Here is a 72,089-nt window from a genome sequence, read left to right as displayed (position 1 = left end):
GACTTTCATTTTTTAGGACCCTCTAATAAATAAATATATATATAATTGATATTATTGAGATAATTTTTTGGAAAACATTTTATTTATTTATATATTTTTTGGCAAAAAGTATTAAATGTTTTTTCTTTTATCTATATATGCAAATTTTATTATCATACAACAACTTACATTATCAAAGTAAGACAGTATTTTAACATAGAAGTGGAGGGGTGGGGGGAGAAGGAAAAAACATCAGAATTTAAGTACGAGATCTGCTAATTTTATCGCTTTTTGCTGAAAATTTCAGTGAAAACTTCCTGAAAAGTTGAAAAAATTGAATTTTTCAATTTTTCCGAATCGGAAATAAACTTCTTTGGAAAAAAACGTTTTTTTCTCCAAAACTTTCCTGGCTTTTTCGGACTATTTTCATTTCTAGTAATGAGTGATTTTTATTCTATTAAATGCGCTGATTTCAAATATGACATCCATTTTTCTCAATCACATAAGAGATTTTGAACAATTGGGCTTTAACATATTGGCAGAAAAGCCTTTTTTTCCTATTCTGAAAAGAAAAGTCTTTTCAAAATATGTGTAAGTTTATTACTTACAAATAAGTTTATGTATCGAACATACAATTGGAAATCAGTTACTTAATATATATACTAATTTCATAGAAATAAAAACATAGTAATAATTAATCATAACAATTCAATTATACCTTAAAGCAATCTTTTCAACTGGCGCTGTTTTTGCAGCCTAAGACTACGTAATAATATTTCTCGACTTTCATTTCATCATATAACCAAATTATCGCAATTAAAAGAATTTTTAAAACTTTTGTTAAAATGTAAAATAATTCGCTAACTAAATTAGGCAAATCTATAAACAGCACATAAACTTCCATCAATTTATCTTTGTGCGCAATTTTAAACACTGGCAAAGTTTTACTACTTATTTCGAAAGAAAATATTTAGCATCATTTTATGGTCACCAAAAATATCTCAGTATTTGGCGACAATATCTCTTTGACGAAAATTAGTAACAGACAGTTTTACAAAGTAGGGAGGAGGAGCATTATCTAAGGTATTCCAAAACGATTACCGCGAATTTGATAGCATTTTAAATCGCATCAAGAAATCACAACTAAATGACTAAAGCAAGCATAGTGGGATTATTGGCGGCTACATTTTTTAAAACCGTTTGTATTTCAATAGCCATATAGAAATTTTTTTAGACTATGTTACAAAAAAAAAAAAAAGAAAAGAAAGAAAGAAATATTACCTGATAAATCTTTTTAAACAAGTGAAATTTCATATTTTGGAAATTTATCATATTTTTATATGCTTAAATGTCGTGCTTTCGTTTCTAACTGAATACTATTTTATTCTTTATACTTATTGCTATTTTACTTTTATGGGTAAGGAAGAAGCTCGTTTTTTAATCACGTCAACGCGATGTGTTTTCAGTTCTTTCAGGTAAAACAGAAAACGAATGAAAGTAGTGATTGTTTCTCACAAGTATTACTGACCCAGGCAACGCCGGATTTTTTTCTAGTTGCTTCATAAAACAATTAAAAAAATTAATTGCAATTATTTTAATTGTAAAAAAGGATTAACTTACGACAATCCAATTAAATGAATTGCAAAGTGCGAGTAATAGTTTAATTGCGATTAATTTAATTGCAATCAATTTAATTGCAATTACTTTTAATCATTTAGCAAGGTAGTTAAAAAAATAATTGATGAATGCCCAACATTGCCAGCAGTCTCATGATAATAATAGCCACTGCATTTACCACAGTAATTTTTACTGCTTGCGCTATTCCTCGAGGCACTGGGCTCAGTTCTTTCGTAACGTCTAGATTGCTGTGTCGATTCTTTATTCCGCAGTTGCCTTATGAATTCTGCGGAGCCCGTGGCTTGTGGGCCTAAAGTTTCCTGAAAATGAGGAATAGCCCCCGAAATCCAGGATTGATAAAATTGACTCCTCAGGATTTGAACCCTGTTCGATTGCCGGATAAGCACGCGCTCCATCAGAACCCCACAACGAAAGACAAAAATCCATCCTCATATATGTAAGAGCAAATTCACTGATCGAGTAACGCTCCTGATGTCATCAACAATACACTTGTGCCACAGCATGATAATTTGATAATATTTTTTGGCAATGCTTTACCATGCAGTGAAATGCTTCATTTTGACAAGGCTGAACTGGATCTTGAAACTTTACTGTTTTACTAATAAAACTGTTATTTCAGGAGAATGAAGAAACGAAAAAGGGGTCAACAATGAACGCTATCTACTGAAGGGTAAGATTAATCCACTGGAGTTAGGGTTAAAATTCAACTATCAAACTATCTCCAAACAGGCAATTGCTTCTTTCAAATGTAGAAGCAATTTTCACCCATCATACCTAGACGGGTGATTTTCTAGTAGTAATAATAAAATCAAGTAAATAAAGGAAGTATTTTAATCAGAAATGACCCAAAATATACAAATCGAGAAGCACTCAATGTATCGAGGTCTCCCAATTACCTATTGTCGAAATCCATCCAAATTGCACATTTGTATGAAGATTGCAGTACTTCTTTCTAACTGTCTGTTACCACGTTTTACGCACATAATCATGTTGCCGAATGTCTGATCTCACAAGCTAGTCATCTGAGAACCGCCAAAAACCAAAGCCACGTTAATTATTGTTGTCTATCATAAAATTTAGTCTTTGTAAACTTGAAAACTTACTTGGTTTACATATAACGTTTTTTCTTGCTTCTTCAATTTCTGAATTTTCCACAGTTTCGATTGACAGTGATGAAGAATAGGTTCCATACGCGACACTCGAGTGCAGACTTTCTTTTTGGGGTTTTTCTTATAAGAGTCGAGATGCCCCTAAACGACTTTATGTATATAACCTTGAAAATATTTTTTTAATAAACATAACTTCAACAGTAAAATACGAAATAACAACGTCAAAAAGCACAAATTGCAGATTACTGAGGACACGTGTTTCGGCGTTACGAGGAACGCCTTTTTCAATGCAAAAGAAACAAGTTTGTGGATGAAGAGACAAAAAAAAAATTCTTTTGCAATGAAAAAGACGTTACTTGTAATATCAAAACACGTGTCAGCAGTAATCTGCTATTTGTGCTTTTTGACGTTGTTATTTCTTATTTTATTTTTCAGCTTATAACGTCAACAATTTGATTACTGGATTATTTTAAAGTTCAGATACGACGTGCATACAAATTTAGGTTTAAATCAGTATTTATGACGGTTTTTCCCCCAACTTTTTAAGATGTGCCGCTATTACTGCCGTTGGAGACATACATAAATTGTGTGTGTGTGTGTGTGTCTGGGCAGTGGTGTTTTTCCTAACATTGTGCGTTTGTACATGTTTGCAGTATACATACACACAAGCACATTGTAAGGAATAGAGAAAACCAAGCAACTTGGAGTGTAGATTAGCGTAGTTTTAGACAAGTACTGCTGCTTACAAGTGTTTTTGGCACCCTTAAAGCTAACTCATATCAGACAGCGGAGAGAAGAAATTACCTGACAAGTCATTGTCAGATCATCATAATATAGTTCCATTTTTTAGCAATTTAACTAAAATTGCAAGACTCCATTTTCATACATTATAAAAGCATCTGCACGTTTTCAATCTGAAAATAATACCATGGGGAATGAAGACTATTCCACGGTTGAGCTACAACCTCAAATATCACCGTCTCTCTAATGCTGAAGACTCACATATGCAGAAATTGAACAGAATGATGCAGGGGACATTGGGCTTGAATCACTTGGAACAAATTGACACAGAACATGAGAATTTCTATGGCCCCTTTGAAACTGGATGCATTTTTTCAGCATTTTTTAAATGGACTCGTGAGTCTCTGCAGCTTCTTTAGTTAGCTTTTCCCATGTTAAACCACGCATTCAGAACTTGGGTGGCATTCTGCCAGCAATATTATCGCCAGAAACGGTAAACCAAGGAAACTTGCGTGTGGGTGAATGCGTGACAATGTTTAGTAAAGATCCGTCTCAGAAGGTCTAGCCAAATGATTAACCCCTCAGTTGAACTTCTTTTTCTAATAGTACCAATTACGAGTAATTGAAACATCAAGGCGAGGCAGTGAAGGTATACGCCAAGTGCAATTATCTCCGCTGTTATGCTTGGGACGTAGCCTAATTGTCAAGTCTGTTTTCTCCTCAAATGAAGTACTCAAGTTCAGTCGGTAAGGTCGCAGTATCTCATTAATTTCGTTTATAGTTTAAGATTTAATTTAGCCATGCACGGAAGTAAACAGATTACGAAAGTCCACGTCTATTTTTTTACATCAGGCAGTGCAAAATGTTTCAGACTACGGAACGAAATACTTATTTTCATATTTTTCGTACCAGGGGTAATCCAGAATCCATCACGTTGGATCCCCTAAGAGCAAGAGACCAGTGTTGCAAAACAAAAATTAAAAATATGGGGTCATAAGCCAAATTTTATTAATTTTTGTTTGATTTAGTTCATTATTTCTTGAGATATAGCAGTCACAAGTAATGACAAACAACTTTCTATTGCTCAACCCCCGTTCGAGCTATTGACACCACCTTTGGAATCAACACATGGACCAAATTTTGTTTTATTCCTCCTGTTACGTCTTGAGATATACATATACTAGCGGCGCATTCCGACCTTGTTCGAGCTTAAAAAAAAACTATCTATCGTAAAAAATATTATGCTGTAACTTTTCAATTTACAGTTTATCAGTAAGCAAAATGTTTTGTTTGCTTTTGCTGAGATGAGAAACAAATATATTTACCTCATTTTTCGATCAAAAGAGATCGACGTGAAATTCCCACTGAACAATACAATCTTTCCGTATGCACCCTTGTACTACGCATCGATTAGTACAACGTACGATTAGGCAACTTAAAGTTGCGCAATAAAATTATGGAGATATCGATTCCTGTTTTAAAAACAAAGAGAGAAGTCATAAGGAGTTAAGGAACTAAGGAATTCTTGTGGATGTTGCACAGCGTTGCTGGCAAAAAAAATATTTCCCTCTCGCATATCTACGTATTTTTATTTGACAAAGAGTCTTGGTTTAAAGAAAAACATTGAGTATCAAATCATTTGAGAGAATATTTACTCATATATTTAGATAAGATATCCTTCTCCAGGTATTTTGCCGTTACTTGCTTGTAATAAAGTACTCTAGTAATGCGTACCACCATCTCCTAAACGAACTCTAATATGTAGTTATTCTTCAGATACAGAGAATGTGAAAGACTCCCAAAAGAAGACGACTTTAAGTAGGCTTAAAGTATATCTGCACGCTTTCCTCTAGGGCTCTACAGGAAGAGTTTGATTAAAGTCACCGTCAAATACGAAGGTTACACCTCTCATACTCTTTTCTGAACCTTTTTATTCTTTTAAGGTTTTATCTACGCCTTCAAGAGCCAAACGGTGGCTCGTCCTACATCATCAGACAACACCCTCTTGAAGAAGTTCTCTCAATTACCAGTTTTTACTTGTGGACATACGGAGTTTTTCTTTAGGAGATATTCAAAGAAGCTTAAATGTGGACTAGTCAGTTTTAGAACCACCTAGAAAAGTCCTGGCAGTTCCGTAAAAAACTTCGCAAAAGCCTGTTAATCGATTTTTGCTAGTTTTGAATTTATTACGTTTTCCAGTTCCACCGGGTATGCCAAAAAACGTTAATTAGCGTTCCTGGTTTTCATGGAATAATCTTGTTTTTATAGAATTGTTTTCGTTGATTCTCGGCGGCGGTGGCAAACTAAAGTCCTCTTTTGAGTTTACGATTCATTGACAAATGTTGCCTTAAAAAAAAAAAAAAAGACTCTGGTTTACATCGTTTGACATTGATCGATAATCTTAGTATTTCTGCTGACTCTCTCTTTGCAATATGTCGTCACAGAGGTATTTTTTAAATGTTTGCCGTAAAGCACCAGGATCTAAAAGCTGTCATAAATATTAAAATACTTATAAATAATTCTCTGAGTTTAATAGCGGAGTCAGAAAGTTTCTTACATCAAATAAAATAATTTTAAAAGGTTTGTCGTCCTTTATAAGACCAAGTTCTGTACATGCTAATTGATAGGCAGGAACTGTCTAATAGCTTTGGAAATATGTTGAACTACGAAAATTTTCTAAATGAATTTTTAAGTGACAAAATTCTAAATGGCTAGTAGGATAAATATATCATATTCTATTAAGAGGTGAGCTTTTTTCAATCCCGGGATGAATTTCAACCTCTTTTTCTCGCTTTCTTCGGAAAACTTGCTTATTTCACGTGCCTGTACTTTTTTTTTTTTGGCAATTTCTTTCTGTTATTTTCTGATAATTTATTTGAAAGTTATATCATTTAATCGTTTTAAATGCTTAAATACAGTCATCATGAAGGTTTCTTCTCCAAATAATTTAGTTTTAAAGACTAATTTCGCGTATAGTTAAATTAGTGTTTAATTCAGGATTCGGTGGGTTGTCAGTTACGTTAGGTAGTAGTTTATAGGAGGCCCCGACTTCAAAAGGTTATTAAAAATTAAGAGATTGTATATAATTAGTTAGGTATTTAAAATAATTCATCGTATAGTAATTTAAATCAGTGTTCATTTTATAATTCGGTGTTTAGTTTATATAGTTGATTTTTGTACTGGAATTGTCAAATTAATTTCATTTCTATATTTGGGTAGGAAATAGAATGTAAGTGTAATCAGTTATTTTTTGCTTTTTAGTTCCTGGGTATTTTTTGAAGGCGGTTTTTTTTTTACTTAAAAGTATTTTTCTTTAATTTTGTAAATCACCGCAAGGTATTGTATTCAAGCGCTGGAGTTGCAAATATCTGTCGTCATTGTTTGGAGAGAAAATTTTGCATGATGTTTTTTTTTTTTTTTTTAATTTAAGCCTGATTGTTGAACATACGTCACTTGACACAATTTTTATTTTCAAAGTAGAGCGGGCAAAGCCGGGCAACGCAGCTAGTGATTAAAATAAATAAATAAATAAATAAATATATATATATATATATATATATATATATATATATATATATATATATATATATATATAATATATATATATATATATATATATATATATATATATATATATATATATATATTTCAAAATAAACTATTACTTGTCCTACTGACAGGGTTGCCACTGAGTTCCGCTGCTAAAAATAGTTGCTTTAGTAGCCTGTAATATGAAAAAGTCTCTAAATAGTCGCCAGATGCGGAAAAGAGTTTCCTGACTTGGGTCAAATCCTTTTTAAAAAAACTTTCTGGTATGACTTCTTGAGTCTCACTGTTAATTAAAAACGTAAGACTGACAGCATAAAAAGAAATAGAGATGCAGCATTCGCGATGTTTCCTAGTCGCGTTAAAATTAGCTGTCATTTCCAACAAAATTTCTTTTAAAAGGCTAAAAAAATTAAAAAGAAAAAGTTATTTTTACTTAGTAAAAACAGTAGCAGCGGAAACAACTTTTATATTAAAAAGAAAAAAAACACGATCGAAAAAAACTAAACTTTTCGTTCAAAAATATAAAAATCACAAATTTTAATCGTAAATATGTTTATTACATTTAATTTTTCTAGTTTTTAAAGCGCTTATTTTCAAAAAAAAAAAATGAAAGGGGTAAAATGTTTCTGTTTTTTGTTGTCTCCCCCCCCCCTCCCCGGAAACTGGGAAGTGAATGTGTAAGCGAATTTTCAACTCTTTTGCTCTAAGGGAAAAAGAGAAGAGTTTTTATGCATTTTAGTCGCATTTTCACTAAAGAAATCGCCGCGTTTTACAACTGAGTGAAAAAATAGTGGTTTTGGGCAACTTTTTCCCAAGATTATTTCGTGGAACGCTAACAAAACGTTTTCCGAGATTTCTCCTTGAACTTGAAGTGCATAGGGGTACAAAACAATATTTGTAAGTACCAGTGCTTGCCATATTTAATCATAGAAAGAAAGGCGACTTGAAGTCAAAAATCACAGACAAAGAAAACCGCTTCTCCTTAGTCGCGCTATAGTTAAAACTCTTGCCGCCCTTTCTGTAGATTATCGCCTAACTGCCAAGTGCGCCTTAAACGAAGCCAACTGCACTTCTGTCGGTTTCTCCTTGTCAGCTAAAGCGCGGCGGAAGAGTGTATGACGTCACTTCCTGAGCCATTTGACGTCACATTCGCTTGAACTTTAAAAATTATTTAAAAAAAAAAATATTTATCGTACTGCAAAAATTTTTTCACCGATGATGTTCATACATGTTATTCTATCATATAAAAATAAAATTGAAAAATCGAAAACTTCCCTATTGGAACCCGTTTCGTTGTAGCGTCAGTGTCCAGAACAGACAGTCTTGTGGGTGTTTCAAGGACCATTGTATCAAGATTTATAACAGCCCATACAAATCTGGGTAAGGTGTCTTCTGCGAAGCACAATAGTGAGCGAAAATCGAAGTTTAAGGATTGTGATACGTGATAGAGTGAAAACTATTAAACGGGAGTTGCATGCTGCGCACATTCATGGCAGAGTAACTATTCCAAAACCGTAAGTTTTGGTGCAAAATGCTATGACTACAGTGGTGCAGAAACCACCTAAACTGGACACAAATGCAATGAGAACAAGCCATAATGGTGAATATGGTCTGACCAGTCATTATTTACTTTATTCGAGATCACCGGACGTGTGTTCGTCATGAGAATACCGACAGAAGCATATTATATTGACTGTTTGGTTCATACCGTTAAGCATAGAGGGGGTTCTGTGATGGTGTGGGGAACAATATCTTCCAGTGGATTGGGGCCACTTGTTGTCTTGAGGGGGAGAATCACGGCTGAACATAATCGAAGCATTCTCGCCGATCATCTTCACCCTATGCTTCAGATTCTTTTTCCGGGAGAACGTCCGCTGTTCCAAGATGACAACGCCTGTCTTCACACGCACCACTGTGTTCAAACATGGTTCCATGAGCATGACGATAAAGTGGAACTTCTAACGTGGTGTCTCCAGTCCCCTAATCTGAACATCTTTGAGCCTTTGTGTGGTTTTTTAGAGAACAAAGTCTCCACGCGGTTTCCTCCTTCACGCAGTCTATCTAAACTCGAGACGATCTTACACGAGGAATGGGTGTGAATTGCAATGAACTACTATATTCAAGATCTTTATTTGTCAGTCCCCAGTCGAATACAAGCTGCCATTCGGGCAAAGGAGAGACTCTTGTCCTTATCAATAAAAGATTTTCATTTTTTCACAAGTGTTCCTATTATTTTGTCCTACACCTGTACTTCTACTTTTTACATGGACGTTAAAAGGTTAAAGAGCCCTTTTAAGCAAAAGCACACTGCGTGTCTCAAAATGTCTTGCAATTTTATTTATTTTGTTTTTTTTTAAATCTCGAAAGATCATTTAACAGTTGCAATGGAGTAATAAACATATCTGATTGAGTTGATGAAGTAAAAGCAGCGGCTAGGATCATAATATATAATGGAGTTGTTTCCTTCAGTCGGAAGCACTACTTTTAGTCACTGAAATTGATAGAATGAGCAAAAAAAAAGTATCATGGAACCAGAAAAAACCTTTTATTTTCCCCAACAGTTAATTTTTATTAAATATTTTTAAGCATCCGATTTTGGAAATAAGAGTGGTCTTTATGATGTCTCAAGTGATGTATTTTGGAGCGCTACAACATTGCCGCTCTAAATTTTTACGCTTTGCTGTCAACCACGTTGCCAGGTTATGATAATTTGCGTTATGCGCTCATGTAATCAGTGAATGGTGTTTCATCACTTGTGATGTCATGTGCAGAAGCGTAAAAAATGAATCTGCGTACCGATTAAAATAAAATTATTTAAAAATACTAAACTTTGTCAAATTATTTAAAAAATTGTTAAATCCTATGTTTTTAAGCATGCTCTTTTAGAAGAAAATACTTTTAAATTTTCGGAAACAACCTCATTACTAGCGGACCCGACAGACGTTGCTCTGTTCAAACTTAGTAAATTGAAAGTTTAAAAAATTTCAATAAACTATCAAATGCTTAGACCGTTTTGTGGAAAAAAAATATGTAAAAAAAAAACTTTTTTTAGATACTTAGTGCCAATTTTGAAATATTTTGCCGAACGAACAAAAAAATACGTTAGATTACATAAACAGTGACTTTAAACTAAAATAATCTCACTACTCTATTGTTTATAACCAGACTCACTTAGCACCCAGCTACTGTTATCCATAGCACCCTCTCAGCTGATATTCCTAATTTGGCTTCATTCCCCTTCCAGAACTTAGCGAAGGGGATATTTATTTTAGGGATGTGTCGTTCATGAACGAACGGGTCAAAAAGAACGAATTTTTAAAACGAACGGATCCATTCGTTCACCTAAAAAATGAATGATTGTTCTTTTGAACGGTGAGCAGTTTGGAACATTGTATTGACGCAGTTGTGTTAAATCGATTTGTTTTCTTTACATTCATCTTCAAGTTTTTAACTCTCAATCAATCTCAAATTTCCTTTTTATCAGTGAAGTAGGAGAATGTGGGGCAAAAACGCTGACGATAGTAAAATTAGTTTTCTCGGTTTTGCCCAGGGATGGCATAAAATCTGTTGTTGTTTTATTTAAAAAAAGAAACGTATTTTTTTTTTTTGTTTAAACCGGGTTTATTTGGTTTTTATTACTATTTGTAAGAAAAACAATTTTATTTCAAGGAAATCATGAAGATTTTTTGAATTACTTGCTAAGGAAAATATTCTTATTTGTACCTAATTTCTTCGTAATTATTTAATTAATTAAGAGTAAAATCTTGTAATTTCATTTCCTCATGCTTAGAGATTTCTATAGGAGAATATTGTATGAAAATCTTTAACTATTATAAAAAATACAATACATAAATGGGTGTTGGTATAAATTATCAAAAAAATAATTTACTGTGATAGTTCAGACATTATTAATTACAAATAACCAAGAATCATAATCATAGCTATCTACTATAAATAAAAAAGTAAAAGTAAAATTAAAATCACGCATTCTTAAACATGGAAAACTATTTCGCACTATCTACAAATAAATCATAAGTCTGATGTACATTATACAACTTTAAAAATCAATCGATCAATGCATATTTTGTCTAAAAATTTCAAAAAAAGTTACAAATCATGTAATTTATTTACCAAATGTATCAGTGACAACAATTATAGAAACGGGACAAGTAGGTTTTAAGAAATTCATTATATTTTCCGTTCTAGACATTAATTTTCCTGGTTTAAAGCATTTAAGAATACAATTTTTTTTATCAAAGAAGAAAAAAATCATTTTAATTAAAAGCCTCAGTACAAACTTAAATGAAAATACTCTTTTAATATATTTTAATAATGAGAAACATTTTAATAATGTCAAAAAAATTAATGTTTATTGATTCTTCCACCATTCATACATGAGACTTCGTCTATTATATTGGGATAAAAAAAAGTTCTTTGAAAGGTGAAAAATTGGCATTAATATTATTATTATTATTATTAAGAACACAGAGTTACATGAATGTTTTCCGTTTTCATAATTTTATACATTTTCTTTTCTTACTCTGACTGCATCGTCTATCTGAGATACAAAACGTGTGCAGGTAAAAGCGCAATTTTATGCCTACTCTAAATGTTCTTAGACATTTTTAGTTATTTTTTTTTCTCTTGTCATTTAAATATTTCAGTGTTAAGATATTTTTACACTATGCATCGCTTCAATGGTACATAATCTATCTCAATAAATCTTGAATAATCATGTAAATTAGGTAGTACGTGAAGTTTTGGTTGGAATATGCTTTTTGGACTATTTTGAAGTGCAAAAGACTGAAAAATTATGACAATGAAAATTTATAAAAGAGCTACTTTGATTTTTTTTCCGTGTAATTTTAGAAAAACTTAGTTGATCTGCTTGTATATTTATGTACCTAATAGAAAAGTTGCATGGATTAAAAAAAAAAAAAAAAAACTATTTAGCAAACTTGCATTACCTTAACAGTTACTTATAAGTTTCTAAATTTAATAAATCTGTAATTTATCTATAAAGCTTTGCTAGTTACTTTGCATCAATTAGATTTTATTCTTTGCAATAATATGTAAAATTTATCAAAACATTTGGGGGGAAACAAGGAAATTTAAAAGAAAAAAAAACATTTTTTTTGGGGGGGGGGGGGGGCGGGGTAAAAAACATGGTTTAAAAAACAAAGAAAGAAAAAACGCTTGGTTTGAACCACGGTTTAAACCATGGTTTAAACCAACGTGGTTTAAACCAAACAAACCTGGTTTTGCCACAGTGAAACTCTTTTCGTCTGAAACTGAACACCTCAGGTTTCCCAGGAAAAAAATCCATCCAAATGGATTTTATGGGCTATTTTCTAGTTTAAAAAAAATTTATGGCGTTTATTTTTATCTGCGGTAAAAAGTAGTACATAATGAATATTCATAATTTGTTACATTAAAAAAATATTTTAATTAATGCTTTGAAGGAAATATTGTGATTAAATAAAAAAGGAATGTTAAATAATTTAAGTAATTATCTTTCAATATTGTGAAATCTGTTTCTCTTTCTTTTAAAAGAATGCACTAAATTTTCGAAGGAAAAGAATGAACTGTTTAGTTTTTTTTTTAACCATATTTTAAGCCAGTATTTAATAAAATTCCATCACATTTTTTTTTTCAAGTTTTTTTCGGTTAACTTATTTGTAATGGTTGTTTATAAATAAGAATTCCTTCTATGGAAATGTTTTAATTTTTGTGCAAACAACATTTAATGCAAATACAAACCAAAGCAAAATTATTTGGTTAAATATATTCATAATTATGAGTTTTTGAAAATATCTTAAAATATGTACAGTATTTTTTTTTTTATTTTTGAATCGGTGCAAAGAAATGAACATGGATTGTCAGCTAAAAAAGAAAAAAAAATCAGAATACCCGTTTATTTTTTGAGATGATTTTGAAGATTACTTGTAATTTTCTTCTAATTTTTAAATTTCTATTTTGCATTAAATTTTGCTGCTTGTTTTAAATTTAAAGACAGTAAAAATTATTAACTTGTCATTAATAACAGTTAAATAAAATTGTCATCTCTAAAACCTATTTTACTCATTTTTACGAAAATCTAAATATTGATTTTTCAAATTTCATTAGAAATAGTCATTTAACCCCAAATTGAATCCTGGCTACGTTACTGATTGGACCTTACGTAACTGAGTAGGTTTAGTTTTAAAGACTAATTTCCCGTATAGTTAAATTAGTATTTAATTCAGGATTCGGTGGGTTGTCAGTTACGTTATGTAGGAGACCCAGCAGGCCCGTGTCCAGATTTTCATAAAGGGGGGGGGGGGTAATCTTACCCGTGTGTGGAGGGGGGGATTCAACCCCTCACAACCTTAAGTTTTACGACAAATTGTCAATCCCAGTATGGCGTTTATACACCTGTAAGTATTGCTGCCCCCTCCCCTTCCCCTAGAAGGATAATTCTGGCAGGTAACCAAAGTATTCCTTCATTTTACAGGTTCACTTTAACCAAACCTTGTTTGTTTCTTTTGAATTAAACCTGTTTACTATGCGGTTTATTGTAACAAGAATTAAAAACTCTCCACAAATTATTTTATAATGTAGAATGTACAGTAGACCCTCGTTTTACGCGGGTTTTTTTTACGCGGTTTCGGTTATACGCGGTTTAAGATTTGACACCTTTATTTTATTTTACGCGGATGAATAAAATCAAGGTGTTCTTACTTATTGTTTTACGTAGATGCGGCAATGCAAACAGATAAAATTTTTCCCTCTTTCAAAATCCAAACTCCTAAACATTGCAGATTACTCATAATCAACTGCATTTTGGCGTGCTAATAATCGAGCTTGGGCCACTGGAAACATTTTATACGATGATTGGTTCCAGAGCTCTTTCCAGAAGTAAAGTTACTAAACTCATACAGTTCAGAACTCACTGGAAGAAGAGCTTTAAGGAGTGACAAAGGAGGTCAAAACCAATGAGGATACCGACATCGGTGACACACAACCAAAAACGTTCACATTGAATTTTTTGAGCCATTCCTAGACAATAGAATTGATCTTTCTGATTGTTTAGTGAAGGAAAATTCTATCTTGGAAATGACGCAAGTGATCATGGATGTGTTAATGCTCTGCAAAGAATTGACTGCCAAAAAAAATCATAGCCAGCTCATCTTTATAAACACGAAATTAATTATGCATGTTGTGTATAAAAGTCGATATAAGTATACATTATAGGACTCGACCGATGCATCGGCCTGGCCGATGCAGCGGCGCCGATGGTTCAACAATTTAGCCATCGGCATCGGCATCGGCGGCCGATGTTAACTTGCAGGAAACATCGGCCCATCGGCCTTAAAATACATCGAAAAGCCGATGGAATTGGCCGATGTTTTTGAAAAATGCTGTTTTACTTTTTAATACATAGTAAAGGGAGTTATTGTTTTCTTATAAAAATTTTTACTTAAAATTTCAGTTTGAATTTCTATTTTAGTCACCCCTGAAGGAATTTTTATTTTTGTATTCAGGTACAAACAATTTAATTATTGCGTTGTTTCTTGCAGCTAGATGTACGTATATATCTCTCATAAGTCATTACTCAAAAATGGTAAGCTGTAGAAGGTTAAATTTTCGCATGTGGGGTGTGCGTAAGTTCCAGTTGTGCACTTCCCTTTTTGTTTTCGATCGGGTGTTCTGAAAAGCCAGTTTACTCATTTTTTGTGGCTATTAACTATATCAGACTGACGATCATTTGGTGATATATTGCCGAATTGGAGACCATGGAAACAAATATGAGATGGCGAAACCGGTTTTTGGGACATTTTGTTAGATTCCCGTTGAACCGACGGTAATTTTTAATTTTTTGATATTTGTAATATGAATCACACTAATGCTGTCCTTTCTGTATCGCTTCGGCGGAGTTACAAGTTTGGGGCCTGTTGAAATACATTTTAGGGCCCTATTTCTCTATCACAGAAGTTGTAAAACATTTATCATAAGCATTTTTGTAACTCCTACGATGCCCTTATGGTTATGGGGCCTCTCGCGCAATTGCAACATTTGCCGTATTTTAAATCCGCCACTGCACGTCAAAACAAACTCGGGTGCAAGTTTTAAAAGGTTTTTTCTGCTCCATGTTTATGATTGTTTTGAACTCTATTTTTTACGACTATTTTTTGAATTTCCGAGAACATTTGCGTGCCTCTCCTCCCATTCCCTCTATTTCGGAAATTAAACTCTAGTTGTACTTCTGAGTTATTTAAAACTAACACCATTCATAAAATTGGAGATTTGTTTTTCAAACTTTATCTATTCTTTAGAATGAATTTAGAGCATTAATGTAAGAAATTGATTAAAGACGTTTTGAATGGTGACATAATTCGGAAATAAAAGGGACTTTTGAATTTTTTCTTCGGAAGTGCTGAAGTAGATTCAGAAACTCTTCCGAGACGTTGGTGCTAGCGGTTCTGCACTAAAAAAATGAGGTCGAAGTTGGGGCCAAAGTGTGAGTTACTCCAAAATCAGAGGGTGACCCCCCCCCCCCCCCAACCCTCCCTCGTCGTTTCAAGCATTTCTTGAATATATAGCGAATATTTATTTTGATCAAGAAATGTCATTTTGCGTATTTTTCATACTTGTTTCACCTATATTTCGTAATGCGCCATCTTTTTTACCTCATTAATAGCGATCGATTTTTTTCTGTTGTAAGTAACTATTTTTATGTATTTATATAAAATCAATGAATAAATAATTTTTGTTTTGTATAGAAAAGTTTCAAGGATTTTCTACTATGCAATTTAAAAAAAAAAATCGGAAAATTATTGTTAAATTGAAAACTTTAATTTGAACTTTTTTGTAAAAGTTCATAAAAAAATTAAACTATCAAATTGTTCAATATTATGTGTGCAAACAACAGATCAAGTAGTATATTTATTCAGTTCTTAACTTGGTGTAAATATTAAGTTTGTTTATTGTAACTGCGTTTTAAGAACCTCGCTCTTTTTATGGCTATTTCTTTTTCCAGCAAAATTTATGTCACTGTTATAGCTTTTATGAAGAATACGAACTTTTCTATTCATAAATTTTAAATAAGTACAAAAATATTCCTATTATGATTTAATCTTGTAATTTATCTGTTATCTATTTTGTTTAATTTGATGACTAAAAAATGTCTACGTGCAATCTCTCCACTTTAATTGCGTAATTTGTTGGTGATTTCATAGTTTTATTCTTTTTTTTTTTTTTTTGAATGATTAAACAACATAATTTAAAGTTTTTTAACTATTTTTAGTGTACCTAAATCCATACATCATTACAATATTACTGAAATCTTAGTTATATGTTCAATTTAAAAAAAAACAAATCAATTGTTTATTAAACAGTTTCTTTGCTTTTCTTCCTTTTTTTTTCTTCCTTTCTTTCTTTCTTTTTTTGACTGTTATTCTTTCTCTTTCATCATACAGCAGTCAAAAAAGGAAAAACATAACTCCATCCTATACAAATTGTACGTAGTACGATCCAAAAGTACTGGGACAAGCTGTATAAAACCTTACCCAGAATAGTTTACATTATCGAAGCACATCCACCTTCAAAAGGTCACCTTGAGGGACTATGTACTTCTGCCAGAGTTCATATAACTTTTGGAATCATTCCTGGAAGCCATTTTTCGCTACCTTCTATGATGCAGCTTTATCTTCTCCTGACGGAAGAAAGCGGCGTCCATGCAAATGTTTTTTTGCTGGGAACAGGTAAAAGTCAAACGGAGCTAAGTCCGACGAAACGTTATGTTATTTGTTTGTCATATCAGAGTATTGACCAATCGAACAGTGCATCTTCAACATGAAAGTCGCCTGCTTCCCCACAATGAAGTTAAAGCAGCACCGCAAGAGGCCTTACAGGAGATCGCGAATAATGTTTTTCGAATAATGTGCTTCTAAAAGCTATACGAACGTTGGCAGAAGTGCATAGTCGTCCAAGGCTATTTTGTAGATAGATGTGCTTCGGTAATGTGAACTATTCAGGATAAGGTTTTACACAACTTGTCCTCGAACTTTTAGATCATACTACGTACGTATGAGTTTTCAACTTACTATTTCATAACGTTTTTGAGTGACGCAAGTTTACGCGCATGAAGACATCACAAGAGAATTTAACATAATTAACTGAGGAGGCGTTCAAAATGGATATTTTGGTCATCTATATGTTCTTGAGGGCCGTGGTAGCCCGATCGGTAGAGTGTCGGATTCGGAGCCGGAGGGCCTCGGGTTCGAACCTCGATGGTCGAAGACCCACCGTCGTCATTAAAGGGGACTGGGCGACGTTAAATATGCTCGTGGTCTCAATGTCCTCCAAGTGAAACGATACCTCTGAAGGTGCTAATTTCAGGTAGCTATTAGCTCCTGGATTAGTTCAAAATTCTCATTAACTGTTGGATCCGGTGGTGGTGCTGCCATCTATCGGTATAAAAAATAATGGAGGCAAGGCACTTAGTATGCAGATCCCTCGACATAATACAGTTGTAGTCAGTTATGACTCGGAATCGAATATGTTCTTGGGTACATATGCATGTACAGATGTGCCGAAAAAACTTGTGAAGTTTATATTGGGTGATAGTAAAACAGAAATTTAGGTCGAGAAATCTTTTTTTTTTTTTTTTTTGAGCAATCACGATTGCTTATTGCTTTCATTTGACTGTTTTGATGTGCTATCATTTTATTTTTCCGCCAGCACCCTCTGCAGCATCACCGTCGACCGGCTCCTCACAATGCTGCTCCTCTAGCGAAAACCGTCTCCAGGTTGCGTCCATATCCTACACACACACGCATACACTCACACACCTACACACTCATGCCTGCGCAGAGACACAAACACACACATATACGCACACTCATGCCTGCACACAGGCACAAACACGTATGCCTACATACACAAACACACGTATGCCTACATACACAAACACACGAACGCCTACACACACTTGCGCGTGCACACACAGCACTGCATACACAACACGCACACACGCATACATACACACACACGAACGCCTACACTCACTCGCGCGTGCACACACAGCACTGAATACACAACACTCATATATACGCACACACGCACCCACACACATGCGCCTACACAAACACACACGCGCATTCATACACACATACGCTCGGGATTGCGAAAAACATAATTTGAATTCAAGATGCCAAAAATTCAAATTAATACTTTTATTTTATTTATTTTTTTTTTTTTTTTGTGATTACGATTCCTTATTCGTAGAAAGGAAGTAAAGTGAAATGAATCAATGATCCTTTAAATCCCTGATAATCTTATCAATTTATTTCAGTTTGATTTTTTTTTTTTTTTTTGCCATCGGCCAACGGCATCGGCCATCGGCCATCGGCAATCAGCCATTTGGAGGAAAACAATCGGCCATCGGCCGTCTTTGAACAATCGGCCAACAATCGGCATCGGCCCATCGGCCAAAAAATGCCATCGGTCGAGCCCTAATACATTAAACTTATTATATAATTAGTCATCACTAGATTGAAGTATTTTGTTATCTAGCGAACCAAACCCCTATTTTAACACTATCTCAAGTATTAGATCTCAATTAACGCAGCATTGCCGTAAAACGCAACCCCCGCGTAAAACGAAGGTCTACTGTACATCAGATTTTATGCTCTGAAATAATGCTTAATACGTTCTTACTTGTAAACTAAACAAGAACGAGCTTTTGATAGATGGAAATTACATTACTAAACACAATCGCCAATACATTTTCATAGCACAGCATATGCCAAATTCATCATTACCTCCTTACAATAAGCAATATTAATGCTTTGTATTGGTAGCTCATTCAGCGGTTCTACCACCACAGTTTTCCCAAAATATTATTTCAGTCGGTAAAGCTTTAACAATTGTAAATTACATAACATTTGAATGGAATGTAAAACTTTTCAAGTTAAAAAAGAAGAAAGAAATGTAAGCGTTTAGGGTTTAGGTCCAACTGAGTTGAATAAGAGAAAAAAAAATACAGAATTACTGAGTTAAATTACAGAAAAACTTCAGAGAGAAAGGGAAAAAAAGCGCTAAACGCACTTTCACATTAAAGTTAATTTAAGTCAATCACTTTCTTCATTTGACATATATTTGTTTCCCCAATGGTAGGGGTTTAACCCCTAAAACCCTCCCCTGGGACACGGCTCTGAGGCCCAGACTTCAAAAGGTTATTAAAAATTAAGAGATCGTATATAATTAGTTAGGTATTTAAAATAATTCATCGTATAGTAATTTAAATCAGTGTTTATTTTATAATTCGGTGTTTAGTTTATAGTTGATTTTTGTACTGGAATTGTAAAATTAATTTCATTTCTATGTTTGGGTAGGAAATAGAATGTAAGTGTAATCAGTTATTTTTTGCTTTTTAGTTAATGGGTATTTTTTGAAGGCGGTTTTTTTTTTATTTAAAAGTAATTTTCATAGTATTTTTCATTTTAAAATAGGACGTTTTTACGAAATTCTCCAAAATCAACTTGTCGAAACATTTAAGTTCCTAAACAGTTTTAAAAGAAGCATTGTCAATATATCGCTTTTGACAGCTATTAGTTCAGAAAGTAGCTAGAAAGTGATTGATGTGTTCATATCTACTGGAAATACACGTATTATGCTATTCATTTTAATGGGAAATAGATTATCTAGTTTTACTCACATTTGTAATGTTACAAATTTAAAAACAAATCTAAAATTTCCGAGCATATAAAATGCTTAGCGCGAAAAAAAAAAAAAAACCCACTACCTCTATTCTTTTTTTGTTTTCTGCACTACTTGTAATGGAAAAAAAGTGGTATTGAGAAATCTGTCGTTTATTTTTTTCTTTTAAACTTAAAATGGCCGTTTCTTACAAAGCTGGAACAATACCGTAAAACTATACGATGAAGTACTAGTAAAATGTCAGAGAGAGAGACTGAAAAATGTGCAAATGTAGTGTCTTAAATAAGTTTAATTGCTCTAGAGTCCTTGAAAATAACTAGATTAGTCATTGAAACTCCTAAGCAAAGTGTGATCCATTTTATTTATCATCAAATGTGTAAATTATGAATAGTAAAAAATGGGTAATATGTTACTCTATCGTTCCCATTTTCGAAATCTGTACACAATTCTTTTAAACCATTTTTTTTTTCTATTGATCAGTTTGTACTTATTTCACCGTTGTATTTGTTGATTGATTTGAGAGGTGACCAAAAACTAATTGTACCGAAATCCGATGTGACCACGTAACAGTACATTTTCTTTCATCCTCCCTTACTCTTTCTGTCTGTCGACTGCTGTTATTGATTTGTCGAGCCAAAAACAAGTTTTATTATCTTAATTTGTAAAAGAAACTTAAAAAAAAGTTTTGTTCGCCTCTTTTTCCTGATATTTTTTTTTCTTTCAATTGCCCCTTATAAGGCTTTGATATTACAGAATTTTACACTTTTTCAAAATTTCTTCCGGGGGTTAAACCGGGGCCGCCGCGAAAGTAACGGAGAGCAACTTTGCTGCTTCCCTCTGCTCTGCTGCAGCAGCGCAGAGCGTGCAGATACTAATTTATTCCTAATGCTATGATGCCATGATACAGTTGAGGTGACATTTTGATACTACATACCGTTTCCATTAATGTTGCGGTTTTGCAAAGAAACTACTATGTGATTTCCTTCATTATGCATTTTTTATAAGCTGCAAAAGAAATCTCTCATTTCGACAATAAGCTTCCTGGATCGAAATGACTCTTTTAGGCGCGTCTACATTTTTTTAAACGTTGATTGTTGATTCCATCAAATATTATATTCCCTTGCTCTCGAAATCAGTGAGTTAAATGTATTTTTCAGCTCTGGTCTGTGACTCCAGTATTTCTTCTACAGCAAACAAAAATGCTTTTATTCAAAATATACTGGGTGTGTTTTGTGTTCTTTTTGAATAACTGTAAAGAAAAATATGTTATAGAGAAGTCAATTAAAAATAATAAATGAAATAGTTAAATTAATTCACCATTTCGGGAGCACGGCCCCCTCCTGCCTTCCCCCTAAAATCCGCTACTGAGAGGAGTTGATCTACTAAAATGGCTTCAAATTTTTGACATAATTCGAGTAAAGATGCAGATATGAACTAGAGACCCTAGCGACTCTAAGGTTCGCATAGCGCTACCGTTTGCTACCAGTCGGTTGATCACATGGGTTACGTTCGTTGATTGGTTGCAGGGGCAATATGGCCCCAAAATTTGTATGAGGAAAAATATTTTTGCCGGCCCTACCCAGAAAATTTTCGCTGTATTTTTCTGAACCCAAAATGTTTCTACTGGGTTTTTCATAAAACATGTAAAAAGAAAAGAACAAGTTTTTTTTTTTTTGAAGTCTACATGTCTTTTTTTAACGTCCCCCCCCCCATTTGTAGTCCGGACAAGTTTTATCTGACTGGCAACCCCAATTTTAGGGGATCCGGTGGTTTAACCGGGGCCGTAGTGAAAGTAAGACAGCGTCCGCACAAGCGGACAGACTTACGTTTTCCGAAAAGAGAGAAGCATTTATACTTTGTGAACGTCAGAAAAGCACATATCACTACTCTCACAAAATAGAGAGAGCGAGCTCATCTCGTGATGGAGGCCATTGAAAAGCGATTCCCAACTCTACGGACGTCAGAGCCGTCAGATATCTGGCTTCTCTTCCCGTCGACGGGTCCCGTACAATATCAAAAACTGGTTTTGGGGAGAAAAATGCGGAGCTACCGTACTGTACGGACGCTGTCTGAATGTTGCTTAAGTGATCCTAAAAACAGAAAAAAAAAAAAAAAATTTGAATTTTGACATCTTGAATTCAAATTTTGTTTTTCGCAATCACGTGTCTTTTTGCGTGTGTGCAAGCATATGTGGTGTGTGTGTGGGTATGTGTATGAGTGTGTGTGTATGGGTATTTGTGTGTGTGGATATCTGTGTGAGTGTGTGTAGGTGAGTGCGTTTGTGTCTGTGTGTAGGCGTGTGTTTGTGTCTGTGTGCAGGCACGAGTGTGTGTATATGCGTGTGTGGGTATGTGTGCATGTGTGTGTGTAGGCATGCGCGTGTGTATGTATTCGTGTAGAGGGAGGCGGGGGGGGGGGGAAATAAAATCATAGCACGCCAAAAACAGTCAAGTGAGAACAATAAGCAATCGTGATTGCTCAAAAACATTATAAAATAAAGTTAAATCTTTGATATGGGTTGAGTTCGATGAGCGAACGGTAGCTCATCGGTTAGAATAATGACGCCCCCTCCAATGCTTTAGCATTAGCTGACGTCATTGCTGTCACGTGATCAATATACCGGCTGCTACCGGCCGAGGTCGTCGAACGTAAGCATGAATTATCGAATTCCGGGGGAAGGGGGATTCAATTCCCGGGCGCCCTCCGAAAGTTATTTTATATATGCTCCTCTGACTCCCTCTCCCCATCATTACTAGGCCTATATCTTTCGAAAAGTTTCCAATGAACTTTGATACTTTTCCTCCATGAATGAAATATTAAATACATTTAAAACAACTTTCCCTTCACTTTCCGTTACTTTAACTTTAACTTCAACTGCTACTTTCCACACTTTCCAGTATTTCAGTTCTACGCTTGATCCTGGTCGTTTGTTAATTTTTGCAAAGCGTTATTGAAAGAGACCGGCCATCAAATTTTTTTTGGCGGAAATCAACCTGTGTTATTTTAAAATCAGTTATGTCCGTAGCATCTGATGTGCTATTAGATTTAGATGGAGGAGACGATTTTCAAGTTGATGAAGAAGGCGATCGTAAGTAAACTAACTGCTTATGGTGTTTGATAGCTCTTTCTCTCATTTAATTTTGAACTATAATCCGTTTAATTTCAAGCGGATTCATGTCATGGTTTATAAAAATAGTGAATGACGTTCTAAAATTAAAAAGTTTCATCGCAAGCATTTCCCCCCTCTTGTTTTGATCTCGTAATTTGTGTGTAAACAAACAGAAAACACCGAAGGTCTTGATCAAATCTAATAATTTGAGAACAAGAAACTATATTTTATTTTTTGCAAGTGCATTGTTATATTTTTATGTATTATATTTGAAGCGAGTTGTTCTAAATACCTTTTTACTAAAGCTAACGTCAAATGACATCCTATTAGTTTTTTTTTTTTTTTGTTTTTGTTGGGGTGTGCGCCTTTTTGAGGTCTCAGTCCGACCCTGTTTTACGGATCGGAATTTTGTGAAGGGTTCGTATCAGGGGTCCGAAGTTTGTGAAAGGTCGGTAAACAGACCTCATGTCTGTCTAGACCCCTGTTTAAAAAAGTAGTTTCTGATTTTGAGCTCAGTTGCAGGTATGACTTTTGCATCTTGAAGGCCTCAACTTCTCTAATAGAGGTTAAAATTGAAGTAATTTTAAGGACTAATGTTCAGTTTATCACTAATAAGGTTGCACATATTTGATGCTGACATTCTTTTTTCAAATCTTACGTTGAAAGGAGTGCTAAATGCCTCTTTATTAAAACTACTGTCAAATTGCATCATATTAGATTTTTCGCACTTGTAGTTGACACTAGGTTTTTTTCCCAGGTCATGCCTTTCTGTACCTCTGTTAACAGCATCAAAGGTAAGAAAAAAGTACAAAAGAGTTTAGTGCTAGCTTATGTTTGGGCATTCGGGTGAGGCAGGGGTGCCGCTAGTTATTAAAAAACCCATTACTTTGACTGAGACAATAATTATAGAGAAAATGATGGCAAAAATAACTTTTGCAGTTAATTGTGAAAAACGGCCTTGTCAAGGTGGCCGCTTTTGGGCCAATCCTGGTTACGGTTGTGACACAATGCACAGCTTAATCAGATGGCACGTAGCAGTTATGCTTTTCAAAAGCACTTCTAAAGTTTTAATATTTAGCTCTTACCTCAATGTACAATATGCAATTCATTTTTTTTTTGAAAATTTAATTATTTTCCATTAAAAAAAATTAATTTAGTGCTGTTACGGTTGTGACCCAAAAAGTGCACACTGTTTTCCAAGTCTTTTTCAATCCTTATTTTGTGCCCCCTGAGAAAACATAGAATAAAATAAAAAACTGAGTGCTTACATAGGATGCTTAGTTTATCATTTATAGTTGATTTGGAGATTTTTTTTTTTAGTTTGTGAGAGAAAAATTAGACAGTTAATGTTACGGTTGTGACAAGTGTGTTACGGTTGTGACAGAGTACCCATAATAAATAAAGTTTGTAAATATGTGTGAATATTAGTCAATTTTTTTGCAGAATTACAACATAAAATAACTTAACAATTAATATAACACTTAAATTAAGTAAAATAAGCCATTGACTTTGTGAAAAAAGGTTTTATTGTATTTCAGTATGTGTTATCCAAAAGCAAAATATTTAAACACTTTCCTTGAACAAGAATTGTCCCCTGGTTCCGGATGGAATAGGTGCACTAATTTTTTTTACCACATTCTTTAATTGATAAAGTATTTTATCTTCTTTTCTGGGCCATTTATAATGGCCTTCTGCCTTGTGCATTACATTCACTTCTGCTTCTTTTTTTGTGATTTTAGTAACAGTTCCAGGATATCTGGAATCATCATACTGCACAATCACCCAGTCATTTTCCTTTAAATCAAAATGGATAATTTCTTCATCAGAATGTTCCATTTCACTATCTTGACTTTCTTCATTATATTCTTTTACGACTACCTGAGATAGGGAGCTTGTAAATGTGATACCTACATTCAATGTACCATGCTTTCCTTTAACCGGGATAGCATGGTGTATTGATTGTGTGTTTTCAATGGGATTAATCTTGTTCCATCTTTGGTCTAACATATCAATGTTTTTTTTCACATCAGTTTCAGTAACTAAAAGTACTGATATCGATTTTGTTACTTCCCGAGCACACATTACAAATTCTTGTGCATTGCGGACCACGTATTTTCGTGTCAAGACTGCTGTGGCAACTGCTCTCTTAATGGTACCACCAACGCCATCGACAGCTCCCTTCCCATGAGATGTGGCAAAGAAAGACCACATGCAGTCTAGGCCAAAATCTTCTTTAAAAAAACATAGATTTAGTAGATTGAACTTGTTTTTAAATTGGGCAGATGAACCATCTGAAAATACATGATCTTTTGTAAGGTTGGGGTATTTGGACTTAAGAGAACTTGTAAGAGCCTTTAAGAAAGTCCAAACAGCATATTTTCCATGAGTCATGTAGTCGGACACGACCACATATGAGTCACACCTGTTAGACATCCAAACTACTGTTGTAAAAATAGTTATCTGATCATTTGCCCAATGAGCAGATTGAATCTCATCTTGCGTGAGAACAGCATAATTTTCCGAGAAATCTAACTGTATAATAGCTTCATTAGTTTCAATATTTTCTCTTGCTTGCTGAAATAATTGATCTTGCAATCTCTGTACATAGCAGTGAGATAAATATTTAGGAAACTCCTCAGTTATTTTTGAAACTAAAGTTTCTAATGTATCGCCTTCCTCATTCCCATCAATTATTCTATCTCTTCCTTCTATTTTCTTCCAAGTCTTCCATTAGACTTCAGCAGCAAGCTCAATTTCATCTAATGCACCAAGAAGAACTTCCATTAGCCTATTTTCACATGCCCCACAGTTAGTAAGCATGCAATCCTCATTGTATTGACTGCAGACAGATAACTCGATTAATTCCCAAGCTTTCAAATGTAGATTAGGAACTGCTTTTAACATGTAATCCATGTTGGCATGATATTTGCAAACGCAGACTTTATGCGGCATTTTAGATGATGGTAGGACATGCTTTGGTCGCATTTCAAAAAACTTTGTTCTGCTGACATAAATGTCTGGGTATTCTTCACAAAAAATAGCCCGAGCTTCATCTATGGTGGCAAACATATGGCGTCGCTGCTTGAAGATCCTTCTTCCAGTTTCATCATCTTTGATAGAAATATAGTCTTTTTTCCCAGGGGCTTGACGGCTGATGTCTTCTCTCTCAAAAAACTTGGACACTAATTCTAGATTTTCTGCTGATTGCATTGCCGTTTCATTTCTTGTTGGAAGTAACACAACACTGTTTGCAAAACTGTTTGCTAAATATTGAACAACTGCTAGCTTCTTACTTGGACTTTCTGGCAAATTTTTCCGAGCGCGAACAACTGCTTTTTTAAAAGTAGATTCAGTACGATAGCTTGCAATGGGACTATCAACACAAGTACTGCCGACCAATTTTTTCTTTTTCATCTCACGGTACTTTTTCTGTCTATTTTGACTAAGTTTTTTCTTTTTTACTTCAGCTTTTAAGACCCTCTTTGATTTAGTGGAGAGTTTAAGCTTTTCCTGTACTCGCCTTTGGCGACTTCTTTCCTTTTCCTTTTTGAGATATTCAGCATGCTTTTCTGGATTCTGCTTCACACGTTCTCTATACTGTCTAACTCTTTCTACCGAAGACTCCATTTTAAATAAATCTGCAAATTAAACATATTTTTAAGACATTTGCTCATGTTTCCTCACATCATGTTCAACTTTCTGTTTCTCAATTAATAACTATAACTTAAAGTATAACCCTTTAAACTATAACTTAATTACTACTTTTTTAAGTCAGTTTTTTAAAAATAAATTGTGTTTATAACCTTATTCTGAAAAATAAAAAAGTTGGAACTTTACACTCAATAGATATAAGAAAGTCCTTAATTAGCTTTAACATAATTTTAAACTTAAATACTGATATTCACAATGTAAGCAGTAGAAAAATACTGCATTGTCACAACCGTAACAAAGAAAGGTCACAACCGTAACAATCAATTTGTCACAACCGTAACACTAATTAAACACATTATTTATTCATGAAAATAAATTTGTTATATTAATAATGTCAAACACATGTGTCTGATTACTTTCAAATACAGAACACGTGTTATGAAACAGTAAAAATCAAATGAATGGAGTATTTCTAGTTAAAAGCAAACTTTTTGTTACGGTTGTGACATTCAATCTTAAGGTTATTTTAAACTTAAAATTACTCACCTTCTTTTTTAAAGTTTGAACTTTTTGTTGTAGAAACAGCTTTAAAAATGTTCTAGCTATCACATATGGAGGAGGCAGCCATCTTGAAATTCATTAAATGTAAACAACTGCTGTTGCCAAACACACATGTACTATGTGCTGCAAATGGCGCTTGTAGCTTACTCTGAAGAGGCTTCATTGTTGCCAACTTTTTTTAAATAATATTTTTGTTATGAAATAATGAAAGTAGACATTCCAAGGTTTAATTTGATGTATTACTTGTACATATTATGTATGTTTTATTTTGAGTTGTATGTTCACCTTTTCTCAGGATTGACCCTTTTACAACTTTAAATATAATGTGAGTGTTAAAAGTTATGGTTGTTGTTTTGCTGGTTTTAAAAATTTAGAACATGGTTCATTTTGAAAATATGGCACACAAACAGGATTTATGATAAGTAATTTTTCTCTGGTTGATTACAAAGTTTTAGTTGCATTAAAATTGTAAAATAATTTGAAATACAAATGAAATATTGTTTTTAATTGTTTATACAGAGCTTCCCCCAGGATTAAAAAAGGGCAGGGTTCTGTTTTTTTTTTTTTTTTTAAATTGTCACTTTTTTGAGAAAAGGGCACTATTGATACTAAAAGGCATGTTGTCGCTTCAAAGCATTAGTGGATACAGTCATTGGATATATACTATTATTCCTGGGTTCAAATGTATTACTGAATAGTTAATAATCATTTTAGAAAAATTATGATAACTAATTTGTTCAGCTGTTACTAGCTGTAACTTAAAAGACTTTTAAATCCAAAAGTAAGAATTGCTCTTGGAGTTAATCACCACCATAAGGAAACAAACAAAGAGCGCCAGTTCAAAAGCACTTGGTAGTCAATAGTTCAGACATTTGTTTTCAATTGAAATGTCATCATTCACATTTGGCTTTTACATGCTGAATGGCCACATTTTTGCATTTCTTTGATGCCACTTGTCACTCGCAACATTAGCGTTTTGCTGTTAATCTGCAGCTATCTTTTAGAATCTGTTTTCAGTTTTCGATATTTCTTTATATTTTTTCAGTAATACACAATATGAAGTAGATTGAGCAAAAATACAAACATTTTTCGGACAAAAAAATGCTTGGCGTGCGTATAATGCATAATAATAAAACAGAACATTTTCTCCACGAATTATCCGCTAACATAACTGTCTCAGCAAATAATCACGATTTAGATTTTTTAGATTGAAATAAAATTAAAATAAATTTGCAGCCAAAAAGCAAAAAAATGGTTATACGAATTTTGGATGTTGGCAGATTTCAGTTCGGTGGATTTGTGGGCGCTACACTGCACCTGCTTAATTCTAATTCAAAATGTAAAAGCACTATGAAAAGCATTGAATTTGAATGAAAGATTATAAAAAGCAGGGCTAACTTAATGTTTATCTGACTGGAAGATAAGACTTAGAATTATCCTAAAACACATGTCAATTGGACAAAGAAAGAATTCCCTTGTCATGAAGCGATAAGAAGGAAGGATGACAGCCAGTATTCTTTGCTGGAAACTGGCGTAACCAACCCCCATTATTGAATAAAAATGGATGCAAACCCTGAGGCAAGGAGTAAGGAAGTGATTCTGGGAATTCAGCAGTGGCTTATCAATAGTGTTCCCATAGTGAAAGGTCTTTGGATAAACATTGTTTAGTCTCTACAATACCCAGGCCACTTTATTCCTTGTGCTAACTGATGATGGAAGGCATTCTTTTCTAATAGTCATTTCAATGGCAATCCAATTTGGGAGGAGGTTGGGGGGGGGGGGGCGATGTTTGCTATTTTTACTTAGAAGAAAGTCATTGTAGGAAGACAAGGGGAGGGGTCACTGGCTCCCTTCCTTTTCCTGGTAAAAATCTTAAATCCAAAGGGTGGGGCATCGTTTTGCTGATAAAACGGCAAGTTGTGTGCTTCCTAAGAATCAAAGGGCATGTTGGGTACAGTGCCCTCCCACCCAAGCCTAGGGGAGGGTCTGATTTATATATATATTATATTGTAACGGATTCGGTGCGACTTCCACTTTCTTGAAATGAAGACACAGTTCTTGATAAAAACACAGGAAATTTATTTACACTATGTACAGGAAAGATCTTCAACAACTGCTAAATTATTCATCAGCAATTAAGCAATTATCACACAACACCGTAAACTCAACGTTTACACACGTATTTACTTCCAAATACGAAAACAACACAGCGAAATGCCTCGCTATAAACAGAGCAAAATGCTCTCCGTTCGAAATCTGAATCGAAACTCCCCGTTTATCCATCGCTAACGGCTTTTATAACCATCCAAGAATTTTCTACAACATTCTTTCTGCTTCGAGAAATGCGTAGACCGTTATCAAATTTTATCAATGAAAATAAAAAGAATAGGGGGTTGTATACTTTAGCCATATGTTAAGGGGTTGTATATTCATTACGGGAAACTATTTACAGGTTACGTTCCTACAATAATTACTATTTACAGAATTTGTAACATTGCCCCCTTCCTAAGGACTGCACGTCCCGGGCAGTACAATCCCCAGAAAGGGTGCCAAACTTCTATCACAAGTTTACAAATATACACATTAATTAATAACTATCAGATACAGAAAACACAATAATAACAAGAAATATTACTAAACATTAAAAGCAAAAATTATCTACAACTTTTATGTTATCAACCATGGTTGTTTACGTAATACTCATGAACTATGGCCATAGTATGGGGCTAACCGATCATAATGTACAACCCTAGGTTTTGCATTAGGTGATTTTTGGATCCTCACTACGACGTCATTTAGTCGGTTAACGACTTTGTAGGGTCCATCCCAATGCGACTGTAATTTGGGTGAAAGACCTTTCCGTCGGATGGGATTCCATAACCAAACCTTGTCGCCTTCGTTGAATTCATGTCCAGTAGACCTTGTGTCGTATCGGGTCTTCATCTTCTCCGCCGCGATGTTGATTCGCTCTCGTGCGAAGTTATGAACGTCTTCCAACCGGGCCTGGAGATCCTGGATGTACTCCTCAGGCGATGAAGGCGCATCCAGAGGACGACCGAAGACGAGATCACAAGGTAGCCGAAGCTCTCGTCCGAAGAGCATCTGAGATGGGGCATATCCGGTAGTCTCGTGGACAGCACTGCGGTAGGCCAGCAGGAACAAAGGCAGCTTCTTGTCCCAATCCTGTTGATTTCTGGAGACCATAAGTGAGAGATTATTCAGGATTGTGCGGTTAAATCTCTCCACCATGCCGTCCGATTGTGGGTGTAGTGGTGTTGTCCTAGTTTTCTCAATTCCGAGAATTTGACATAGGCCCTTAAAAACAGCAGAGATGAAATTCCTCCCTTGGTCGGAATGAATCTGCAAAGGTGTTCCATATCTCGAGATCCAATGTTGGACTAGAGTCTCTGCTACGGTAGTAGCCTCTTGATCTGGAATGGGATATGCTTCCGGCCATTTGGTGAAGTAGTCGATGGAAACAAGAATGTATTTGTTCCCATCAGCAGTTCTTGGTAGAGGACCCAGGATGTCGATCCCAATTCGTTCGAAAGGAGCTCCAACGTTGTACAGATGTAGCTTCCCTCTGCTTCTCTTCTTCGGTCCTTTACGAGCAGCACAGGCGTCACAAGAATGGCACCACTTCTCCACGTCATCCTTCGCCTTGCTCCAGAAGAAGCGCTCCCGAACTTTATTGAGAGTTTTCAAGACACCAAAATGTCCTCCAGTCGCACTACTATGTATTTCTTTCAGAACATCTGAAATCCTGGATCGAGGAAGTAGTAACTGCCACCTAGATGTCTTGCCGTCGTCAGATTCCCATTTTCGGTGTAGCACGCCGTTCCGTAAATGGAGCGAATTCCATAAAGCCCAGTATCTTTTTGTTGCAGGACTGAAGATGGAAACGTCCTGCCAGCTAGGTCGCCGACTGTCACTTTCCATGAATTCCAAAATTGGTTTTATGTCGGGGTCTTCAAGTTGATCTTTTCGAACTTGGTCGTCACTCCATGGATCAGGTTCTGATGATGTTGAAGTCACTGTCACCTGATAGGCAGTAGGGCTAGTCGTTCCATACTGTTTCTCGATTCGGGAACAATAGTGGCAGTTCTCAGGACAGGGTCTCCTTGATAAAGCGTCAGCATTTCCGTGAGATAACCCTTTTCGATGCTTGATCTCCATGTCATATTCCTGGAGCCGCTGTATCCATCTGGCTATCTGACCTTCCGGATTTTTGAAGTTCAAAAGCCAAGTTAATGAGGCATGATCTGTCCGAAGCAGAAATTTTCGGCCGTAGAGGTAATGATGGAAGTGTTCTACAGCTTTCACTATGGCCAGTAACTCCTTTCTGGTGACGCAGTAATTTCGCTCCGACTTTGATAAGCATTTGCTCCAATAAGCGATGACATGTTCATTTCCGTCAATTTCTTGGGATAAAACAGCTCCGATGCCCTCGTTGCTCGCATCAGTGTCCAGGATGAAGGATTTTTCAGGCTGAGGATAGGCGAGGATAGGCGTTGATGTTAAAGCCTCCTTCAGTCGTAGAAATGCATCTTCGCATTCTTTGGACCATTCAAACTTTTATTTGCTCTCCGTCAGCTTATGCAAAGGTCGTGCAATGTTGGAAAAACCCTTCACAAACTTCCTGTAGTACGTGCAGAGCCCCAGGAAACTTCGCAACTGATGGATGTTTTCGGGACGACTCCAACTCCTGACCGCAGATACCTTCTCTGGATCGGTTTGCACACCCTCAGAAGAGATGATGTGACCAAGGTAGTTCACTTCCCGGCGGAACAAATTACATTTGGACGGGCTTAACTTCAGATTGGCTTCCTTAAGCTTTTGCAGCACCTTCCTAAGATTTGCCAGATGTTCTTCGAAGCTGCGTCCCACGATGATGATATCGTCTAAGTAGACCAGACAGGATTCGTAAGAGAGTCCTCTTAACACTGTCTCCATAAGACGCTCGAACGTAGCTGGTGCATTGCAGAGGCCGAAGGGCATCACTTTAAACTGCCATAAGCCTTGTCCAGTTGTAAACGCTGTCTTCTCTCGATCCTCAGGGTGTATCTCAACCTGCCAGTAGCCGCTCTTCAAGTCCAGGGTCGAAAACCACTTGTGTCCAGAAAGAGTGTCCAAGGTATCGTCTATCCGTGGAAGAGGGTAACTGTCTTTCTTGGTGATTTCATTCAGTCGTCGGTAATCAACACAAAATCTGGTGGAGCCATCTTTCTTTCGGACCAAGACGATGGGAGAGGCCCAAGGACTGGATGACGGTTCGATTACATCATTCTCCTTCATCTCTTTCAGGAGGGTTTCAACCTCTTCCTTCTTAGCGAACGGTAGTCGTCTTGGATGCTGTTTAATAGGGGGGTGTTCTCCAGTGTAAATCCTATGCTGCGTTAAATTCGTACGGCCAACATCCTCCGATGTAGATGAAAACAGATGTTTGAAGTCGTCCACCAATTGTTCCGCAGCAGTTCTTTGATCCTTCGATAAGGGTGCACTACCAATTAACTTCGACGTCAAGGACTCAGAAGACACAGTTTCGGGGGAATTGATTCTTCTAATGATGCAGTTTACTGGAGTACAAGTTGCCAACACTTCACCTTTTCGGATATTCCTTGGCCTTTCACTCACGTTGGCGACTCTCACAGGAATTACATCCTTAGAAAGGTCCACAAGCGTAGATGCTACCAGTACTCCTTTTAGGCTATTGCTTAGGTTAGGGTATTCAATGAGTCCAAATCGAAAACTATTGCTTTCTTCAAGGGAGCCAGGTATTAATGATTCTGACCTTGAGGGAATCGATAAATCTGTTTGGGCTATTATTTGATGAGCGGATTTTACATCACTTTCTGCAGGGAAAACGGCTATGTCTTCTCTCATCGAGTGCAGCTCATTAGTCTTGAAGTCGAGAGTGAAATCATATTTCTTCAAAAAGTCCAATCCGAGAATGAAGGGGTCCGTGATATTAGCGACGAATGCCGTATGATGGTAGGTGGCATTCCCAAACACTATTTCCAAGTCCACTTTACCGTCAATCTCAATTTTGTCACCTGTCACAGTCTGGAGACTTACGCGTGGCGATGTCCACAGCAGTTTCAATCCAAATTCACGAGCCACATCTGTCCTGATGATTGTCACATTGGCTCCAGTGTCAACAATCAGTCTGCAGGGGTTCCCATTTACATGTGCGTAAATGAAAAGTCCATCACTGCCACTACTAGAAGAGGAAATCTGCAGAGCTTTAGTGGTGGTGATTCCCTTCCCTCGCGTAGCTTGGCGAGCCGGACAACTCCTTCGCAGGTGTCCTTCACTACCGCATTTCCAGCACTTCTGCTCTTGTTTCTTTTGGGCTGTTATGCTGCTCAAATGTCTTGTCAAGTCACCGAGTTGTCTCTCAAGTTCAGCGAGGTGGGACGACCTGGGATCAGACTCATCAGCTTCCTGAGTCCGGATTAGATGGCGATCCACACGGGTTGCTTCTTGGGCGGCCTCGTATCTCATCGCATACACAACGGCAGAATTCAGGTCTTTGACATCCGCCATCCGTAGAGCTTTCTGGATTTCCGGATCTCGAACCCCGTCGATGTAGTAGTTGAGTGCCAGGTTGTCTCGAACATCCGCAGGGCAGTCGTAAAAAGCAAGATGAGACAGTCTCTCGATGTCCGCCGCAAGCTCTTGCAGGGTTTCCCCAGTTTTCTGGAAACGGGACTTCAACTGGAGTCGGCTGAAATCTTTCTGGCACTTCTTACCGAAGCGAAGCTCTAACGCAGATGTGAGGGCGGCGAAATCCAGGCGCTGGCTGTCCGGAAGGGTCTGGAGAATGTCCGCTGCGTCACCTCTCAGGGATGCTGCAAGATGGCAGGCCTTGGTAGCAGAGTCCCATCCGTTCGCTTCCGCCACTATCATGAATTGGGTTTTGTACACCTGCCACGAACTTTTCCCATCAAATGTGGCCAGTTTAATGGACGGTCGAGCAACAGATGTGGGAGCGCAAAACTGTACAGAGCTGCTTTCCGCGGTCGCCAATCTCCTTTCCATGTCTTTAATTTTCTCATCCACATGATTCTCAACTGTTGCGATACGGTTTTCTACTGTTTCAAATTTTTCATCAAAAGCATCAACTCGATGCTCTATCTCATTAAATTTATTTTCCATCACAGTCTTTACCGAAGTAAGGTCGTTTTTAATTTCCTCTTGGTTAGAAGCTAAATCCTTTTTCAGCACCATTAAATCACTTTTCCATTGTTCTTGATTAGCCGCCATATCATTTTTTAATTGTTCTTGATTAGCCGCCATATCATTTTTTAATTGTTCTTGATTAGCCGCCATATCATTTTTTAATTGTTCTTGATTAGCCGCCATATCACTCTTCACAGAGTTGATTGCATCAAGCAGTTGTTTTAATTGTTCATCCATTGCGCGAGTAATCACCATAAAATTAAAGTCCAAATTTAAAAAGTCTTTATGAAAAAATGTCCAAAGTCACACTTACTGCAAGAAAGTCCTGAAGTAGCCCCACGTTGGGCGCCAAATTGTAACGGATTCGGTGCGACTTCCACTTTCTTGAAATGAAGACACAGTTCTTGATAAAAACACAGGAAATTTATTTACACTATGTACAGGAAAGATCTTCAACAACTGCTAAATTATTCATCAGCAATTAAGCAATTATCACACAACACCGTAAACTCAACGTTTACACACGTATTTACTTCCAAATACGAAAACAACACAGCGAAATGCCTCGCTATAAACAGAGCAAAATGCTCTCCGTTCGAAATCTGAATCGAAACTCCCCGTTTATCCATCGCTAACGGCTTTTATAACCATCCAAGAATTTTCTACAACATTCTTTCTGCTTCGAGAAATGCGTAGACCGTTATCAAATTTTATCAATGAAAATAAAAAGAATAGGGGGTTGTATACTTTAGCCATATGTTAAGGGGTTGTATATTCATTACGGGAAACTATTTACAGGTTACGTTCCTACAATAATTACTATTTACAGAATTTGTAACAATATTATGTTATTAAATATTCTTGCATCATTGTTCATTGTTTTCTTAATCCTCAATATGTTTCAATTAATATAGAGAGTGTTCAGAAGTTGAAAGAAAAAGTCAAGAAGAGGAAGGGCAGAGGATTTGGTGGAGGTAAGCTTTATTTTTACGCCATTTATTATAGTGAGACTTCAATAAGCCGAAATTGCAGGGAATGCGAAAAAAATTCGAGTTATCAAAAATTTGGCTTATAGAATACAAAACAAAACTATAAAATAAAATAAAATACCAGCACTTAAACTCATTAAATTTATAACATGAGCATAAAAGCAATAGAATAATGTATCAAAGATAATATCGTTACCTCAAAGCAATATCAGAGTATCTTATTGTTATTCCTGTTGCACTCAGGCAACGATATATATACTTAAAATAATTAATGTATAAAATGATTCTTTAAATTTAAGCGTTTGTATAGGTTGGAAAACAAATTTTAATTTTATGTAAGATATAACAATTTTTATTTATTGAAAAAAAAAAGCTTTTTTTAAGCACATTTTTTATACTTGCCATGTTTGTCGCAGAAATTCTGAAGCCTGCTTTTGCTTATATCTCAGCAACTAGACTTCGGGATTTAAATAAATGATTTGTTTAATATTAAGGTACAACTTTAAGGGCTTATCACACGACAGAAATTTAAAAGCAGTCGTATCTTCCATCTCGCTCTATTGTCCACTGTAAGCACAAATCTCAGTCAGGAGATTGCCTACAGGGTTGCTGCCGTTTGCACAGAAGGTTTCTCAAATGGGGTTACCATTTTGTTGTCTTTATCCAAGTAGGCCATGCATGCGCTTTTTAGCGTGTTTTTCTAGTAAAAGTCAGAGAAAGAAGAAAAAAGCATGAAAGAAAGCTTAATGTATCTACAAAATATTGCAAAAAAAGAGGTCAAAAATAAATAAAATAATTAAAAAAATAAATAAAAAGAATTAGAAGATATATAAAGAAGAATTGGAAAGTAGGGTATTGAGATGGGAAAAAAGTGTCTGCCTGCCCCCTCCCCCCCCACCCCCGAATAATTTTTGAATCAGTTGTCCAATTCAAACCAAATTTTCTTTGTTTTTTATTTCTGTTTTTTTCGAATATTTTCATCTTTGCTTTTTTCTCGTGAAAAATAAATCTAAAAAATGATTTCTTCTTGAAATCGTGATTATAGTATGCTAATTACTTAAAAACAAAGACTCTAGACAGAGGAGCAAACAGTTACAAATGAAAACTACTTCTACTATGACTGTATAGTTGTTTATTTTACACAGCCTTCAAATTCAAGCTATGTAAAATAAGCAAACCAACCCCAAAAGGTATTTTTGATCAAAAACCTGCTCCAGTAGGTTCTTTGGATCAAAAACACCCCTTCAGAAGGTATTTTTGCCTCCATAAGGTACTTTTGAAAAAAAAAAAAAACCCTCCAGAAGACATTTTCAATCAGAAAACCCCCTCCAGAAGGTTTTTCTGGCTACGCTAGTGCCGCTCCTCATTAATTTTTCTTTCTTAACAGATAATACCTGGGAAAATACTTAAGTTTTTTTTGTGAAAATACTTAATTTAAACAAATGAGTAGTTTTTGTTGATTCGTTTACAAAATCAAATATCTTCATAACGTTTTCTAATAAAAAGCAGATAGCTTATGTTTTACCTTAGTCAACAACATGAGTATTTTCAGATCTACATGATCTTTTTCATTACAAAATGAAATTTAATAATAATGTTCATGTGATTGATATTGGGCAAAATATTGAAGGCAGTTTTCTTCAGTTGGTGGAAAATAAGCATTAACTTACTGTATGTTATTTATTGCAAAAAAATTTTAAAAATGATTTTAAAGCTTTTTTTTTTTTGTCTTTTTTATGTTTGAATCTAAATTTAATTCTTTATTCAAGGGTGAATTAGGCAAAATAATTATTTGCAGAAAATTTTCCTACTAGGATTTGTGTTTGCAGAACGCTTTTCATTTTATCTAAGTCTGCTGAGAGCTTTTACTAAAATCAGCATTTCTCATGATAGACAGCAACTAAGCTAATTCCCAATTTGGTATGATTTTTCCCTCTCCTTTTTGATGGTCTCTCCTAGAGGATTTTTGACATTCAATTGATGGGGGAGAAAATTAATCCTTAATGAAGGTGGTCTCTTATAGCAGTTTCACCGAATATTTAACAGGAAGCCCATATCAGATATATTTACCATTGCATTATAAGTTGTTTGTAATAAAAGCATATAAACTGTTTGGTAAACTTAGTTTTTCATTTTTTTTTTTTTTTTAAAGATGGAACTGCAAGAGAAGATCTTCAAGATTATGAAGCAATGGATCATGATGGTACTGATGAACCTGGTCCACAAAGATGTAAGTTTTAGCTAGTGTACATAAAATGCGAAGTTACTTTATACCATGACTTTCTGGTTATTTTTCTTGAATTGTGAGAAATCTCTTTACAGTGATTGTGTTCCAATATCTTAAACAATGAATAGTAATACAGTGAAATATGTTTAACACAAAAACGCTCAACAATCCTTTTAGCATGAAAAGATATTTCAGTAAGAAATGTAATTTATTACTGATTGTGCTTTGTCTTGCAAGCCAGTGCTGATTTCTACTAATAGGAATTATGGCTAGACATTCTCCCAACATATTTAATATATGGCAAAAGTCTGTTCAAGTCAGCATTCACATAATTCTCAGGGGATGCACTTACCTCTAACTCACCTTACGGTATTTTTTATACTCTGGGAGAAACTATTATAGAGTAATTAAACAAAGAAAATTAAATAAACTTCTGAAAAGTACACTGACTTCACACGGAAAAAAATTTGAATTTCTATAAGGAAACACTGACTTAAATTTAAAGGGGAAAAAAATCCCCCATTTTTGACTGAGAGCTTTGAAATTATTTTATTATCTACTAAGTAATTCATTTGCTTCAGAAATAAAAGTCCACTACTTGATGTATTGCTTAGTGATGAGAGACTGATAGTGGGTGGCTTTTTTTTAGATTCCAAACTTTGCTTTTCCGTAATATGGAATAAAATGTACATGCAATTTCTTCATTATTAATATTGGCAACTCCATGTAAATGATTCTCTATTTTGTTTTAGCCATTGAAGGGTGGATTTTGTTTATTACTGGTGTGCATGAAGAAGCTCAAGAAGATGATATTTATGAACAGTTTTCTGAGCATGGTGATATAAAAAATCTTCATTTGAATCTTGACCGGCGTACTGGATTTTTAAAGGTTATTTATATTTATGTATCATTAATGCATTATCTTTGGCTCAAAAGATGTGCCTCTTGTCTAAATGTTTGCTATTATTTTATTAGCATTTCATGAGATTGTGTAAAGCAAGAATTGGGAAAATAATTCATTGTATGTTTCCTAATAGGGTATTTACAGCAAAATTTTAAATTAAATCTTGAAATTGTTTTTGAAAATATTTAAATTACTGATTTTACTACAATAGTCCAGGGATGTGCCAGTTGCGCCAAACTGCTCCAAAAGACCGCCAAATAAACTTTTCTGCTCCAAAATCAGACAAACTTGCACCAAAAGTGCGATTTTGCATTTAATGTTGCAGTTCCTTCAGCATATTTGGCAGATTATCATCAAGTTTTTTCCTTTGGTGCTTGTTTTTACGGGGTTTTTCTTGACTTAGTCCCGATTTTTTTGCACATTTCAAAATTTGATTGCATCCACTTTTGAAAAACTCGATCGTTTTAATTTATTATGTGATCTTTTTAATTTATTATTGTTCTTATATTTTGTTTTCAGAAGAAGGGGGACTTGTAAGTATGTCTTCTTGCCATGCCCACTCGAAAATGTCAATCCAGTTGCATCGAAATTGGTCTAAGCGAATGCCATCTGTAAAAATTAATATTGTTCACCAGTCTTTAATCTTTGGGTTCTTAAGATTTTAGAACAAAAAATTGATCTCTAATTTTGGTTGGAGACACTTAAGATAGTAAAAATTCTAATGCTCTGGTAATGAATATGCAGACATTTCAGGTTTCTCAGATTCAGGCATTTTTTCCATCTTCTTAGCTTGTCTTTTTTTTCCCTTCTCATTTGTCATGTTTTTTTCAGATGCAATTTAAAATTCCTTTTCTTATGACATCATTTCTCAAAATATTTTTTTTAATGTAATTTAATTATTAATTTTGTGATTAAATATCAAACAGTTAAAATGAAAGGTTTTAATGTTGCCTTTGCGTAATCATCAGATTTGTTAATCAAGTAGTTCATTATATAACATATATGCCTATATATTAAGGTCAAATATAAGTACAGTAACCCCTCGTTATATCGCGCTTTTCGGGGGACAATGAAAAAGCACGATATATCCGAAAGCGCAATGTAACTGAGGTCATTAAAAATAGTTATCCATCCAACATATACAAGTAAATTAACATTCACTCTTTTTGACATGATTTTCAAATATGTTTCAATAGTTTCGTTTGTTGAAACTTCGATATAATTCACGAATTTACTAACACACATATTAAAACTTATACAAGATTTAAATTTAAGTAAATTTTCAGCGTCAATATGAAATGGCGAATGAAGATGATCTTCATTAGCTACAGCGTGATAAAAGTGAGCATTCCAATACCCTGTTATTCCCAGTAAACTTTCGATTTGCAGTAGAAAAGATGTGAAAAGTAAAAGTAACCAGATTGTTTGGAGAAAACTCTTTTGCCCACCCAGAGCATTCTTCCTTTCTTTGATGCAAATCCTGATTTGTGCTACCAAGCACAAATCTTTTCTGTGCTAACAGGTAGTCAGGGAGGGTGTATGTTCTTTTCTACTTGGACCAGTATGACACCTGCCTGCTGTCTCTCACTCATTGTAAAGGTTCTTAGTATCAATAAAAGAAAGCGTCAATAGTTTCCAAACTATATCTTAAACTAAAATATACTGCATGTATATATATTTAGATAGCAGGAGTTACCGATGCTTTTCCAGCGAATTCAGAAGAATAGGAGCATCTTCGTTTTGTTCATTGACAAAATAAAGTAGCTAAAGACCTTTTCTGAATAACACCATGTGTTTTCATGAATGGTTTCTAGCTTAAGCAATTTTTTTTATTTTAAGGTTTTAATATTTTGGGAGACAGAGAAGAAAGGAGCGATATTTTCGAATGAGCGATATATCGAGGTGCGATACAATGAGGGGCTGCTGTAAATAACTTACACATACCAATGATTAATTAATAGCCCTTTAAAAACTCACTTGTAACTTGTTAAGGTAATGTTTTTAAATTTAATCATTCTTTTTTTTTTTTTTTTTTAGCCTTTTTGAATATGTTTAGGACTTTTATAAAAAAAAAAGTAGCAAAAATACCCGGTGTTGCCTGGGTCAGTAATAATTGTGAGAAACAATCGCTACTTTCTTTAGTTTTCTGTTTTAACTGAAAGAACTCAAAACACACCGCTTTGAGGGGATTAAAAATCGAGCTTCTTCCTTACCCATAAAAGTAAAATAGCAATAAGTATACGAGAAACGAAAGCAAGAATTAAAGCATATAAAAATTTGAAGAATTTTAAAAATATGAACTAACAAAGATCAGTAAAAAAAAATTTGCTCTTTATTTAATTAAATAGTACACACACACAAAAAGAAAAAAAACTCTGTTCTATGTTTCCCTAAGTGTGCGAAAAGTAGAGTTTCCAAATGTTTAAATGACTTTAAACTCATCTTTGCTCCGGAGAAGCCTTGATTCAAAATTTTCAATATGATTGCTTTTAATATTGCTGTTGTTGGTAACGAATTTTTATAAGAATGGGTTTTACATTTAATCATTTAATGGGGAAAGTACATGAAATTTACTGTTTTCGATCTATAACTTTTTTAAACTAAGTTTTTTAGGAATAAATTATAGCCTAAGTTGCTTCCTGATAACTTAGCTATCTACAGGGGAAAATGGTTAAAATCCATCCAGTAGTTTTGAAGCTTATTCCGGACATACATACATACATACAGAAGTAGCTATTTATGTATAAAATTGAGGATACAATTCCTAAAAAAGCAGTAAATGTCATGCTTGCCCCAGAGAAGCCTTGATTCAAAATTTTCATTATGATTACTTTTAATATTGCTGTTGTTGGCAATGAATTTTAGTATCAATGGGTTTTATATTTAATCATAATATGGACAAATTACATGAAATTTACTGTTTTCCACCATAACTTTTTTAAACTAAATTTTTTAGGAATAAATTATAGCCTAATAGTTGTTCCCTGATAATGTAGCTATCTATGGAAAAAATGGTTAAAATCCGTTCAGTAGTTTTGAAGTTTACCCCGGACATCCGGACAGAAGTAGCCCTTTATGTATAAAGATAATTATATATCTTATGTTTTTTAGATGTTTATATAAACTACATGAAAGCAAACAAATTTTGAAAACAAGTATCAAAGCACTATAACTTAAATGTGTACTAAAGCACTGATTCATTAAGCAAAGTAAATGTGTGAATTAAATACCAGAAGAGCTGTAAGAAAAAAGTAGAGCAGGGACAGAGAGGGCTTGGCTCTTGTGAAAAAAAATAAATAAATAAATAAATAAAGTAATAAATATAATTAGGAGACAGGGATGAGATTTTTCCAGCTTTTTCTGTTGGCTTTTAAAACCTTTCCTCCTTTTTTTTGCCTCTTTCTAGCCTTATTTTGCTCAAAAATCGGAAAAAAATACGATTTAAAAAAATTTTTGGTTTTTCATTTCTTATTCTTTTCATTTTCCCCCCTTGAATTTTCATCCTCCGCGATATCTGCCAAAAACGTATATGTTTTGGAAGCATACCGATGACGTCAAACACGTCCTGCGCCGAAAGTTGCATGCCTCGTTTGAGATATTAATCTTTTTGCATCCTGCAAGTATTTCAATAATTTGTAATGTTGGGTGGTTTTTTACTATATGCTACCTTATATCTGCTTATTTTATTCATCATTTCATTAATATTTTTAATCCTTTAATTTATTTTAGAAAAAAATGCAAAAGTCGATCAAGAAACGTGGCTTAGCACTCACAGTCTCGAATTTATTGAAACTTGGCATGGTTCCTTTTTTTTTGTGTATTTATGAAAGTAAAAAATATTTATGGTGAATCTCAAATGGTTTAGGCTGCACAGCCTATTAAAAGTTTTGAAATTTCCTGATTAAATGAGGCAGCTGCAAGTTGTTCTTTTTATTCCAAAATCGTATTAGGAAGTGTTTAAAAACAAATTTTGGGTCCCAATGCAAGGAAAAAGATAACCAATCGTTTATATACAAATTTATTATTTATTTTCAATTCTTACTATGAAAAGTAAGTTCTACCACATAAAGAAAGATTTTTCTCTCTGTTGTAAATCTTTACTTTACAAACAGACCTAATTTTAAAATTTATGTTCTCATTCATTTAACACTATGAACTGAAATGGTTTTAATGAAAAAAAATTATTTTTCTCCAAAAAAATATGAAATGTTGTCACTATTGTGTGATGCAGCCAATATTGACCTCTGGCTCCCCCAACCCTTTGTTCAAGGACTCAGGGGTTAGAAATTGTTGCCTCTTTTTCAAAATATAGATTTATTTAGGAATAAACACTCTTATAAGAAATAGTACAATGCAGCAAATTGTACAAAATTATTACTTATACTTAATTAAATACATATTACCTTTAAAACTGGTAAATCAGCCATTTTTTGTTGAATTTTTGAGTATCATGGCTTCTAGGTTCTATTTTGATGCTGTTTTGGATATCCCTTTCACAAATTTTTTTTGGATATCATCCCTTTTACGAAATTTTTTTGAATTTCCTCCTTTTTGCTCTCTGACCACTCTCATCCCTGAGGAGAGCTTCAATTGGTAGTTGGAGTTATGGTGTTTTTATATCCCTTTTCTCCTTTTTTATTATTTTATCACATCACACATGTTTCTGTGTTTAAAATATACGTTGTAGCTCAAATTGATGCAAAATTAAAATTTTTGCTGCTGCAAGCTGCTCCAAATTTGCAATTTTACTGCTCCAAATTCACCGTTTTGCTGCTCCAAACTCGCCATTATCCTGCTCCCAAGATTGCTCCAAAAGCGAGTTTCAGTCGGCACATCCCTGATAGTCTTTATTTTTTAAATATAACTCTTATTATTTTAGGTAAGAGATAGTTAATCTGATCCTTACTGCCCACTATAACAAATGGATTTTGAAGCTTTAGCTTTAATAGCTGTGTTTTTTTATTTTATTTATAGGTGAACACCTCTTTTAAAAAACTTTCATAGGACCCCAAGTTTTTTCTTCAATACTATGGCCATTTGACTGAAAATGGCCTTTTTTGTCCTGCATGTGACCGCAAATATTTGGTCAAGAATTATATCTTAAAGAAGTTGCTAACAAAATTATGTTGCTAAAAGAATCATAAATTCATACCTTTAAAAATTACCAGATTTTAATTGAATATATGAACTGTCGTGTGCGGGACAACATGGTGGTTTTCTAGTGGAATGGCCCAGTGTAGTTAAAGTGTAACATTTTAAAGGTGAAATAATCTAAAAAGTTTGTCATTATTGGACGCTAATTATTTGAAGACAAAGAGTCAAGAAAGGAGCAAACAATCTAATCTTGTGCAAATGAAGGCTTCTTCCTTTACTGTATGTTGTTTATTTTAATGTCAAATTGAGAAATGTTGTTGACACATAAGATAAAAAGCAAGGTTTGGTGCCTGCACCAGAATTGTATTCACAGCATAAATTTCTGATGTATGGATGAATCAATTAAATGTTGTTTCTTATAAAAGTTTGCATTCTTGTACTGACATAATCGGTTATCATACATTTTAAATTATAGAGTTTTTACTATGCTGTATATTCAGAAAACACTAATCAAAAGCTGCACTGACACCTAAGTTTTATTGATTTTTAAGTGACTATTTTCAATTTAAAAAAATTCTACAAGTTTTGCGGAACCCTCACTGGAGTCCTGGGGCTTCTCGGAGCACAATTTAAGAAACGCTGTTTTACAGTATATAAAATGAATCATGTTTTAGGTTTGATACTGTAGTTTTTCAAATTCAAACAAAAACTAAAATCATTCATATGTTTTGTATTATTAATGTGTTTAATAAAATATTCTTTTCAGGGGTATGCCTTGGTTGAATATGAAACGTACAAAGAAGCTCAGTCAGCTTTGGAAAATCTAAATGGCAGTGAACTTCTAGGACAAAAACTCAGTGTTGATTGGGCATTTGTTAAAGGTCCTACTAAAAAGTAAGAATTTTTTCGTTTTAAATTAAGGTGATATAACTAAATTTACCATATAATCGTAACAAACTTTTATGCTGGAGGTATTTCCTTGCTTATAAGCATAACAAATTTTGTCTCTTCTAAATCAGTATGTTGGTTTTACTGTTTATTTTATTATTTTTTTGTCTCTTGGGTAGGATTTAATTTTAATCATAGAAGCTTATGCATACATATGACAAATTTAAAAAATAACAGCATTGAAGAAATCCATGATGCGAAGCTTTAGCCAAGTATTTTGTGTATATTAAAAGTGGTTAAATCAATGAAGGAACAAGGGGAATATTATGTATGTGCTTATTACAGAAATGAAAATTTTTGTAGTAATTGACAGGCCTGCCAAATTTAATGGAAGAAAAAACTGGAGATTGGAGTCGAATTTTCAACAGTGAAAAAGGAGAGGTTTTGAATGACGTAATTTGTGAGGAAAATTTTGTATGAAGTACTTCCAGCTTAAAATATGTTTTTATTTACTACTAATTTAATGTACTAATACTAACTAACATTACTAATTTAATGCATAAAGTTAATATCCCCTCTGATTTCTAAAAGTTATTTTAAAGCAGCATGGAAGTGACATTATATAATATGCTTTAACATTTATTTACTAAAAGAAAAAAAATACTTACAATTTATATTAGTGTCATTAGCATTAAAAAAGTCACTATTGTCATTATAGTTTTAATTAGATTAATAAGCTTAAAAATAAGTGATTCAAATTGTGAAAATAAGGGCCAATTACATCCAGGAATATTCTATAGCAGAAAATTTTAAGTTGTACAATAAGCTTCTATTTCACACGCATTTTTTGTTTGAGGGGGGGGGGGGGATCAGAAGCAAGGGATGCGGAAAAAAAAAAAAAAAAAAAAAAAAAACACCCATTGTGTTGGTACCTCTGTTGGCTTTTCACAGTGTAATATTCAGGAAGTTATCAGAAAAAGGATGAATGGAAAGTAGATGCTAACAGATTGCTGCCCAATTACATGCAATATGCTAAAATTGTGCAAGCCTAAATTGTGCAGAGCAGTGGTGCCGTTGGGTCTTGGAAGGGTCAACACCCTATGGAATTGCCATTTATTAAAACTAAGAAGAATTATTTCCCTTTTAAAAATCTCTATCTATTTTTAAACAAGTGAATCAAAATCTCATGAAGCAGCGGGAAAATGGTCCTTGAATGTAAAACTGGGAGAAATACTCAAAAAACTAGTCTCTCTTGATAAATGGGAGAGTTAGCAGGTCTGAAATGATAAATATATATAACAATGGAACAGAAAATACATTTCAAATTGCAAGGACTCTGTATCTAAGACCAGACTGTCCAACTGCAAAGAGCCCATGGGCCAGAATTCTGGTCACTGATCACCTGGCGGGCCACAGTTTGAAAAGTTGAACAATAATCTCTTACCTCTTATATAATAACAACTAATATTAATTAATTATTAATATAAAACAATGAAACAGAAGGATTATAAAACAATTAGCTTACATTTTCATGGGAAAACTGAGGCCGGTCTGCCTTCTTTACTAACTCGGGAATGTCAACATCGATAAGGACCGCACAATATGTGTTGGCGGGCTGCCAGTTAGACAGCCTTGATCTAAGAGAACGGGGGTAGGGAGGGAAGGTCTTGGGAAAGTACTTTACGTTACAACAATTTGAAGCATTTACTAAATTGATGCACTTAAACAGTAACTTAAATCAGGGATTTTCAAACTGGGTGCTGCAGGAAGAGGCGATGGGTGCCGCGAAGTGTCCATGGTATCAATGTAGATTTAAGGTGGGTGTGCAAAATAAGGTTACATAAAGAAATAAGGTCATCCCGTCATTGATGTAACATAGCAAAATATTGCTGACTGCATTGTCATCAGAAACATTAATTAATGATAAAGTGTTATCAATAAGCAGTTTCTAATTACTAATCAACAAAAATAGAAATCAGGTAACCAGAGTTACACAGAAGAGTAATTGTCAAACTACATGACGTCATTTTACGATCAGTTTCGTTTCTACATGGATCACTCTAGGTTACTGGTATGAAAAGAGTTATTTATTGCTCTTGAAAACTAATTTATGTAATTGACCAATTCAAAAAGAAAAATGTCGATGTATTCTGTCATTTTTTCTTCTAATTTGATTACATAGAAAAGTATACTGTCGGTCAATAAGGCCACTTCACCTTATTTTCACTTCAGAGTATCGTCAGGTAGAGGATATAATCCGGTACTTGGGTATACTGCACATATTTGCAGGAGTGATAAAAAAAAAACGGAAATTAAACTATTAATTGCCCCGAATGTGACGATTGACTTTGCTCCTTTATTTATTTGGCTGAGAATGCCCTTAGCAAAATTAAACCCCTAGTGCAGTTTCCCATCGAAGATAGTTCAGTTGCCTCCATTTGATGGGAAACTAGGACTCAAAATTACCTGTATCATTGACTACCGTGCCTTAATGGTGACACATGAAGGATGGGATGCCATATTCGGGTATTGCACTAGGTCTGCAAAAAGCTAAATAGCCCAATGCATCCATATTTTTAAAAAAAAGTAAAAAAAGAAACCTCACCTTTCCATGAAGTGAATATGACATTTTTGGCTATATTTTAAAGGTTTATTAAATGTGGTTTAATGTAGATGTTTTTATGTTGGTATGATAGTTTTTCCAATTCTCTTTAGTGTGATAATGGTTTTTTTTTTTTTTTTTTTTTTTGAGGGTTTTTTTTTTTTTTTTTTTTTGTCTTCTATTCTGTGTTGAGTAATTCTTGTCCAGAGTTTTCCTTATAAGGAACCCAGGCTCCTAAAAAGGCTAAACCGTCTTTCGTTTTTTGTTGTTAGAACTGCTGTAAAAAGTAATTAAAAATTAAAATTTCCGCTTGTTTAATTTTTTCTTAATTTTTATGAGTTTCTGGTAAATATGCAAATGTTGGAGCTAATTCAATTATAAATGAGCAAGATACTAGGTTATGAACCTTATGGAGGTCTTATTTAGTGCATAAATAAGACCTCCACATAAATAACCTTATAAGAATAATAGAGATAAACTGGGGTGCCATGAAGAAGGTTCTAATTCTTCAATGGGTGCCGGAAGTTGAAAAAGTTTGAGAACCCCCGACTTACATAGAAAGTCAAATTGTGACTTTTGAGAGATAATTACTCAAATATTTTTGGCAACATAAATGACAATGTTTGAGGGAAAAAATACAGTTTTCAATTATATGAAATATATGCTGACATCATAAAATACATTCAAATAAATTAATTTTTGTCACATTTGATTAAAATGGAGGATGACTAAAACGTTCAAAATGTGTTGCCTTTCAACCCCTCTGGCAGTTGAAAGTGGGAAACCATAGTTTAGATCAGCGATTCTCAACCTGTGGATCAGCACCGGTTCGCATAGTTTTTTGCTCCGCCACAGTAGAATAGTTTCGTCACTCAATAAAAAAAAGTAAGAAAAAGAAAAGAAAACACGATAATAAAATCCCATACGACAATTGATATGAATTTTGTGATTAATTTTTGTAGCTTTCTATGATTTTTCATTAATGTTTAAATTTATGTATAATTATTACAATACTTATTTATCTCATTCTTGTCATTTGAATATTTTTTTAACTTCTTAAATATCATGTAAAGCTTAGTTTAAATGTTTATTAATTCATTTTTTTATTATCTCATAAAAAATTAAAGGAATAAAATATCGCAAAATTGTTTCATAATTGTCAGTTCCAGAGTCCTGTGCCATGACCCCCCCCCCCCCCCCCTCCGGTGAGCACCCGTTTTATGTGAAAAAAAATATTTACCAGAAAAGTCGTGTTCATAAATTGCATGTTAGTGACTGCTATCAATGGGTTCAGTCACAATTTTACTTTTTTTTTTTTAAATTATTTTTTCCTTCATCCTCAGTTGCTAGTGTATCAAATTTTCCTCAATGCATATATTTTATTCATTGCAGGAAACGAGGAAGACGAACTGATATGAGGAGAAGAAAGTGATTTCTTGGAAAAATTTGTTATGTTTTCATAAATCTGTTCATTATGCATTGTAATTTTAAGCTTTAAACACTATGCTTATTGTATATAAACCCACCTACTCTGCAACTTGTATTCAATTATTATTTTACCCAATATCTTTAGAAACATCATTTCACTGGGTACTTTTACTTGCAATCATCATTTTCTTTTATGTATGAATAAACATCTTTTTTTCAGTTAATATGCATTTAATACATCCTGAATTGAATTAAGTATAAGTATTTATACAAAAAATTTAAAATGACATTTTTTATTTTTCATCATCACATACATGCTCTATGGCACTCAATACACAAGTAATTTTTAGTTTAAAACATTAAATAAAGACTTCAACATGACACACATTCTTCTCTTTCCATATTTTCACATGTCAGTTGCCAATACAATAAGTATGTACACATTTTCTAAGTACAAATATACCAATTGAAAGGAATGGAATGTTTCTCCCTGGTTCATTTATTTTGAGCGCCCTCTGTTCTTTCTATATGTAAACAGTATACCATCTAGTGAACTGAAATTTAGTAACTTTTATACAACAGAATGAAACTGAAATTAACCATCAGTAAACCTTAGGTTTCCTAGCAAGCACACTGGGTATGACAATTATGTAATTTCCTAAATATAATGGTCCCATCAGGGTTATTACATTATTATTATTTTATGAACAAAATTAATATACGCTGTCGTCGACAATTTAAAAAAAGTTTAAGCATAAATAAAGCACTATTAAAGGTACCTATTATTTATTTTAGTGAATAATATAGAACTGTATTAATGACAAAGTTGTCAGAAAGATTGATTTCTATTTAATAAGAGCCATTAATAAGAAAGCTTTAAATTTCTACCTCAGCACATCTCAGTAATTAAACATTTATAAAAACTGAAATCTTAAATCCTTCCTTATATACCTAACAAAATGGTTATGAATAATTGGCAGTTTAATGCAGGTAATAATAAAAAGTCCCTAATTTTAAATATATATATATATATATTTACTTTCCAAATATTGAATATTTTCTAATATTATACAACCTTCCTCAATTCCTGAGCAGCTGAGTAAATAAAAAGTTACTTTGTGTTATTACTAAAGGATTTTTTTTTCTTGTGAATATGACGTTACCTCATAGATAAAACAAATAAAATGGGGGGAAAAAAACCTTGTGGGATCAAACTAAATTTACATCCATCAAGGGGTGATTGTGGTGAAATTCCAAAATTTTACCAATTAAAAATTTGGAGTGTTAATATGATCACCCGAAATCTAAATTTTGTTATGAACTTTTCTCCGTACTCTAAATTTACGTAACCATTGAGTAGATCTTATAAAATACAATTAACAGTAAAACTCCTCTAATGCGGACACTAACATATAAAATTTCTTGTCCACACTTGAGAGTTGTCTGTTAGGAGGTGTTTTACTGTATAACATTATTTTACTGTGATAAATTCTTTAATTTGCCAATTTTACTTTTAATGCCATCACATGATCTTTTAGCACCTGATTTGAGAACTAAATTTTTCTCATTTTTGATACTTATTACATTTTTTTGGCAGCAAATAAATGAAATTTTTTGTTTTTATTAAAATCATAAACTAAAAATTTTATTAAAATCATAAACAAAATTTTCAAGCAAAATTCTGTTTTCTTGAAAAAAAAAAAAATCAAAAGGTTAAAATTTGGATTGTTATTTTAATTTTATTTGTGCGTTGATTATGTTTATCTAAGATCTTTAAAATGCAATGCTGAAATAATATTGCTTAAATTATTTTAACATATTCATTATGAAAGTTGTAATAATCTCTTATAAATCAGCTATAAAAAAACAGATTTTTTCCCTCATTGATAGGTAATGCAAAAATTTTTTGCTTAAGAAATCATATATTTGTTTGTAATTTGTTAAGCAATAAAATTTTTATCATTACCCTTAAAAATTGTTATTTTCAATGAAATACATGAGGTGCAGGACAAAATTACCCTTTTCCAAGGAATGGCCCATTAGAGGTTTTAGTTCAAAAAAGGAACCCTTTACCTTATTTTCTTTTAATGTTCTGATTTTCTTTTTTTTTTTTTTTTTTTTTTTGTGAACTCACAATCACCCCTAATCCATACATGTTTAAAAACAAAATCAACAACTATCTTTTATTGCACAAGAAGATTATAAATGTTATCATATAAATAGCAATGAGAATATCTAGATGCAGTTTATGTACATTTTGATTTTGTTAGTTGTCAAATAAACATATTTTAGTTTTTGTTTGCTACTGAAAATACTACAACAAATACTTTATTTTAAGAAATTCTATATTTTCATGTTGAAGGGTGGGGGATATGAGAATGAGCAGATGATAAAATGAACCTATAAAAGATCCTTATAAATTTTCTTCAATGTTCATTGAAATTAAAATATCTTTAGGCAAAAATTAAATCATGTAGCATTATTTATTGATGATGATTGTGCAATATTTCGTGAAAAGTTATGAGCACTTTATTATTAGTAACATATGTTGATATCTCACAAGGGGAAAAACAAATGTAAAGGGAAATGTTATTGAGTAAACAAACAAATTATGCGTAAAGGATCAAATTTCAACTGTACAGAGACTAGAAATTACTAATGCTTTTTATGACATTAATTAAAACTAACACAAAACTGCATGATTTCCCCCCCCCCCCCCCCTAAAAAAATGAATAATTTAAATGTGTTTTTCAAAACTAAAAGAAAATACCATACACTTCATGGAATGAAAAGTTGACGATTCAACATTCTAATTATTTATGAAGCAGAAAAATCCTTGTTTTTAGATCATGAGAAGGGAAGAACATTTAAATAAAACATAACAAGATTTGGAATCAAGAGCAATTGCAACATTATGCTACATAAACTTTTAACATCATGAGATGAAATGGCTTTTGTTTAGTTTTTGAAATATTTTTAAGTAATGGGTATTTAACTAAACCAAGGGGTCGAAACCTCTCAAATCTTTTGTTTTCCCACCTCTGTTTCAAACATGTACAAAAGTTTTATAGATCTCATTTAGTTTTCAATCAAACATGAAAAACTTCTTTAATTTCTCTTATTCAAAGCAAGTTGTTTATTATTCAGTAAGTTACCGTCCTATAGCCAGGGCTAAGGCAGAAATACATGAAATACACAGCCAGCTCAGTCAATTCCAGCCGAGGACTGCAGTTTCGTGCTTATTAGCACTCATCAGCCCGGCATAGGAAGTGAATGAGCTGGAGGTGGAAAACCTCTTGGAGCTGGCGGTGTATTTCATATAAGTTGTTTATTAATATGAGCTTATAAAGAAAGCAATGAATCGGTGTTGAGCAGGAAAAAAGTAATGATCATCATGCATTAAACATACAATGCAGGAAAATTCTTCATATGCTAATGAGAAGTATGGACATGAGTTTAAAGCAGTGGTACCCAACATTTTTCAACCTGAATGCTGCACCTCATATTGTTGAAATGATTCTTGCAGGCCAGAATACATACAAACCTTCATAATATTTTAACTTTTTCTATGTGTGGGAATATATGGAAAAGGAAAGAAAATTAAAAAGCATTAATTGTTAAGCAGTAAATTACCATGCCTAAGGCAGAACTCATTGCAATATATTGAGAGTCCGGTTATCCCATCCAGAGACTGCAGTTTCGTCCTTGTTATGGACTCGTTAGTCTGGAACAGGGAATAAGCAAGATGGAGGCAGATGTCGTCTTGCTGAAGCTGAGAGTGCCAACAAACTCTTAGATAAAGTAAATTTAACTTACCAAGGAGAGTCCATAGCTATGGTGCCGTTCAGCTAGTAAATTGAAGGCAAAGATAGGGTATTAAGCTATAAGTTACTGCCCCTAAATTACCTGAATGGCTCCAAATTTGTAACATTGTCATTAATCATTCTTATTGAGTTGTAACATTAAACGAAACAATGGGCACCACAGATTTAGGGCACGTAAACATTGTCCTATGACTAAAAGAGTTTCAAAATCTGCTTGCATCCACTGTTATAGACTGAATGAGTCTTACTATTGCAATGTTTACTTCTGTACGAAAAGTTTAAATCATTAAAACCCTTAGAATGCACAAATGATAGTTAAAAATATATTTCATTTCATCAGCACCCTTTTCAATACCATCTATGGAACTTAAAGCTATGACTAGACTAATTCTAAGTACTGAGTCGCTTAGATTTAGTTTTTTTTTTAAATGGTGCTAAAATGAATATTAAAATAAATTTACCACATTGGTGGAATAAAATTTTTACTTTTTCTCTCTTTGAAATTTTTGCAATGCTTTCCACATAAAGCTAAAAGAAAAGGGCAACTCAAACTTTACATGCAAAAGAGACTACAACTTTTTCAGACATAAAAGGGTGCAACATTATATGCCTTTTTATATTTCAAATTCAAATTGATAAAATTAGTTAGCGTAAAAATGAAAAATCTTTCTTGCTGCTCTTTTCTTCAATTGCATTTATGGTATATATGTATTAAAATGCACAATCTCATTTAAGAGGAATAAAAAAATTGAATGTTTTGGAATCCTAAATAATTATCTTCAAAGTGTAGATTGTATGTAATAAATTATTCACAAAATTTCATGAATGCTTTTTTATGTTTGAAGGAAATTCACCAAAAGAATTATGAAAAGTAATTTTTCCAGTGGTGTTCTCATAGGGTATACTCCATATACCCTGTATACTCTCGAACATTTTTCAGACATATACCCTCAAGCTTCAAAAAATTTCATATTATGACATGTGTATGATTGCATACACATATTGTGCATAACTGATTACTGGGAGTAAACCCTGAGAAAAATTGATGGGAACATCACTAAATTGTTCTTTTCGAAAATCTTACAGTTAAAAATGGAGTTTTAAAAGACAACAGCATTTTGTACTAACATTTTTAAAATACTATAAAAAAGAAATGAGCTATCATTTTCAGAAATTTCTAAGCTTCTGTATGCTATTATTTTTACAAACATTTCATAACAACATTTGAAGTACAGTTGAATTCGCTTATAACAAATCCTGATTTAACGAGAACCCCAATTAAGCGGAATTTTATGAGAAAGATTTGGTTGATTAAATGTTAAGTATATGGGAGCATAACTAGCTTTTAACAAGCAAACCCCACTTAAAGGGAGTGATATTTTTGCGATTCAAATTTCTATTGATTCAACTTATCTTTTCTTGGAAATTCTCTCAACATTCCATAGCTAATTAGAAGCTAATGATGAGTCATTAATTCATATAAACAATTGGTAGGTGGAGATGCATTTGAAGCTTTTATAAAATTCTACACCAATGTTATCACTTTCAAGATATACTCTCCCTTTCGAGATATATTTTAGCTCAAAAAAATACAAGCTAATGCACGAGAAAAAAATAACCAAAGCAACTACTATAACGAGTTATTGTGAAGAATTTGAAGTTGAACAATCCTCAACATACTTGATAAATGTTAATATGCTAAAAAAATTCTAATTTTTTTGAAGACATTTGATTTGAAGAAGATTCAAATGGTTATTCTTTTTGGCCCATGAATATTCTTCAAAAACAATAACACAAGAAAGAGAAAGTGGCAGTTCAAAGCAAATGAACTAACTTTTTGTTACTGGAAAGAAATTGAAGCACACAGCAAGTATAAATGAGTTTTTATGATTTTTTCACAAACTCTTTTCACGAGCGCTTTGTTATAGCGATCAAATATCACGGTGCCTTCACAATCATTATAAGCGAGTTTGACTGTATCATTTCTTTATTATTGGGTTGTAAAACATGCTCAAATTTCACTCTATTTTGTCTTATGTGTAGAAGTTTAGCTTTAACATTGTTTGCTTTTATTCCTGGACCTTAAAAATAAAAATTATAAACTTAAAGAAATACTTAAAGTAGTAACTTTATAAAATTTAACCCGTTTCATTCTTTGATTTTTATGACATTTTAAAACGATCACACAAAATTAATTAAAATGTAATGTGAGCTAAAATCACATTTGTTCAACTTCAGAACTGCTGGTCACTGCAATACTTGCACTTCAAACTGGTGTCTTTAGTGAAGAGAATGGATGCTGGGAGGTTTTCCCCATAAATATTAAATGCTGAACACATAAGAAATTAGACACTAGCACAAAGTTTTACAATGGATAACCTTTTAACCAAGAGTTGTAGTAGCATGGATTGCGGCAACTTTACCTTACATCCAAATGCTTATAAAATTTTTGAGTTTAGTAGCATGGATTGCGGCAACTTTTCCTTACATCCAAATGCTTATAAAATTTTTGAGTTTGAACTTTTGAATTACAACTGCTATTGCTACCATAGGTAGTTAGCTATATTTTTCATTCTATGTGCAGAAGTTGTATCTATTCATTTTATCAAAATTGAGTTATTGTCACTAAACCTCTGAAACCTAGAATAAGTAGCAACATATCTGCTGCCTTGGGGTTAAACGATGCTTTCTTCCTATGGTAAAATAGCGTTTATCTACAATCATGAAGAAAAACATGCTACTTCATTATACGAGACATAGGAAGAGAGCCGCATTAAGCCCCAAGATGACTGACATGTCGCTATTTAAGCTACGATCTGGGGCTTGAATCAGCACCAGGTGGTTATTTTTAACATTATTTTACTAAATGAAATGTTTTAAAGTCATTTGTGAAAAAAATGCATTAAAAAAAATCTAAAAAAGCCAAGCGGCATCTGAATTAAGTATACCGGGGCATAAAACTTTAACAAGCAATAACCCATTTTGAGCTCAACTGCAGATATGACTTTTGCGCTTAGCACGGCAGCATACTGGATATTGATATCTGTATGGTTTGTACTTGTTAAGTCACTTTTTTCTTCCGAGTGTGTATAATCAATATGATTCTGAAATTTGTTCCTGAGAAGAATAACTTTTTTAATGCTCAGCGGTGTACATTTTAGAGCTAAATAATGAATATGCACATTTAAAACTAACAGTAACACATGTATGACGATTTTACACACTTAAACTACGTTTTTTTTCGGGTTAAAATTCATTTTATAAAACATAAAATACCACATAAAAAAGCTCCTTTTTTATAGTTAGTTTTGAAGATTGAAATATGATGAATATGAATGTTTTGGCACTTGCCATAATTTTTATGAATTACAGAGAACATATTTAGTCACAAATATTTGTCTTTTCTTTGACAACATGTTTTTAAGTTATTAAAAATGAAACATTTAAAAATTTTGTGAAAAAAATATGAAAGGTCTTAAATAAAGATCCTATTCATATTTATTTCACTTAATTTCCCATTCGCTCATTTTTAACACACCTAAAATTATTTGCAGGATTTTCTGGACGCAAATGTATGAGTTCGTCCAGAGCCTCATGGATGGCCATTACTTTATCATGAGGCGAAGAAAGTTTACCAGCTAAATCATCTATAGCAGAGTGTATAGTTTGCAATTTGGATTCTACATTTTCATTAGGAAATGGGTTAGGAGGAACAGTTAACATCCCACTGTCAGCGTAAAATCCAGGGGGCCTTGGTAAAAAACTGGCAACTGACACTGGGCCAAAACCTGAGTGTCCTAAACTTGCTTGTATTGGCAAAGCACAAGGAGTAAATGGTTTATGTTCCGACGGATTACCAACATTTATTGGTGGATTGCACAATTGCAACTGAGAATTGGGGGGAAAAGCATTGTTCACAGGTACTAAAGCATTTGATTGAACTTGTTGGAAATTGTTTGGAGCCGGCATGACACTATTGACCGAAGAGGAGACAGGCGCTCCTTGGTATTCAGGTGGCCGATGAGGGTCTTGTTCATTCGGGGAGCTCTTACTAATGTTTTCATGTTCACTATTTGGAGTTTCACATTTCACCCTCTTAGGAGGATTTTTCCTACGTTTATTATTTTGAGGTAGATCAGCTGATTGATTACAGTTTTGAGACATATCTTCCTCACTTATTCGAGAACCAGCGGGTGAGGCAACTGCATCAGTAGGATCCAAAGAAAGTATGAAGCTCTCATTGGACAAATTTGGTGCAGCTTCTTGGTGCTGAGGTATCTCGGCTTCTGTGACACCATGCTTTTCTTTTAAGTGACGCTGCATGTTGCCTTTCAATGTAAATGAACTATTACACAGATGGCATTTAAAAGGTTTATTATTTCGATGGATGGCCATATGGGCTCTAAGATTGTGCGCTCTGGACAAACCTTTACCACATATATTGCAAGCAAACGGTTTAACATCAGAGTGAGAAATCATGTGCATTTTTAAAGTTTGAGGCTGCGAAAACTTTTTCCCACATTGCTCACATGTAAATCTCCTTTCAGTGTTATGAATGTAAGTGTGTCTTTCCATGTTTGCTTTTAACGTAAATGTACGACCACAAATGGGGCACGCAAAAGGTTTCACAGAGCTGTGAGTAGCTTGGTGCGCTTTAAGATGATGCTCTTTCATAAACTTCATGCCACATACTTGACAAACGAATCTACGCACACGAGTATGTATTAGCATATGATCCCGCAGCTGACTTGGGTATTGAAACACACGCTCACAGATTTCACATCTTAGCTGTGACTGAATAGCAGGTCTTGACCAGTTTGGTACAGCTACACCCAACCGAGGCTCAAAATTTTGGAAGTTGTTGGAATCTGGGTGTTCTACATTGATGCAAAATTCTCCCTGAGGAAAGCACTGGTTAGTGTTATCACAAAGGGGACGATTCCATTTCTTTTTCTTACCCATCTGAGTGCATTAGTATGCCAATTCATGGGACTACACAGGATAAACAAAATCTTGAATCCTCCAATAAGTCACATGGCATGTGTATGTAAGTTGCAAGTATAAGTAATTTTTCATTTCTGAAAAAGAAAAGATATATTTGTTTACTGAAGGGCTAAACAAAACAAATACTGTTGAGTAATTAATAACAATAAACATATCAGACTCCCCTTATTTTGCATTCAAGATGGCAACGGCCTTCTCTCCGGCAATTTTCATACATAGAGACTTAAATTCTTTAACAAAAGTTGTTCTATAAATCCAATTTTTGTTTGATGGGCAAAGAAGTTGTAATTTTCGTGATATCCTATAAACTGTACAAAAAATCTATTTTGTATTGCATCCAGTGCAAGAAATAGACAGTATCGCAGTACAATTTGCAATTCAAAACATATGACGAACACTACACTATCATAAATTGCACTCAAAATTTTGCAATGCAAAAGAATAAAAATAAATAACTGAATTTTGAAATGTGAATGCGCCTTCTTTTGAAATGTGAATGACAAAACCAGATTTCGATGTGATGTACTTAATGATGTTAGACTACTATTTTTAAATAAACTGCATGCAAATGGTTTTAAATTTTTTTTAATGGTATAAATTTAATTTTTGGAAATTTTCATGTCCTAAATATTTTTGTAATTGCAGCATTACCTATTTGCACCAGTTCATCTATTTTGTAGAAGATAATTAAAGAAGTTTGTAACTGATGCTATTGTTCAAAACTTTTTAAATGCACATTACACGTCTTAAAACTTGCTTGTTTTCTTTTTGAAAATGTAATTTAGCATATGTCCTAAAACTGCTCCTTAATTTTACAGAACTGCTCCTCAATATCAGAATTTGAGAAGCAGTACTGCTACTCAAAATGAAACACTTATTTCACACACCGACTAAATTTTATTTTCTTTACATTATTTTTCATTCACTATTTCTTTTAGTTACTATTTTCAAGTGCCTCAAAAAGGAAAAAGAAAATTATTTTTCCACATCTTGAACTTCGATAATAAGGAATATTTTTCTTAGTACCTAGCAAAAGTCTACTGCATTTATATTTTTCAAACTTTGAAATCGATTTTGGGTATTGCTCCCCAGGCTGGTATAATCTGGCTTTATACCAGCTTTACTGCTCTTACATAGGCTTGCCAGATCTCTAAAATGTTAAACCGGGAGCAACAGAATGCCCCCCCCCCCCCCCAGCTTTGCAGGAATTCAAAAGTATACACTTGGCTGGTTTTTAGAGTGGTTTAGTGGTAGTTTTGAAAGATAATAAATAAATGGCTACTAAAAAAAATATCCCAAATATTGAGCAATAATAAATTACACAAGCATGTATATTTAAACATTTTATGTGGAACATGTTGATATCTGTAAGTTACTAAGAAAGAGGAAACAGTTGAAATGAATAAAAATTTGACCATGATATTCACATGTACTTTTTAGTGTCTAGGACTTTTTTTCGAAAGTCTTTTTCGGTTTTAACCCTGTTGTAAAAATCTTCACAAGCTAAAATGATGTCGATTGTATGCATCAAGGTTACAAATGCAAAAGTAATTATGCTAAATATCCCTTCATAGTTAATTATTTTCACACTTTTTGGGCACTTACAATCAAATTTATCATTTTCTGGGACATGAAGTAAACTGGCCGGGATGCTGGGATTTTGTCTGAAAACTGGGACTGTCCCGGTCAAACCGAGACGTCTGGCAAGTCTACACTTACAAATAATAGTTAAGCAATCTTACTTCTGTTTGCAATGTAAAAGTCCAAAAGCTTGTACTTGACTTGGACTACTTTGTCTCCTTTAAGTCTGTATCTTCATTCTGATGAGTATGACAGAGAGCTAGACATTAGAGCAATCTGGTCCTAATACAAACAAACAGAATCAGACACAACAAAGAAGGGAATACATAAAAATCAAGCAACATATGAAGTGACTTTAGCACCACTTTAATAAATGTTTGAAAATATAAATCTTATTTTCGAAATATGAAGAAAGATAACATTAAAAAGCTATCTTGTTTGTTTAAATCTCAATAAATGAAATTACTCTTTTCATAATATAATTTTATTCTTTTCTTTTTGGAATAAAAGAAACTTTTCACAAAAGGCACTACAAAAATTAAGTCAAAACCTATCAAACTACTGATCTTGAGTGGGTGCCAATGTATGAAGCAGTTTTAGTATCAGTTTAATATATGTTTGAAAACATAATCGCTCATGGGCTGCAATAGCAACACAACTCAAAAAATCAGTTTTTGAGATAAGTGGGTTTAAAGTTTTCATTGCCAAGGAAAATTCAGAAGAAATGCATTTTATTTCTGCCATCTTACGGCGTAATATTGAATTATGAGTTGCGCTAGTACCATGGGTGTCGCTGGCTCTTCGTTATTGGGGGGGGGGGGGACGAATGATGCAATGCAGAACAATCACCAAAGCGTTACATCCCCCCCCCCCCCAAATTCCTATTTTGTCCACTTTTTTGTAAAAAGCCTGGGACGCCGGAAGAAAATGGACAAAATGAAAAATAAACCGATTATACATACATAAATTTATTTTTATGGTGTAATAATAATAGTATATTATTCTAATAAATTTTCTATTATGAATTATTCATTTTATTAACATAGAATCATTAGCTTTAAAATTTCATAAATCTAAAAAAATTTTAATTACACATTGGTGCAACTAATTTTAGAGCTTACTTAAAAGTAATAAAACTTAACAATGAATAAGTTATTGGGCATGATTAGACTATTATATACAACAGTATAAAATAAACTCAATGGGAAAGTCAAATGAAATACTTGGGGCTGAAAATTATCCTAATACTAAAAAATCAGGATCATTTTGACAATATTAAAATTGCAACTAAATGCAAAACATTGTTATTCATAGTTGAACTTACGAATCTGACGTTAGGGGATGTTGGGTATGAAGTGAAATATTTAAAGAAAATTGAAAATAGTAAGATATTTATAAATAATGGGCCTGAATATTATCATTGCATTATACTACTACATTATTATGACTGCACTGATACTATGATGTTACTGTGTTGTATGATACTATGTTGAATACAATGTTATTACCATTTAATGTTTTATACAACCAAGTTGGAAATAATTTTTAAAATCCTATATTAAAGTGGTGATTTAATCACACACAACTTTTTATCAATTATTTTCATTCTTATTATTAATCATTTGGAAAAGGTACGTCCGTTACCGACACAAAATATTTTTTTTCATTATAATTTTTAAAAAATTCTTTAAATGTTTTGATTGTGTTTGCATCACAATACATTTTAGTTTTTTAGAAAAATATTTTTCCACTTGTGAGATGTGGTAAATCAGACAATTTTAATCAAAAGTAGTCTTCTATTGAAAGTCTTGTCCAAAAATAAAACGTCCGTTACCATTCACAAAAATGTATAGTTCTCAGATTTAATTTTATGCATGAGCACAAAAAATTGTACAGGGTGAAAGAAAATGTTAAGCTTGATCTGAAGATGCCAAAATTTTAACCAGCAAATCAATAAATGAGCTAGAAAACACCTTGGATTGTTGTATTTTTCTTGCAAATGGTTCGTCTGTTACTTTGATTTTGCCCTCAAATGTTATAGATAAAGCAGTTTTTGCTGGACAAGGGGTGTCATTTTCTGTTCGTTTTCTTGGTAGATCAGCAGTTCTAATTTGGTCCAAAATCTATTCTTCTTTTCACAAATGAGTAAGACTGGAATTTTTTGTATGCACTTTTGTTATTCTCAAATATTGAGGGGGACTTTTGACGAGTTCAAAATATTGAGGGGGACGTGTCCCCCTTGCGAATGACGCCCATGGCAAATACTGTGCTGCTGAAAAAATGTGTATGCTGAAAGTATTGCTGCTGAAAGAAATGTGTAAAAAGTTACTGATCTGGGCATCTTAATAAGTAAGTCAGGAATTAAAGTTTAGACGACAGTGCAGCATAGCTAGTAACAAAGAAAATAAGATGCTTGGGTTTATCAATAGAGCTATTTCAAACAAATCTAAAGAAGTTCTTTTGCCCTTTATAGAAGTTTGGTAAGACCTTATTTGGAGTTATGCTGTTTAGTTTTGGTCTCCTTATCTTAATAAAGATATTAATTAGAGACGTACCGAGTACTCGGTAACTACTCGGTACTCGGCATACTCGGCCAATTTGCCGAGTACTCGGTACTCGGCCAAATTTTGATCAGATACTCGGCCAATACCGAGTAGTTGCAAAAAATTAAATATTGTCCAAGACAGATATTAAAATTTATAAAAAAGCGCAAGCATATTTAATATTCTGCAATCATTTTACAAGTCAATTTTAAATTTTGAGAATAATGAAGTTTTTAATGCTTTAATGGAATAAATCTTTATTTTAATGTCCCCAAAGTTAACAAAACTTATTTTTTAAAAATTGTGCAAAAAAGGTAAATATAGAAAATATGAAATTTTTATATAAAAAATAGATTTTTGCTACAAACAAAAATTAGTTATAAGAAATATAAAAATTCCTTTGCTTAAAAAAAGGGAAATAAAACAACGTTAAAAGCATAGTGCAGGAACATTGCAGACACGTGTTTTGGCGTTACAGGAAATTCCTTTTTCAATGCACAAAATGTGAGCTTGTAGATTTAAAGGCATCCGACAAAAGTCGGACTTTTTTGTCGAATATCTTAACATTCTTTAGCTCACATTTTATGCACTGATAAAGACGTTCCTTCTAACGCAGAAACACATGTGTGCAGTGTTCCTGCACATTTGCTTTATTTGCTTTTAAAAATTATTAATGTTTGGCACACTAGAACTAAAATAGATTGGTATAGTTTGTCTTAATTCCAACTTGATCAATCATACCTTTTATTTATTTATTTTTAATTTTAAAAATAATTTTTTTTGTAAAATTTTTGACGTAAACAAAATTTTTTAAATAATACGAAATTAAATTTCAGCAGGAATTTAGTTTTAAAAACTTTTATATGGACAAAGAGGTCTATACTACTATTCCAATAAGTTCAAAATTGATCACGTGTGTGTCAGTGGTTCTGCTTAAAACATAATTGGTACTTGTTAACTCGGCCGAGTAGTGAAATGCCGAGTACTCGGTAACTCGGTACTCGGCCGAGTAGTGAAAGGCCGAGTACTCGGTACTCGGCTACTCGGCCAAAGTGCTACTCGGTATGTCTCTAATATTAATGTATTGGAAAGGGTTCAAAGACGGGTTACAAGGCTAATAAATGGACTTTCTCATTTAGACTACAATTCCAGGCTTAGAATGCTAAAAATGTAGTCTTGAGCAAAGAAGAGACCGAGGGGTCATGATTCAGTTGTTTAAATTTATTAAAATAAAAAGATGTCACAGGGCTACAGTTTAGCACTGAAAACAGGACAAGGGGTCATTGTCTTAAGCTATTTCAATCTCAGGCTAACATGGATATTAGGAAAAATTATTATTTTAGCAGGGTAGTGGAACCTTGGAACAGCTTACCGGAAGAGGTGGTAATGAGCAAAGGAGTAGATAGTTTTGAGGGGGCCATTGATCTTCACTGGGGATTGTGAATTGACTAGGACCAGCCTAACTGGGCCCAGAGCCTGTTGCTGGTCGTCACTTTTGTATTTGTATTTTCATATTTACACCTGTTCTAGACATCTGCTCTAGAGTTCAAAAAGATTGTTTTTTTTTGAGTTGTGTCCACTAGCCCATGAGCGATTTATCTTATTTTCGAAGTATGAAGAAAGATAACATAAAAAGACTATCTTGTTTATTTAAATCTCAATGTATGAAATATTCCAATTTCATTATTTTTTTTTGGAATAAAAAGTAAACTTTCACAAACATTACAAAAATTAAGAACTTTCTGATTTATTTATTTTTTTTTCTGCAAGGAAAATATCAACACAAAATCATGCAATTCGAAACTTTTTCACTATAATGTACTATGAATTTGTTGGGAACCTACCTTTTTCATAGGGATAGAGACCTTCTTTTATAACAAATTCTTCATACGGCAACTTAGTATATAGAGATCCCATGCATTTGATTTTACAGACCTCCCCCCCCCCCCCCCGGGATTTCCTGAATTAAGCAATGAAAAAAACATTGCGAGTAGAGGAAATTTCATAAAATATGTGCAGACGGTTTATCTCCAGTTTCAGCGACATTTAAAATCCCCTCCTCCTAATCTATATCAAAAGGTGCGATTGAAACTGAAGAATGGGGGGGGGGGGATTTCGCCTCGACGAAACTTGGGGACACCGTGCAAACAACATCAATTTTCGTTTTAATAAACAAAAATATTCAATCTGTTTAAAAGGATTATATTACGGTTAAAAAGGACTTACCTTTAGGGAGGTATTCCCCATGATATTAATAATATAGGAAAATGTTGGGAATTATGAAATTTTTTCTTACACATTTTAAAAATCTAATACATCTGAGGGACACTCGCTCATCTAACTACATTCAATACACAGCGAATACTTATTTATAGAAATACTTATGTGGCAAATAGTTGCATTGCATTCATAATTAAGCATAAGTTCGACATAAGCTATTAAAAAACAGCTAGATCTTACAAATTGTATACTTTTTTCATAAACTGTCGTCACTACAGATATTTACATACATAAACGAAAACGATCATCGCCGTCGCTTTGATAGCTTCATAACATTATGAATTGGTTGCCATTAGGACGAAGTATCTTCCCAAAATGCTTTTTAAGCAAAGTTTTTGCTAAAGGCATGATATTTTAATTGAAATAAATACAAAATTACTGCTAAACAATTATGGAGCAATGAAAAATAACTACACTGGGAATAGTAATAAGTTGGATTTTTCTTCCGTGGCTAGAAAACACAACTTAGACACGTTATTTTGGTAGTTATTACTATATTTTCAGATGAATTCACTAATAATTTTGAACAAAATAAAATGGAATATGAGCAGTTGAAAAGTTTTCTTCTTTTTGCAGATCAGTAGTTCAGTTTTCAGCCAGTAGACGGCAGTGCTCGTCTTCAATTACAACAGTATACGTGTGTTGTGTGTTGATCGTTTGATCGTTTGTTGTTTGTATTTGGGGTATTTAAATATTATTCATAATTTCTATTTAAATTTAAATTGAAGTAAATTTATTGAGTTTTCAAGTGCAAGTGACAAAATCAACTTCATATAAGGGTAAGCAAAACAGTTAATCTGCCTTATTTTCCTGTTATATTTATGTTCTTTTGAAAGGTGCGGTAACAAACATTTGTTATTTTCAAGGTAATTAAATTTCACATGCTTGACAACTATAATATTTTAGATAGACTTATTATTTGTTTTGTTTTGTTCCGTTTCAAAGCTTAACGCATCCCATGTCATTGCTCAATAGTGTATTCAATTCATAGCTTATTGATGTGTGACACAGATATATAATAATTTAATTTGCTAGTTCAGTTCTGGTTACCCAATCAACTATTTTAATTGTAGCATAACTGTTTCTAATGTTTATAATTAGCTATCTAACACGTTAGTATTAGCTTGTAAATCATATCCTTTAATGTTTACGTTTTGTCCTTGGTTTGTTTTTTAGTAATCGATCAAAATCGAAAAGGTTTCCGAAATTTACTGGGTAGCATAACAGATTTTGTACTATCTCATAGCAGACCATGTAACGGAGGTTTTTTTTTAAAATATCTCATAGTTTCTGCTTAGTTTGAATGAAAAAAAAAATCTAAAAACTTTCATGTTTTTGTTTTATTGCATTAAAGCAGTGGTGCAAAATATACGACCTTGTGAACCTCATGCAATGCAGGTAGTTAGCTGACCAGTGACTCTTTCAAAGGCATCCTGAAGGGTGTGACCTCCCTAAAAATCCTTTACAAATTTTCGTGATGATTTTAAGTTAAATTGCAGACATTGTTGCAAGGTTGCAATCGTTTCCTTTTCAAATCTTAATATTGCTTTACTGTAGATGTATCTGTGCTCTTATTTTATCATTCAACCATAGTAAGATAAAAACATGGAGTGTCTGTGCACATAGCTCAAAACTATGCAGGAATGAATATTAACATGCAGTAGGTTGGTGAAATTTTTAGTAAGAAAATACCTTTTGCTCTCAATCATGTATTTATGAAAGCAATAATGCACATTTACATTAATTTATCTTCAAATTTTGAAGATAATCAGTGTTTAATATGGATATTTTTTACAATTTTCAGCCAATGCACGTACCTACAGCAAATCTGCGCAGCATCATATGTATCTGTGCACGGCCTGCACAGGTACATCTTTCTTTCTAGCATTACATTTCATTCAGCAAATTAAGAAATTCCTCTCTCCCAAAACTTTTTAGTTTGGGTCGTTCCATGGGCAGTTTTTTTTCTATAATGTCACAAATTTGGAGCCAAATTTTCAGAAATTGAATTCTAGAAAACGGATTCAATAAAATAAGGGTGAAGGAAATTTCTGGGCATAACTGCATTATTCACTGAAATTTTTGAATCTTAAATTGCTACATTAGTTGAACCGTCAAATAGTCTCACTATTCAGGGGCCAATCCAGGAGTTTTTTCTCACTATCTGTTTTCCAGAAAATATTGCATCAGGGTCATTCTTCAAAAAGTAACTTTTCTGTCACTTGCCTTTTACAGTAAAAACTTTAAGGAACAATTCATTTAACAATGATTTTTAATTTCATCAAAAATATATCTATTTAAACCTGCCAGCAATTTTTTAATAATAATTTTTATTTTAGTATATATATAGTAGTTTATATTTTAGTATATTTGGTTCACAACATGTGGATTCTCACCTCCGTGGCATGTCACACACCTTGTGTGACTGTTTATGTTGCTAATAACTTGTTTAATTAAAATTATATACTTATTCATTTATTATTCCTTTCACAAGTGGGGCAATTCCATGATAAGGTCAACCAGATGATCAAATTTTCAAAATTAAAATTTCTAAACAAGTGAGGTGTCATTTTAAAGGTAAAAAGTTATATATTTTGAAATGCTTGTCTAAAATTTGATGATTTCAGTTATAAATAAGTTACAGGAGGTTAAACTAAGGTCAACATTTTGAGTATTTTCAAACCATATTTGGTGACTCTCAAAGAAAGTCTGTTTTTTCCAAAAAATACATACTAATATTATGAATTGAGATGAATAACCATTTAAAGATACAATGTGTTGCTAGTGATGTTGCAAAAATGTGTCAAAATATAATTCATTTTGATTTGTAAAAGAATTCCTCTAGGGTACATTAAGTGTTTTATGTCCGACACCAGAATGCGCAGTTAATTATGTTAAGTCAATAATTTTAAAGCTACATACATGAATTTTTGGGTACAAAGTAAGAATTTCAATCTCTTTGATGTAATTTCTTTTCATTTTGTAACAAATGAATTTTTTTTACTAAAATTTAGGTGTTGGACTAAAAATTTTTTTACGTCCGACACTGTTACATTCCTTTAAACAACATATGTTTTCAACTGTGTTTCTCCTTTTTTTGCCTTAAATTTCAAAGTTAAAGTGAAACATGCATAAAAAACAACTTAGTGAATTTATTGTATATACATTTAGGGTTGATAGGGGTAAGTAGGACCCTTTTTAAGAAAAGGTGTGTCGAATGAACGTAATACAGTTGATTAAGATCAATTGTGGCAAATTTGCCAAAACTATAAGTGAAAAAAGAAATTGGAAACACTAAATGACTGTGTCTATGTAAAGTTGGCTAAGGAAGAACCATTATCAACATTCAACTCATATAAGTCTTGATGGTTTTCTTTCAGGTAAGTTTGACAAATAACTAACCACCAGCTTTTGTAGCTGAACTATCAATTCCTACTAATTCATCATAGTTGTCCTGTATTTCACTAATACAAATATTTCTTCAGAGTTGCTTTTGATTTTCAAATCCTCACTGTTATGGGGGGAACCATTTACCCCATAGTGTGGGGATCTCTTATAGCGAAATTTTACGGGGTAAGTTTGGCCCCTCCTCTGAAACAGTTTTTAAGAATATTTTACTCAAAAATTCTAATTACAGTATGTACTTAAAGTTAAACTGTATATGAATGTTTTATGATCATAAAAAAATAAATGCTAACCGGAAAACACTTCTTTGAAAAATGCTGCTTAAACTCGCCAAAAAATATTTTTCAGATTTTTATTTTGACTAAGTTCTCTGAACTAGAAAAAAAATTCCATGTAACCCAAATATATGCAAAACTAATCACTGTGATGAACCGTGACATGATCAATGTAAAATAGTATAAAAACCATATGGCTATTTCAGTTTTTGGGGGTGACCCACTTACCCCAGTGTCCCACTTCCCCCAATCAACCTTACTTTTGAATTTACGTGATAAACTTTGTTTCAGTATATGTAACCTATAATTTACATATTTATAACTGTAATCATTGCTATATATTTACATTTAAGAGCAATAGTTTACGTCCAATATGAACAATTTACGTATGTCCGACACCAAGCTAAAAATATTTTTAAAATAATTTTATTCTTTATAATATCATTTGAAAACTGAAATATGCTTTAATCATAAGTATACTTTAGAATTATGCGGTTTTTAAAATTAAAATGTAAGTTAATTCACAGACTTTTAATACTTTTTAAGTGAACCATCAATTTTACTATTTGTGTGTTTATGTCCGACACCAACTCTTTAAATTTTTTTAATTTATACTTTAGGGATCTATTTTGAGAAACTAACATGATTTTTTATTCAGTAGGATGTAGTAAGTATCTTGTAAATAAATTTGATCATTTTGGAACTGTTTATGTTTGGTAAATGGAATTAAAACTGAGAACTTTTCCTTTGTTTTTTACGTCCGGCACCATGGAATTGCCCAGCGTCAAAAAACCTAATTGTTTAAGTATATTTAATTTTTAATATTGTATTTTAGTTTGTTTTAGTAGGACAAGGAGTCATGTCACACAATAAATTTTCACCTCCGTTACCTAAACACAAAATTCCATTCCTCATTAACATGTGGCAGTAATGACATCAAATTTTATTTTCCATGACACAAGAGAGCCTCTTCGTTTATTTTCAGGCATAGTTGAAGTTGTAAGATTTTTGTCGAAAAACAGGTAGATAGGTTTTGCTTTAAAAACTTACGGTTATTCTGACTTCTCACCTTCATGAACTTGAATTTCAGTAACGTAAATTAATGTAAAGAAAGAAGTGAACATATTTTCATATGCTCAACATGTAGATTGTAGCAAAGAAGAAAAAAAAAATCCCTAAAAAATTTATCTATTAGGCCTATATTAATGGAAAATTCCTCATATCCATGAATCACACCTCCGTGACAGACTTTATCAATAAAAATAAAAAAATAAAAAAAAACTGTTTCAAAATTGAAAAATATTTGCTTTCAAATGTTAAGTTTTCTAGAGAATGACCCATCAATATTCTATTTTTGTGAAAGTTTTTTTTTTTATAATCAGCATTAATTTTATGATTTTTAAAGGCACATTCTAGTTTTTGAAAAAAGAAATTTAGAGCAACTTAATTGTTAGTTTGAAAAGTGGAAATGTTCTCTACTGTTATTTCAAACAGTTTTTTTCTTTTTTTGGGGGGGGAGGGGGGGGGGAGGAGAGCTAAAAACCTAAGAGGTAGGGAAAATACCATTGTATCTCAGCTCAATAGGCTTTGTACTGTGTACAACTCAGGAAATCATCAGAAAAACGGCCCTTCAAAACTGATGCTAAGAGATTGCATAAATGCAATTTACCAAAAATAGCTAAAAATGAGTTAAAATACTACGGAAAAATTGTTACGCAAGTGGCTGTTCATATAAAACATCTTAGCTAGCATTTTATTTTACGAGTGAACTGTTTTAATAGAAAAATAAGTTTTTATTTCAAACCGTGGATTTAATGTTTTCCAAGTGTGTAAAAACTCGAAATTTTGTGCAAAATTACTTCGGACCCCGGTGTACAGTTTTTATGACATAGGGGCACGTGTGCGCACCTACTTGACGCACACTGCCAATGCGCCCTCTACTTTAATGTATGCAAGGGATTTAACACCCCGGGTTTGCACCTGGGTTTTTTTATTTTAAATACCGAGGCGGAATCAAACAAAATTTGGTCTGTATGTTGCTCCTAACAGGTATAAGTGCTGATCCTAGTTTTGTTGTTAATAGCTCAAACGGGGGCTAGCGAAGGTTTTTTGTCATCACTTGTGACTGCTATATCTCAAGAAACAATGAGCCGATTAGTACCAAATCGCACTTAAAAACTGTTTGTCTGAAAATTAGAATTGCTGTGTGTAGAAGGAGATAATTGTGGAGAAGCCGAAAACTCGGAGCAAAATATTTCGTCCATGTTTTTTTTTTTTGTCAGAATAATATTACTGAAAATTTGATAATATGCCAAACTCCCGGTTATCGAAACATACTAGTGGAGTACGACAAAATGTTGGTTGAATTGTGGGTTTTTATTTCCTATTGGTCTCATCTCTGGTACATCTTTTGTAGTTGGCTATGTGTTTTCAGTTCATTTGCTTTTTATATTGTAGATAAATATATGTATGAACAGATATTTATTTATACAGTATAGAGTCTCGAAAGTTAGAGGTTCCGCTTAATTCGAGGTGCTTACTCAGTGCATTCAGTTATGTTTTTTAGTTCAAAAAAAAAAAAAAATCATTTAAATTTGAAAATAGAAATATTTTGCTAATGTTAAACTTATTTAACTACATACAGCAAATAATAAAAAATACATTGAAAGGGTTGGTATCAGCAACACCCCCTAAGTGACACATAATATTTATGGACTACCAAAATAAGAGATGCTTTGGAGGTAATAACTTGATACGTAAAATTTACATTAATGTACCACAAAAGACATGTAAACATGCCTTTTGAAATAACTGTCAAAATGCATGTTTGGCTGCCTAAAAATTTGCACACATAAATCTGTACAGACATTGAAAAAAAAAGTCAAAATCCGTATCAGGGTTCGTACGCCCTTGAAAAACCTTGAAAAGTGCTTGAAAAAAAAAAGTTCATTTTCAAATGCTTGAAAACCTTGAAAAAGTTTTAAAACCTTGAAAAAGTTTCTTAGTGCTTAAATTCTCTCAAAAATCAACGAATTGTGCTTAGAAGTTTTAAAAAAGTATTTCACCAATGCAATTTTCTAAACATGTGTTCAGTATGTAACATCGCGAAAAATTGCTTCCGTGTTTGGGATTTCAATCCTTTTGCATCTTGTAAATATTTTGATGTTTTTTACAACCGAAAGATATTTTGACATATGGTACCTTAGATTAGTTTATTTTTTGTTTGATTTCATTAATTAACAGAGAAATTAATTTGGAAACCATGACAACATTGAACTTACTCGGGTTTCGCGGAAAATTGCTCTTGTGTTTGAAATTTCAATCTTTTTGCATCCTGCAAATATTTAAAGATTTTGGCTAATCAAATGTTAGTTTTGCATATGCTACCTTAGATTAGTACATTTTTTGTTTAATTTTAATAAAAAACAAATAAATTTATTTCATGGGAAACATGCCACGTCGAACGAACTCAGACTTTGCGAAAAATTGCTTCTCGTGTTTGAAATTTCAATCTTTTTGCATCTTGCAAATATTTAAATATATTCACTAATCAGATGTTATTTTCATATTTGCTACCGTAGATTAGTATATTTTATGTTTAATTTCAGTAAAATATAAGTTTATTTTATGGGAAACATGACAACATTGAACTTAATTCGCGAAAATTTGCTTCCCTTGTTTGAGATTTCAATCCGTTTGCATTTTGTAAATATTTTTATATTTTTGGCAATTAGTAGTTATTTTGACACTGCTACGTCAGATTAGCTTATTTTATTTTTTAATTTAATAACTAAAGAGTTAAAGAATTTATTACCTTGGTCTTGTTTAATTATTTGCTTATTTATTTTTGCAATTTTGAATGATTATCTTTACCTAATTTTTGGTCATTACCGGTTTTTTTTTTTAAATTTAAATTTCAGCAGTTGAGCACCTAACAAATTAACTTAAAGTTTGTATTTTAAAGTACATCATTTTTTTATGTCTGCTAAAATAAATAAGGTGTATAACAGGGGTGGTTGTGTTATGATTATTCACTTGAAATCCAGTAGTGTTCGTTTTTATGCTTTTACCTCCCTATATCTCCAATTTTCCCCTTTTCCTCAAATGTTCAAAATTACTACTTTATTAAGGTTGTGGGTACTTGGAGCTTACTGAAAGAGGCTTTAATCAGCAAAGGGGTAGATAGCTTAAGGAGGGTCATTCATCTTCATTTGGATCTAATTGACCAGTACCAGCCTAGCTAGGCCCAGTGCCTGTTGCTGGTTATCAACAGGCACTGGGCATGATATTTCTATGCAGAATATTTTGACTTAATAAACTATTTTATGAATTATTTTATGCATAGCAAAAGCTATTGTTGTACATATGTATATTCAAGTAATAGGGGTCTTAGTTTTAAACATTATTCCCCCCCCCCCCTTGCCCCATTTTGCTCTTTGAAACTTTCAGGTAATTTTTTATGAACTCACAAATCACAATTACACCTGAATATTATTGCCTTTCTAAATTTAAATTCTAATTTCAACAATAACCCATTTTTTCCCAAAATAAAACTACTTTTGTCATAATATATGTCAACTTCTTGTGAATCTTTTCAATTTCGAAATATGGCTCTATAAATCTGAACTTGCACATTTATTGTCTATTGCAAGTTAATCAATGAAAGCTGCATAAGCTCAAGTTTGCATTCAGAGTATTTATCACTGCTTAAGCTGCTTTTGTATATTTTGAGGTGTAGAGACTGTACTGTGGACTTTTATAAACTTTTCTTAACTTCCAATTTTTTAAATTTACTCGAGGACAGTTGAAATGCCTTATTGGCTG

General features: G+C 33.3%; 2 protein-coding genes across 2 annotated transcripts; one reads left to right on the top strand and one right to left on the bottom strand.

Moving 5' to 3' along the window:
* Positions 1-22,632: 22,632 nt before the first annotated feature.
* LOC129229456 (RNA-binding protein 8A-like) lies at positions 22,633-48,587 on the top strand. The gene is made up of 6 exons (XM_054863769.1): positions 22,633-22,806; positions 35,136-35,195; positions 37,363-37,440; positions 38,190-38,326; positions 44,202-44,329; positions 48,318-48,587. Exons 1-6 carry the CDS (start codon positions 22,734-22,736, stop codon positions 48,355-48,357), a joined length of 516 nt encoding a protein of 171 aa, XP_054719744.1. The 5' UTR covers positions 22,633-22,733; the 3' UTR covers positions 48,358-48,587.
* A 6,758-nt stretch (positions 48,588-55,345) lies between these two features.
* On the bottom strand, positions 55,346-57,139 carry LOC129229961 (zinc finger protein 85-like). Its single transcript, XM_054864343.1, has one exon. It carries the CDS (start codon positions 57,137-57,139, stop codon positions 55,685-55,687), a length of 1,455 nt encoding a protein of 484 aa, XP_054720318.1. The 3' UTR covers positions 55,346-55,684.
* Positions 57,140-72,089: the final 14,950 nt, after the last annotated feature.

Source organism: Uloborus diversus, chromosome 9 (assembly GCF_026930045.1).
Source record: "Uloborus diversus isolate 005 chromosome 9, Udiv.v.3.1, whole genome shotgun sequence".
NCBI lineage: Eukaryota > Metazoa > Arthropoda > Arachnida > Araneae > Uloboridae > Uloborus > Uloborus diversus.
This window is presented reverse-complemented; position numbering and strand designations above follow the sequence as displayed.

Excerpts from the sequence above, each read along its gene's own strand:
- LOC129229456 (XM_054863769.1), top strand. The coding sequence starts at position 22,734 with ATGTCCGTAGCATCTGATGTGCTATTAGATTTAGATGGAGGAGACGAT. Across the intron at positions 35,196-37,362 it reads GGGCAGAGGATTTGGTGGAG|ATGGAACTGCAAGAGAAGAT; the intron begins GTAAGCTTTATT and ends TTTTTTTTAAAG. Across the intron at positions 37,441-38,189 it reads TGAACCTGGTCCACAAAGAT|CCATTGAAGGGTGGATTTTG; the intron begins GTAAGTTTTAGC and ends ATTTTGTTTTAG.
- LOC129229961 (XM_054864343.1), bottom strand. The coding sequence starts at position 57,139 with ATGGGTAAGAAAAAGAAATGGAATCGTCCCCTTTGTGATAACACTAAC.